Source organism: Diplotaxodon limnothrissa, linkage group LG12 (genome assembly GCF_057381915.1).
Source record: "Diplotaxodon limnothrissa isolate DT_005_m linkage group LG12, D_limnothrissa_male_GT1.1, whole genome shotgun sequence".
In the NCBI taxonomy this organism is placed as follows: Eukaryota; Metazoa; Chordata; class Actinopteri; order Cichliformes; family Cichlidae; genus Diplotaxodon; species Diplotaxodon limnothrissa.
The window spans coordinates 13,888,902-13,958,784 of NC_140607.1; the positions used below are offsets into that span (position 1 = coordinate 13,888,902).

At 40.8% G+C, this 69,883-nt stretch overlaps 2 protein-coding genes across 4 annotated transcripts; both read right to left on the reverse strand.

The window, feature by feature from the left end:
• Positions 1–26,143: 26,143 nt before the first annotated feature.
• gapvd1 (GTPase activating protein and VPS9 domains 1) lies at positions 26,144–58,268 on the reverse strand. 3 transcript variants are annotated; one of them, XM_085367151.1, is made up of 28 exons: positions 58,132–58,268; positions 48,001–48,219; positions 47,393–47,660; positions 46,710–47,282; positions 46,534–46,617; positions 46,289–46,423; positions 44,919–45,111; positions 44,291–44,371; positions 41,323–41,480; positions 40,921–41,047; positions 40,512–40,637; positions 40,223–40,396; positions 37,657–37,794; positions 36,303–36,437; positions 35,557–35,676; positions 34,857–34,934; positions 33,747–34,093; positions 33,563–33,650; positions 32,074–32,142; positions 31,844–31,972; positions 31,613–31,739; positions 31,390–31,502; positions 30,612–30,771; positions 30,282–30,469; positions 29,824–30,037; positions 29,201–29,273; positions 28,891–29,088; positions 26,144–28,583 (listed from the first exon to the last, which is right to left on the reverse strand). In XM_085367151.1, exons 2-28 carry the CDS (start codon positions 48,183–48,185, stop codon positions 28,443–28,445), a joined length of 4,422 nt encoding a protein of 1,473 aa, XP_085223277.1. In that variant the 5' UTR covers positions 48,186–48,219; positions 58,132–58,268; the 3' UTR covers positions 26,144–28,442. The 3 variants fall into 3 exon arrangements, with proteins under 3 accessions (XP_085223277.1, XP_085223278.1, XP_085223279.1); XM_085367152.1 differs by lacking the exon at positions 58,132–58,268 and adding an exon at positions 55,748–55,912; XM_085367153.1 differs by lacking the exon at positions 44,291–44,371.
• Positions 58,269–62,769: 4,501 nt separating this feature from the next.
• On the reverse strand, positions 62,770–65,979 carry unm_hu7912 (un-named hu7912). The gene has a single exon (XM_085368004.1). It carries the CDS (start codon positions 65,977–65,979, stop codon positions 62,770–62,772), a length of 3,210 nt encoding a protein of 1,069 aa, XP_085224130.1.
• Positions 65,980–69,883: the final 3,904 nt, after the last annotated feature.

The window sequence follows — 69,883 nt, forward strand, 5'->3', positions numbered from 1 at the left end:
CACCTTTTTGCCGTTTTAATCATTAATGAAAAGTATGACACATAAGGGCACCCAATCATATGGTACACATTGCTTCATCCTTTTAACAAATATGTTTCATAGCCCTATTAAAAGGGGTCTTCATCTGTCCTGTCAAAAGGCAGCCTAGCAGGGTTTTTTAGTTTAATTACACTATCCAATTAAAAAAAAAACTCAACCGCATTCTGATCCGCCTCTCCTTGGGTTTGAGTGGATATGACATTTACAAGGCTCGCCTTTCAAGCAGACAATGGCGTGATTGATGAGGTGCAGACGCTATGAAGGAGGCGATTGCCATGTGGAAGCAGTGCTTAGTGCACTTTGATTTATTTATCATCTGTTTCTAAAGCAAGGCTGGTTGCTCCAGGTTCGAGCACTGCTAGGTGAGGCTGTAGGTGAACTGCAGCCTTGATGCTGTGCGCGCCGGGTGCGACAGGACACTTTAACATGAGCACTACCCCTGGAGGAGTCTGCGTGGCAATGCCTTAAGGGGTATCAGAACAGAATTATTGTCCTCATTGTGTGGTGGTGTTGAGTCCACTAAATATTGCTGTTATTGACACTGACATGCTGTGGTCAACCAGCAGGGGCCTCTTGTTAGCTGACTCTTGCTGTTTTGTGTGTTTATGGAATGATTAATTCATTCAGTAGGGGAATAGCTGGATTCAGTCCACACACAGATGCTGACAAGTAAAAAGGAAACGCTCTCAGCACAAGTATATACATAGCCTTTATATCAGAAGTCTTAGATGCAGTATTTAAAATGAGACTTTTTTTCTGCCTGATTTTGAAATGCTGTTAATTGCAATTGATTGGATTTTCAAAGTCATGCCCCAGAGGACAGAAAAAAAAATCAGCAAACATCTTGGTAGAGTCAGCTTTGTAGGACTTTTGCATCACATTTGAATAGTATGAAATCCTTTGTCCTGAATGCCACTATGAAGACTTTTTAGCACAAATTCAGGGTTTTGTATCCTGTTATAAACCTCACTTCTCTAAAGGAGAAGGTAACGTCTTGATTGGAACATCTTGAAAAGCGCAGCTGCATTGAAACCCAGTGAGGCGTGCTCACTCGCTGCCGCAGCAGCAGCAACCTCATCAGAATCCACTGATGAACTTCTGACATCTCTCTTGTCTTCACTTGTACAGTGATGGAGTCGGAATAATTTAAGAGGAGACACCACAGATGAATACGGTAAAATAATTTAACTAATAATAGCTCCCTGACATTTCGCCACATGATTATTTAAATAAGGTTATTTCTACTACAAGTTTTCTTATATATTATGTTTAATTACTAAAGCCATTATCTATCTGTGCCCATTTGTGTATTTTTTTCACAACAGAAATCTGAATATTGGATAAATAAAAGATCAAAGTTCTTGCCATGTTTTTGAAATACAATGTTTCGTGGTTTTTAATAAAAATATTCAGAATATAAATGAGAACAAAAATTGTGGCTGTAAGATTTCACCTCATTTTTTTTTAGCATTTTACTTTTTTTTAAGTTGCTGTTACTTTGAGAAGTTACTAAAGCCCAGCCATTAAATTGTCTGATTCAGTGATAGGTAAGCATTTTGGATCAATATTAGCTATTTGCTAATATTGGCTATTATCTATAAGTATTGGCAATGGCAATTTCATTTATCTAGCACATTTCAATATATGTGAACTCAGTGTGATTATCTCAGATGATAAAAATAATATAATAATGACCAGTAAAGTCATATTTAAAAAGTAACGAAGAGAGGAGAAACACCCTTCAAACAACTTGAGTCTTGATTTTCCATAGTTTGTCCAGCAGAGGGCACTCTGCAACTTCAGAATATTGGATTTTTAAACAATCAAGTATCTGTCTCAACAATCTTACAAATCCTTTCTTCAGCAGTAGAAACATATTATATGAAACTTTTTTGAGGGACACAAAAAGTAAAGCTGTGAGTGAACAAAATTAACAAGAACCTTTAAGCACTGGGGAGAAATATGTAAGACAAAACTTCTGAAACCTCAACATGATCGCCGTCATCTCAGTCAGACTCAGCAGTGATGGGTGGTGCTGTTAACTCAGCATGATGACGGTCAGCCCTTGAAGAGGGAGCAAGGGTGAGCCACCTTTGTTGTTTATGTGCTGCCTCCCTGGCAGCCTCCTCCATACACAGACTGAAGGGGGGAGTCAGGAGACAGATGCTTAACGACTCCCTCAAGGCCACGGCTCCGGCCCTTATCTCATCCCCCAGTTTGTGCAGGTTGCCATAGTAACTGACCTGAACACTTGCAGGGATGAGTAACACTACAGTGTATATTGGCCCACAAGCAAACAGAAGAATTTATTGAACACGTGTCCCCAAAAAAGCGTAAAGTGATGTTGGCTAATGCAGTTTTTTAATGTTCACTATTTAAAATTATTGTTTGAACAAGTATAAATGCATAGTATTTTTTTCTCGGCTGAAACATAAATACAGCACGGGCATAAATGTGGAATTAAATTTATGTTATATGTTTTTAGGTGTATCAGTCAAAACAGTGTAATCTCAGTGAATATGAGCATGCTGTCTATTCTCATAATAACTGAACAATTGAATAATTTAACAGTTTGTTTCCTTTTGTTTCCGGGCTTTCTTTATACTTTCTTCTAATTTTACTTTAGGTCCTTCATTTCATCCATCCACGCCTCTACAAACCCAAATTGTTTTCACAGTTACACGTCAGTGCAATGTTAAAGCTGGGATGGATTACATTTCAGAAGTATGTAATCCATTCAAGGTACGTTTTCATTTCATGAAGTTAATACTTTTTTGATGAAAAAAGACATTGTCAGCAAAAAAGCATGGTTTAGTCTTGCAAGCTATATTTTAATTTGCTCATTATATTTACTTTTTAAATGTCATCTGGTTGCCGTTACATTTCCTGACAAGTGTATTTGTTTTTGCTGTTTAGTTTTCCAAAAGCACAGTTAACTTTGTGTCACGAGACCTATAAATGTAATGTGACATGAAAATAAACCTTTTGCGGCACATTTGTGAACGTCTTTGTTAGTTATGTACAACTTCATGTTCAATAAGATTAGAACAATATAGCTTGAAGCCTTGTCAGCTTGTGTCTTTCACTCAGTCCGAATGTACAGTATATGCATCATTCCTAATGTGTATGTATCAAAAAATTTGAAATCTACTCATAACCACTGCAGGTAAAATATGGTTAGCTGTTAAATATCAACGAATCATTTTAATTCTAAGCAAAAACCAAGCCTGTTCTTACTTAGGCTATTATTATTTAGCATGCTAAAGTTAGCTTAATTCACATCTTGTACGTAAATAAACTAAGACAAGAGATTTGTGCATATATGCTTTATGTATTCACAGGGCTGTTTATATAAGAATAGCAGTGTCTTTGTCAGCAGAGGTGCTCATGTGTAGTCACAGACTTGTGCTAAAAGAGCAAACTGTACTAACAAGGACTGCTTGCACTGTTGCTGGTTGCACCAGCATGTGCACCATGGTGATCAGACAGGTGTTTTGACATCTCCCTCTCTCCTCTCAGAGAAACATCTGGCACTGCTGCCAGGCCTAATTGTAACAGTATTTTGCAGGCTGTCAGTAACCTGGACACTAACAACCAAAACAAAATTATAATAATGATGCAAGTAAAGCCTTTTTCTCTAGGCCTATACTGAATATTTCTGGAAGTAGTAAAATGTATTTCCCTTGTCATTATCTATTTCTTGTATGGCTTCCCATAACCACCTTGAATTATCTGTGTAATATCTGCTTATTGCCGGTATAACTGAACACCATGTAACTGGATGTTTTTCACACAATGCTTTTTCAACCCACATTTCCCTAACACTTAGCATAACAGCAGCCTGACTCACTGCAGCGAATGAATGCTATTCACCACTTTTTGTAATCTCTCACATACAATCCCACTTTTGCAAGTCTACCTACTCATTTTACGGTTCTGCTGCTATAGCGTCAAAGGATAAATATCTGAGCCTTTCATAAATGATGCAGTAAATCATTTGAAATTCCAATTGTAATTTTATTGCAATCCTAAAATGCCATTGCATCTATTTTTCATTCATTTTCTTAATCGGTAACCAGCCAATCCCAGCTGTCATACTGCAAAATGTGGGCTATACCCTGCACAGGTCACCAGTTTATAATAAATAGTTAACTTAACATGCATTTTGGGGGGTCTGTCGGAGGAAGCCTGAGTACCTGCCATTAGTTCTTTTGTGTATTTTGGGGTCACTCATGACTAGACAAAGCTGTAAGTAGGACAACAGCATCAGTTGTTTTAGGATGTGCCCCAAAACAGCACGTTTACATTCAAACAACAGACCATCAGGGGTATATAGTAAATATGACAAGACAAAAGAAAATGAAGTTAGTCAATTTCAGTATACAGTTAAGGTATGTGCAGCAAGCACAATTGGGGTGGATGGTCAGGAAAGGATGAAACTTTTTTCTTGTTGTTCTTGTTTATTATTAGAATGATTTCTCAAACCAAATATTTAACTTAGATATTACGGAAAAGTACATGAACTCAAACTATGATCTTTCCCTGAACCTACTGAGCCTCAACAACGTCATAAAGATGCTCCATTCATTTTGTTTTGACACCAGAGGCCCTTTTTTATGCAATCCTGACCGTGGCATCAAACCTGTAGAGGTTTTACTCATTATACGAGGATGTAAACCACTACAAAATTGCAAGCAGTGTTGATCGAGTTACTTGCAAATAGTAATTAGTTACTAATTACTGAATACTTCTACAAGAAAGCAATCCCATTACTCTACTGATTACCTTTTTTCAAAGGTAATTAGTTACCTTATTATTTAGTTTTAAAAACATGATACACGACCTGAATACACACTAAAGCAGTAGACCTTTCAGCCTAATTCTATTTTTTCCGCATAATCCATCATATAAAATTGGATCAAATGAAAAAGTCTCTGTTTAAAAATTGTTTTATTAGTTTTAATCTTTTAACTTTATACACATTGCATCGTTGAGCTACACTCATCTGTTGCTGCCAAGGACGTTGCACGCTCGTACGTCATTGTCATGAGACACTCAGAAACAAAATCACAGTTTAGTAACGCAGCATGCTTATGGGTAGGTAGCAGTAATCTAATTACTTTTTTTGCAATAGTAATCTCTTACTTTACTCGTTAGTTGAAAAAGTAATCGGATTACATCACGAAAACCAGAAAATGCACTGAGAAAATTCAATTCTGTCCATTTATTGTTATGAGTTTTGCGAAATCATAATATTAAAAAGGGTTAGAAGACTTTTTAAATGCTTTTTTTAAAATAATGATCATTAAATGGTTTCAGCTATGTTTTGCATCATTACGAAGGCTGAGTGAACGTCGGCCCAGATACAGTAAATCAAACATTGTCAGTTTATCGATATGATATCATGCTGTATAGCTATTACCATATACTGCAGAAATAGCATGTCAGTCAACAGGTATTTATAGCAGACTGTAAACAAAGCTCCACTTTTGATTGACACTGCACTCTGTATGACTTTCGATTATGTCGTAATATTACCAACGATGTGTGCGTGCGTGTGGGTTTCTGTTCGGTGACAAATAGAGGATGAACAGTTTTATAAATGTAGACAAAGGGTGTTAAGTAGAACCGTGGCAAAGAAATTAAATGAGTACAATAAAAATGGTATGAGCCATTTTACGAGTGACAAAAGATGCTTACTTTTACAGCGTCCAGAGGACAAATTCCTGTGGCAGTTGTAAGGAACAATTACTTAAATAATTGGGCTTTCAAAGAAAAGATTGATTGTCTAAAAGCTGTTTTCTGTGGAGAATCCATTAGGGGAAACCATTTTTTCTGGCTCCTTGACATAGTGTTTTTATTAATTTCTACCCGCAAAGATGCATGATTCTTTGGTTTTTTGCTGCTCTGTCACTGGTCTCTATGATGAACTATGCAGCGTGGGGAAAAGTCATCAGATGAACAATTTAGATTCAGCCTCTGATTTACGGAGGCTATGTACATATACGTATATTTCTCCGGCATATTTTTCCTTTCAGTTTACAGATACGCTGTTATAAGTGAGCTGTGATGTCTTGACGTAAGAAAAAGTTCTGTACATTAAGTCTGTGTGTTTGTGTGTGTGTGTTTTTCCTTTTCATGGCTGCAACAGTATGGTATCTTCTTTATATTCACAAAGCTTAATTAGCACCTATTCACTACATGCTCTTCACACTGCAAGAAAAGGCGAGGGCTGGGAGGCTGCCTGAAGGTTATCTCACCGACAAGCTGCTCAGAGACGCCGCAGTCTCATTCATAGTCGACCGAGAGCCACGTCAGGCAGGTCGTGCCCTGTCAGCTTAAACCTGATTTTATTCTGCCTCATTTTTAGGGGTATATTGTAGCATCCAGATCCCATTTTTAGGGTAGATGTGATAGGCCGTAACCTTTACTGTAATGTTATACTCTTAAGTACCCAGATGATTGATTCAGCATCTCCAGTAGTGTTATGATGAGAGGTTGGGGGTTGGGAAAACAGGGGGGGCGTTGTTAAAAACGTATCACGCTGGCGGGATGATAAGGCGTCTCCCTGAATGCTGTTAATGCGAGGGGGGCCTGTGGCCATCTTGAGTCCCCCTTCTGTTGTGCTGATGGGACAGAGCCACTGCCATCTGCTTCCCATCCTCCCTGTACCCCCACCCATGGACGCGGCCGCTCTGCGATGCCCTTTCATCCTGCACGCTTGCATTGTCTTCCATCTCTCCTTGGAGGTCACGCTGTGTGCAAGTACAATAGCCCATGTGCAGGCGTTCATCCTCAGAATATGATGAGGGCCAGCAAAAGTAATCGGAAACGTAGAAAGAGAGGGTGAAATATCTAGAAAACAATATCTTCACCTGAAGTAAGCATGATGTTTGGATTTGTGCTGCTTATATTTTATGCTGATGTATATTAGTGGCATACCTTGGCACTGCATGCATCATCACATGACTCCATAAACCTCAGGGCTTATAGAAGTGATGGTGGTGCATGGTAGAGTATTATGTAAATGCAAGGAGAGGGAAGTGTATTCTAGGAAAAAAAAAAATCACTTTATTTATGTGTCCTACATCTCAACTTCTATTTCAATCACCCTCGCCGTCACCCCCACCCCACCCCAGCCCTCTCCCTCTGAGAAGGGACCGGCAGCTTCGCTCCAGGGCAGTCTGGTCTTCCTGTGACTGACACCCTCCACTGCCGCCCCCCCACCAGGATGCTTCACACACAACCTGGGGGGCCCGTGTAGAATTAGCTTTAAAAGTAGGGCACGGAAATTGTCTGGACAAGAAAGTGTATCAGTGCTCTGTTGTGTTCAAGTTCCTGCCACTCAGCCCTCATAAGGCTAATCCTGAGGAACTACCTCACGCTGTAGGGGCAGAGTTGCTCTGCTTTTTGACTTATTTCCCTGCACTGGTACATACATGTTAATGCACTCCTCAGCCCAAGGCAGCTGAATATAATTAATATGTATGAAAGGTGAAAAAGGAAAGAAAAGAGGTGTTTTTGATTAATTGTTCCTCTGTGTAGGCTTTACCGTATTAATAACCAAGAGGATTAAGAAGGTCAGGACTGACCTGGTAAACATTAAAATTTCATGGAAGTACTACACAAAGCTGACAGTAAAAAGACAGTAAGCGTACACACACAGGCTCTCACGCTGGCATGAATATAAATTACTCACATGGCGTAACACCAACCAAATCTGAAAAGTGTGCTGGGATGTCATTAATAATAAACAGGCAGGCTCCCATTTATTAGAATAGTGAAAAGTCATGTTTTCTCCAATGTGGCCTATTTTAAAGGTGCATCTGTGGGAATAGAGGAAGTGCTCTGTGCTAGCATCTGAGCAGGCTTTCCGTGTTCCCGTTGGGAGGAGGTACGCCTCGCGAGCAGCTGAACACGCTCCTCATTCTGGTGGGACAGCGTTGGGACAAATAGCAGAGGGAATATCTTGCAGAAGCTTTGCTTAAGCTAGATTTCTTTTACCTTGTGTCTCCGTTCTTCTTATCATGTAAAGATCTGGGATTTTATTATCCATGAAAACGTTCCGTATATTTTTATGCCTTAAGCTATAAAATGTAATGGAAAGGGAACACCCCACAGTGCATAAAAACTGCTCCGGTTTTAGCACAGAGCTGTAGGATGCAGCTGATACAAGCCCAACGGGTCCATTTTTACCTTTTGATTCTTGCATTTAACCTTCCATTAAAAATTATCTGTGTTATCATCCTCTTAGATTTAGCCTAATAAATCCCAGTTTTATGAGCCATCTTGAAGGAAAATTATCATGATGTTATCCTTTAAGTAACATATGTTCCAATTTACTGACATCTACTGGATTTGATGTGGCATCAGCCATCCATTCACATCATCATCATTGTCATCATCTTTTCATGGCATGAAATTCCCTACAATAAGTCGCCCTTGGATTTTGGATTTTGGTGATCAAGCAGCACATGAAGCCAGAAATGAGCAGGCTGCTGCAGAATAGGGGCTTGTGCAGAAATGAATGGGCTTTTATGCTTATTATAACCATGCAACATAATGTACCCGAGTCTGTTTAAATAAGAAAAGAGACAACCACTTCGCTGAATAATGTGCCCAATTTCCTTTGTGAGAATCCAATTTATCTGCTATGCCCAATCCCTATATTTAAACATTTTATTGAGTAGAGCCCAGTTAGCAAAAATCACAATGAATTTGAAGTGATTAATGCTGGAAAATTGCTAAGAAATTCTACTCTTTTCCACCATATCATTGTACTTTATTTCCTCTGCTGATGTACTGGACAGCATGCAGCAAAGAACTATGCCATGATTCATTTTGCATGAGTGGTAATTGATGGCTGATATATAACTAGACCCAAATATTTTTTTTTTTTGAGGGCATGGGAGATGTTTGGAGTCTCTGAGGTGTTTATTGCCAGATTTACCCGGTGGAGGTTGACAAATGCAGATGTAAATCTAATTTTTAAAGGTTAATGGTTTAGAGAATTCCAAGTCATAAAGAAGGAGTTGTAGTCATACGTTTTTCTTTTCTCCTTCTGGGAAGCTGATAAGGTTTTCCTCCATGTTGACTTGATTCTTACTTTTGTGACAACAAAAAGATTGTTTTCTAGAGTAAACTGGTGAAGAAAAGGCTACATCAAGTGAAAATAATTGTGAATGTGTGCTGTTTTGATTGCTTTGAGCTTGGCTAAAACGCAGTGTGGCCAAGTCTTTTTTTTTTTTTTTTTTTTTTACATCACTAAAAGATGAGTCATACAAGTACAAATGTCAGAAAATAAAACTGGAGTGATATCATTAACTGCCTGACACCTCTGCAGAGTCCAAGCAGTAGCCCTGCAGGAGGTCACAGGAAGTCACATGTTGGGGGGGAGACTCTGGGGCAAAAAATTAAGCTTTTCTGGACAGCTGCTGCAATAACGTGAATAGATGTCTTCCCCTTTGCAATTAAACCCTCCCTGATTACGTCTCTCTGGCTATCGATTGGAAACTTTCACTTAATAACCACTAACATGGTCTCTTATCTTAACCCCAAGGTCTAGCCGTCAAGGACTGACTCTGCAGAGATTTATGCCCCCTTCCTTAGTGACTCCTCTGGGACATTGTGTCATTTCTGTATTCCAAAGTCTGGAAAAGTGCACCGATTTCTTCTTAAACATGTGCTTTCTAAGTTTGTGAGTCAAAATTTTTTTTGTCGAGGTGCAGTCAGAGAGAACCAGGGTGGGAAATTGCTGAATGTACGGCAGCTCTAATTCTCTTTGATTGCCACTGATTATAAGTCTGGTAGAAAAAAAGCAGCAAAAATGACTATTACTGCTAAAAGTATAATTCTGGTTATGGAGCCCCAGTTCACTGCTTAGAAAATCAATCCTGCAGCGCTAATGGCAACCTAAAGAGTCCAAATGTACCCAAAAAGCTCTCCATTTTAATACAGTGACACTCACAGTTTAATGGCTCAATACATGAAACCTACATTTGTGTATTTTATGTGTTATTTGAAAGCGTAACACATTTTCAGGTAAGTTACCTTAATTGTAGTTAATGTAATACATTTGACATTTATTTTGGTCAAAACATGGTTTAGCTACAGTACCGATATATTAGTCAATAAATTAAAATTTAAAAAGTAAAAATGAGTAAAAGAAGAGTAATTCTTGACTTTTTAAACATATTTTTACATTTCACTGTCATATTATCTTAGTAGGGACTAGACAAAGCAAAAGTTACAGAAATGTGTTTATGTCTTGTGTGACTGAACGAGAAAAAAAATATATTGGCTAATGTATTGGATTTTTAATCACCAAATATCGGTATCAGTATCTGTGTTAAAAATCCATACATCAGTTTACGTTGAGTTCCCACTCACAGTTTTAGTGTGCAGTGAGGGATTAAATGGTTCTTTTCTTTGGGTTTCACCTACAAAGAAACTAGATGTCGCCAAATTCATGGCTTGTAAACTGTGTGTAAGAATCTTTATGTTCTTTCCCAAATAATTGCTGTAATTATGTTTACAGTTATCAGCAAGCACTGAGTTATCACAGTCAGTATAACCAACTGCAAAAAGTCCAAAACTAGTCTAAAACTAGCGATGTGGAATGGTGTCATTGTCCTTACCTGGGAGTAACCATCACAAGTTTTGTTTTCCAACCTATTTTACAAATCAAAAATCAGCTAGCAAAATTGGTAGATAATAAGTTCTATTATCTATTCATATTAAATGTAAAATCAATTGTTTGATTGTTAGGTTTTTTTGTTTATTTGATTTAAAAAAAAGAATATTGAATCCTTTAAAATATACACTGATTAGTGTGTAATTCCATCATCTAACCAACTGTTGGGTTTGCAAGAGAAGAAATCAATTAACAATACATACATGATGTCTTACATGGACATCACCATTTCTAGTACTGTGGAACCCCGACTTACAAAATGAATTCGTTTCCGAGGGTCTTTCGTAAGTCGAAAATTTTCTTAAGTCGAAGTACCCATCGCGCCTTTTGAGTGAACGATAGGCTATAAGTTGATTGCTAACTGCAACAACAATACGGGCAGAAATATTGCTGTTAAGTGCCTTCGTAACTTGAATTTTTCGTTAAATGGGTTATTCGTAAGTCGGGGTTCCACTGTATATCAAAGAAACTAAAATGTCATCTTCTTCCTCCTCGCCTCAAACCTCATTTCCTAAACTGAAGTCAGGGCTCTAACACACATAAACATGCATATTTATTACCAATATTGTTACAATTACTTAATGTCAGCAGACAGCTGACAGCAACTGGTTATAAACTAAATTAAAGCTAACATCATGCTAGCTAAGGTTAGGCTTGAGTGTCCAAAAAAACACATGCTGAAAAAAAATGATTGGTTTATTTACTTAGTATCTGAGTCCCACAATGTTAGATCCACTTCAGCTAAAGTTCCGCTGACACAGGTTAACAGCAGCTAACAGAAGCAAAAACACAGACTTACCAAGAGAAAAGCTCAGCTGATCCTCACCTCTGTATCGCTGTCACTCAGCAGATATGAGCACCACTGATTCATTTGACTCCTTTCACAAAGCTTTACAGTCTCCCCCAGAGTAAATACACATGGATACATATTGACAGCTGAGGTAAACAGTGGATTGACAGCCTACAGTCACTCGAATGAACGGTGGCAAGAGCTGTTTGTCCTACAGGGGCCACCGCAGTAAGGATATTGCACTTGAATTGGGAGGTGTAAGAAAACAGAACTTGGCTCAATGCAATTTGCAATCTACTGACATACAGTGGTGATATTTCACCCACTGCAACTCGTCAAAGTCGTCAACTTGAAATCTTTAACGTCTTACATTGATGTCTTTAAAGAACAGAAACTATGGCAGAGTGTGCGTGTTACATTGTTTCCATATTGTTCTAAATCCAATTAATTTAACAGGGCTCTTTGAAAATTATTGTTGCGTTCTCTTGTGCTGCAGGAAGAATACAGATCACAGTTGTTTGGCACCATTTGACAAAATGGCAAAATCACAGAAAATAATAATTATAAAAATGATGGGATTTATTTGTGGAAGCAATAATCTGTGACATTTTGAAATTAAAAAAAAGAAAAAACTATGGTGTTCTTTATTACCACTGATTATGACACAATATTCATTTAGCATTGTTCCAGTTCATGAAAATGTTTTAACTTGCTCTGTAATTATCCTTTAGTTGTCCACATCTTTTCAAAGGATTCCGCTCACACAAAAATGTGATGATATTCTTTTCCAGCTGGTGAAACAGGGATTTATTTGAAATAAATAAACAGACTGCGAGCAAAAACAGCAGTTTTCTGTGTCTAAACAAAGAACCTTCAGCACATTTAGCTTGGCTGACATTCACATCAACTGAATATCATTTTCTTGCTCATATTTTACTGTCATAATAATTGATGTTACTCAAACCAGTACCTTCTAATAATAGTAAGAGCAAAAATGGTAATTTTCTCACAGACTTTGATAAGCTGGCCGTGAAACACGAAGAAGAAAAAAAGGCACAGTGTGTGTAAATGTTTTCTGGGACAGATCCAAGCCGCTGTTTGCGCCAAAAGCAACATTGACTTGTATAAAAAATTCACCCTTCACAGCTCACGCCTCTGAATCATACACCTGTTTGGTTTCAGCGTGCCAGTCTTCCTCACTCGCTCTCTGCTCAGCCATGTGAACACAGCGCAGGTTGTCCACAGTACTGCCCTCAGGCCCCGCAATGTGTTCATAGCCCGGCTGGCTGACTGGCTGGATGGGTAGGTGTATGGAGGGGAAGAGAGAAGAATGCAAGGAGGGGGAATTAAATAAATAATGGCATGGCCTTTCTTCGGGTGAGTAAGCAAAGAGGGGAGCAGAGTTTTCAAGTGGCAGACACAATGCCCTTTTATTTTGAGGAGCTTAGAGCCCATGCTCTTCATTGTAAACACAAAGCTTAAGATAATCTTGTATGTTTGCTGAGTGCAGAAAAAGCTAAAACATCCACTTGAGCTGTGCACTGCATAGCTGCACACGGCTGCGCGTCAAAAATTTTTAATCAGCAATGGTCATTTGAACATGTTGAACACAGCAGGGTGTTATCTTTTGAGCCATATGTATAGATGGTTGGGTTTCTGTTTTCTTTGTCTGGTGTCTGATCTTCGGCTAACTGCTGCATTCATCAAAGGCCCAGTCAGACACACAGAGACAATAGCTAATGAGTAGGAGCTCCCAGTTGGGCTGATCGGAGCTTTGGTGCTTCAGACAATGCAACAACATCTGTGCTGCTGAGGGCTGCTGTGTGCTGACAGAAACATCCCCAGAGAGGGAGGGAGAGGGGGCGTAGGTGGTGGGGTAGTGTCTTCACACGTCCTGGACATACAACCCTCTCTCCTACATCCAAACCCTCTCATCACCCATCTGTGCCAGGTCTTGACACATGGAGGGGATGGGTGCAGCGAAACAGTGATCTATTTCTCATCCAGGTACAGCCACTTGCACCAAACCAAAAAAGCCCGACTAAAATAAGGATTTGAAACGTCAAGAGTTTTGAGTTACCACTGGAAGAGGGAGAGAGATGATTTTTCCAGCGTGGAGAGGGAGGGGTGAAAGAAACAGGTGTGGACCTCCCTGTGGATAGAACTCCTCAAGGGGAGGGTTAGCAATGACTGGGGCTGGATGGATGCCTCCCCACAGGGAGAGAGGTGCACATAATTCAGGCAAGATGCCGGCCCTTTCCCATGTACGGAATTAGTTATGCTGAGTGGTGACAGGCCGGGCATGAACAATAAAATTCCTATTCAGTCTACAACATTTAGGGGAGTATCTTATTGTAAACATGCAGGTAGAGATAAAGAAGGTCTGAAAACAGGCATGTCTGCACGCTCACTCCCTCCAAGGCGGTGACCCATCAGGAGGACAAGGTGTGCCTGGTAATTAAAATGCAATCTCTGCTGCTGTGCCCCCTGGAGTGGCAGCAGCGGCGGACTCACCCAGGAGCCTGGGGGTGAGAGGTGCCACCTGCACTGCCACACCACCTGCGCCACCACTGCCTCCCTTCATTAAGCCTGGTATTTATACTAGCGTCTGCCCCCTCCAACAGCCCTGGTCTTCATGGGCCCTGGTAAGGCAGTGCTTTATTAGAATTAATGTGGCACTTCAGAGGAGAGTGTCAGTGTGGCGAGTACCGGGGTGCCAGGAGAAAGAGTCCCCAGCTCTCCTCTGTCACATTGAATAAAAGCACCACAGCCAGCCTGGAGCTGAGATGAGCGTGGACAGCACATGACAGAACTGTTTTCCAGGGCCAAGGGAAAGTAAAGTATTCTTTATTCAATCTGTTCCCATGTTTACAGGATGAGCTATTATATTGTACATGCAGAAGATCAAAGCCTTGAAGAGAGCATAACCGTACGAGACAGAGCAGTGTGCCAAACAAAAACCGGACATCCGATGAAGCTCGCCAGACGCCATGTGACGGGTAAAGAAAATTAATATCAAAGAGTCTCTGCTGTCTAAAGACTTAGCTGAGCATCCCGCTTCCTGTGTTTTGGATTAAGTAATTGTCAGCTTGATCGGGTCAGGATTTAGATGTCACATCATAAATAAGCAGTTATTAGAAAGCAAAAAGAAATTATCCGAAACAAGCAGGCGTCCTTGAGGGTCACATCTTTGGCAGCATTGTCACAACGCTCCTGCTCTTCCACACGTGCCGGTAGAACGAAACAAAACTGTGGCATTTAGACACATTTAGCTCATAATATCTGCATGTTGCGCCACATTTGCAGGGGAGTTTGCGACACTGTGTTGTAACCGTTGTTAACGGTGCGTTTGGTCATTTCTGCAAGGATAAATGGGGGAAAAAGGAGTGGTGGCAACACTGATGCTACTTGTAGTCAGGCAGCAGGGGAGGGCATTAAAACCTAGTTTGCATCACTTCATCTGTCTTCAGGTGTGTTTTATGAGCTCCCGTGCAGCAGGGGAATTCTCCAGAATATACTGTACATCTCCCTGCAGTTTGGCTATCTCTACTGCACGCCTCAGTTCATTAGTGTTAAAAATGGTAAGCATTTTACAGCCAGATGTACTTTTTAAGTCTTATTAGCTTCAGATGATGTTGTTTAAGGGTCATATGAGGCTTCCAATTAAAGCTGTAGGAAACTAAAACAGAAGTTTCTGCAATATATTTTTTCTCCTAGAGTTAGATGCAACTTTTCCTACGCCACGGGCCTCAGCACCCTCCTTATCAAAGGCAGACATCAAAGTGCTCTTGCAGCCTATGCACGCATGGCTATATTAATCCTTGAGACAACATCTTGCAAGCTCGACTTGAAAAGAGAAATGAAGGGTTCAGTCATGATTTGTAGATGCAGTCCATACTATACTCAAAGTAGTAAACAAATCTTGATAACAGCCATGTGCTGTGGTCACTGAGGCATCAGAAATGTTTTCCGAATCAAATATTTAAAAACAAAATACTACTAGATGTCTTAAAATCCCCCGGTTGTTTCTGCTGGCTTAAAGCCACATGACTAATTTTGTTAACCAGCTTTTTAGTAAAAGAATCCAAGAATTTCCTCTCAGTCTACTCGTGACAGGAAACGCAGCACTCTCTCATTCCAATTTCGCATTTCTGTTTCATCCTGAGCCGAGGCAGAGGCAAGAAAACACTTTAGCATCTCCGTGCACAGGGAGGTGCACCGAGGCCAGGCCGCTGCTGCACTCGCAGTCCCCTTACAGTGCTGTCACTATTCATTCATAGCCTGCCCTTCCTCCTCGCGCCACAACCTCAACAGGGGCATCGCTCATGATAGAAAACAATGAGCATGATTTGTGAACCCTCACCGTCTTTGTAATTTCATCAGTGTAATGGGATTATATTTCAAATCACCACTCCTTTGTTCATTACACATTTAAACTCCTCTGACAGACAAAAACTTAAATAAAATGTGCATGTCAACCCTGGTTGACTTTTCCTGCTCCCGCAACTGATTAGACAAACAGTGCACCGGGCCGGTGGAACGGGCGGGAAATAATGTGCTCATTTATTCATTTTTCAGACAAGTCACAATAGATTTTTAACGACCAGCGTCTGACCTCCCTTAGGTACTTCTTGCTTAGGGGGTTAATAAAGCCTAACGCTGAGGCGCTCGAGCACCGAGAACGAGGGCTGTGCTGAGAAGATGCCTGTGATGAAATAAAGACAGGGGCCAAATCAAGAGTCTCCGAGGGCCCCGCTCCAACTCTGGAGAGAGGAAGAGAAAGAGGGTGTGGGGGTGGTGGTGGGGTGAGGCTTGGAGAAAGAGACTGGTATTCCACTTAGATTCCAATTCCTCAGGTCTCTGAGGGACAATTAAACCAAGTGAGGAAGAAGTGCTCTCTTTTCTCAATGCACTGGGGCGTGCATATTAGACGCCGCAACCATGGTGATACACACACACACACACACACAGAAGGGTCTGCCAAGATTTAAACCGGAATGCTTGCAAAAAGTTGCTCGGAAAACTTCCCGTTGACAATTTAGAACACAGCTCTCCAAACAGTCCTGAACGCCGGTGTCAAGTTGGCGTGCAGTTAAAGGATCTTTCCCGAGCCATGGCGAAGTTGGAAGAAATGTGTTCGCAAATTGAGAAAATGACAAATTTCTTAGTTTTAAATTGCATGTACGCGAGCCCGTTAAGTGCTCATCCACGCCGCCTCAGACGTGGCGAAAATGTCAAAAGTTTGGGCTCAGCAACGCGGCGAGAGGGAGAGAGGGAGCCCGTGCAGATGTGCTGCCACTAGACATCCATCTTGTTTCCGCGCGTAGCTCAGTGCTCTATTTGTCTGAATCTATGTCATTTTAGCTCACTCAGGTCAACGGCAATTCAACCTCCTCTTTCGTCTGAGGCACTTCAGAATCATAATGTGATGCATGTGGGATAGGAACCTGCTAAACACAGTCCCTGTCAGTGCTCCGACATTGCTGGATATAAATGATATACGCCACGCGCTCGCTTCGCTCCCCCCCACATTCTGAGCCACACTACATCCTGTTTCCACCTGTCCGTGATCACTATTCTGTGCAAACGTTTTCTCCCACACCCTCTCAGGTAAGTGTCCGCGATGTGTCACCGCATCAGGCTATAATCACACGTCCAGAAGTGGCAGGGGAAGAAGTTAAGAAAAAAAAATCCTGGTGAACTGGAAAAAGAAATAGAAACAAAAGGATTAGTTGAGAACAGTCAATATTTCATACTTTTCCCAGGTTTAGCCTTGTTTCTCTCCATTTTAGTTGGCGCAGCTCTCTGCTGGGCGCCTCTTGGGAATGGAGAAAATTACATCCTACCTGATAATTAGCAAAGTTCAGAGCAAACTAAAAAATCTGCCCCACTCTCTTAGCTCCCCACCACTGGCAGCTTTCTCTTAGCAACTAATTAAGTCCGCCTCTGAGGTTTTCAGACAGCAATGGTGTGCTGGATGCTGCAACAGCAGAATTAAAAACAAAAGGAAGAAGGATGGAAATGAAGAGCGAGCGTTCATTTTTTATTATGTTTTTCTGCTCCGTCTTTTTTTCTTCTTCTTTTTCTTTTTTTTTTATATTGACGAATAAAATATGACAAAAGTATTCCTGGAGGGAGTATTATTATTTCACACATGGATGCACTCTTCAAATAGAAATAACAGCCTTGGCCGCCATTACGCATGGTAGCAAATAGCGAAGCGCCCTCTGTCCATAATGTTCTTTAATTATTATAATGTCATCATCCATATCCGGCAATGTTGCACAGAAAAGGAACAGCAGAGCGCACCGGGTATTAAATGCAAATCATTAATGGGCCCCACAGTTGAATGAAATCACACTACACAGACAGCATTATTAGTGATGTTATCATCACTGATGTAAATCATATTTGGGACTTTTCATAAGAGACACATATGGTCATAGAATGGGTTGTGCTTTTTTTTCGTATTATTAGCCTCATATTAGATTATTTTTCCTCCCCCGGCCACTTCGAGTGGTAAGAGAAGTTTCAGTGAAGCCAGCACAGAAAACAAATAAGAAACGAGAAATCCTGTGATTTGAGTCTAGAAGCTAATTGTAGACTGTCATAAACCTTCAGTTAAACACAGTACAAGTTGCTCATTAGAGACGCTCGAGACGCTGGGCCGCTGATGACTAGCAGTGTAAATGGAGTCGGCTTTTAAAAGGCAACCCAACGGTCTCCTTGATAAGGTTCTTGGTAGCACTCAGGATTTTTTTGTGATGTGCAATCCATGAGAGACAGAGGAAGCAGGCAGGCAGGCAGTCATTATTTTCTCCACAATTACCTGAAGTCCTTGATAACAAGCAAAAAAAAAAAAAATGCCATATAATTAGAAAAACACCAGCAACACCATTATTGTCAGGAGAGCACAGCAGTATAATGAAGCAATTATAAATGAGCAGCTTTGTGCTTGTCATTAATTTCTGCTTTTAAGGATGTGGAGATGAAGCACAGCTGAACGTCAGAGGAGGAACGAGCGGACAGGATGTTTAGGTGGGTTATGCTACGTGGGAAACACTCCGGGGGGTGTTGCCTGTGTGCGTAAAGGGGCGCAGGCCCAGAGAACTGCTGCTGATGAGTCCTCCAAGTCTCTGCATGGATAAAATGTCCACTGGGGGACACTTTAAGCACGTTATAATAACCTTCTATCATGCAAGCATGCAACTAAAGCTTACAGTGTGAAATGCGGGCTTGCAAATATGCACAGACGAGGACACGCGGGTTCCATAGCGGCTGCAGAAAACTAACAGCAGACTCTGTTAGAGTTTTTTATTTAGCATCAAGATGCTCTCTTGCTAAATGAAAGGTAATGAGGAAAAGTACATGCTGGGCGAAGAGCTTGCCCTTTTCACACATCATCACAAAGATTGATCTCTCCTTCCCCTTCTCTCAATCATATCCAGTCTCAGTCGAGAGATTCTACTTTTGAAATTTGTGCATATTTTTTCCCCTTTGAAATGTATACTGTGCACATGGTTCAGCCGTGCAATTAGGTAACATGTTGCATTTCATTAAAAGAAATTTCCTTCCAACCACCGAGTGGATTAGAGATGTGTCTTTTTATTAATGAGGCTTTTCCCCGCTTTGATTTCTGCACATATAGAGATGAGCGGAGACAGGCCAAAATCCCCACTTTCATCCTGACAAGTCAGGACGGGCTCAGCCGTTTGCCTCCTTTGACTCATCAGAAAGTCAAAAGGCAAAACAAACGCGAAGGTGAGTGAGCGAGCGAAGTCGTTCCACTCAATACGCGGCGAGTCAACTGCAAAAGTATTGTCCTGCTCAGTTTAGAAATGCCATCTTATTAACACATCCCACAGCACACTTCATCATATTGTCTTGAAGAGGCAACTGTATGGAAGGGGGCAATTAGGACAGAGAAGCTGTGAGGTTGCCATTATTTTAGAATTTAATGACCACGCAATACGGAGCTAGATGTAGAAATAAGGGCTACAATACCACAATTATGCATAATCTAGCAGATCTTAGCGCACCCCCCACACTCCTCTTCCTTGCGCCTTGAATAAATTTACATGGAAATGCAACACTGCCTAATTTATTCGGAAAAATTAGAATATACATTACAAATATTTCCATAGACGACATCAGCAACATGCAGTTAGGAATTTAATGACTTATTTCTTTGTATTCACGCTCATGGATTAGGTCAGGAGGAGGGAGGCGGTGCATCTCCCCGGGCTTGGTTGTTGAGGAAACAGATAAATAATTTAACACAGACATATACATTGATATTTAAATTCACCTTTCTTTTTTTTCCCTACTGCTGTGCCATTCATTAAGGAAAAGAAAGCTTTCCGGTCACAGACGCCGAGGCCACGTGTGCTTTGTATGTGTCTGTGTGTGTCAGTATGTGTGTTTATATGCCTTAAAAACTAACCGCGCGTGCCACTTGTAGTGGCAAGATGCATGACTCTGGACACAACCCAAAAGCAGGGATTATTGACATGGATGCTCCACCATTAATAAGCCGCTGTATCCTTTGTGTTCGGGGTCGCCATTGCTGCAGTTAACTATAACTTGTCAAGGCTGCTCCAGCCGCACAATGCGTACCTCATGCATCTCCTGTCAGCAGGCATAATTCCTGGATGCTGGCACGCCGCTGATTTCTGCATAAGTGATGCGAGCCTTCTAGTAGAGTTAGGAGCACGAGTCTTTTGCCATTGAGAGATGTTCATCATTCTTGATCTAGCTCTGTCAAGACCTGGTGTTTTAGTGCCTCTCACGATTAGGCAGAATTGACAGGCCAAGAAGGCAGTGAATAGCAAAAATGTGAGGAACTAAGGGGGTGTGGTGCAGGCTGCAGGGTGAAGTGGAGTGTGGCCGCCATTTAATCTGCAATTTATCAGTTTAGGCTGCACCATGTAACATCGGGGAGATTACATTCCGGAGAGAAGGGGGCTCTATCGCGCCATCCCCTCCTCCTCCCCTAGCTCCTCTCACATGCCTCCTAATGTCGTCTGACGGCAGAATACGGAGGACAAAGAGGGAGGACTGTCTTTATTGTCACCATTATTGTTTCTGAAATCCTTAATTAATATATAGCATTGTGGACTCCTCTGCGAGTAAGCAATGAAGTGCCGGTGACAGAGAGACGGCACGTAAGCGCTTTGCTGCAGTGAGACAGGCTGCATCCTTTATGGAGGCTGTTTGTCATGGGGGGAAAAGTTGGGCATTATTTAACGCGCGCCAGCACACAAACTTGTGCGTCCACACACACACACAGTGCCAGCGATGGCTGCACATGACCTCTGACAACACCGATCACGTTGGGCCAATAAAGGCTTAATTGCCATTTTTCCATTGGACTGCTTTATTGATGTCATTTCAAAAGTGATTAATATGAACTGTTAACTAGCTATTGCATTAAGCCCTAAACAAAACTGAACCGGCATTCTGAGTTATATTGATCTCTTTGATTTTTGCCAACACTGTACTTTAAAAAAATATATGTTTTATTATTTATTTATTTATTTATTTGGCAGTTTGCAAAAAAAAAAAACATCTTTATCCTAAGACCTCACATGTGCAGAGGTGTTGCTTGATATTTACACAAATATCGTAGTCAACATTTGTGCTCCTCCTGCGCACTCTCATCCCTGTTTTTTAAAAGGGCCGTTAACAGGGTCACTGCCGCTTTTAATACACACTAGGAGAGTATACCAGCGAGGTTTTTATCTCTCAGTCTGGTAGGGCTGAAACAGAAATATGAAGACACTGGCTTACAGGAAGGAAACCCATGGCAGCCTGATATTAAAATGGTTCAGGAGTCAAGTAGAACAAGTCAAGCAGCTTGAGGGCAAACAAAAGAGATAGAAGGAGAAGGGAATGAACAGGTTGTTCTCAACAGCTAATGGACTGTCAGTGGTCATTGTAATATATTGAATGCAGTGAAACATGTTTGCTTCACGTGAGGGGTGTGCTATTACTATGTCACCCTTCATTATTCAAATAATACCACTGGGCCAAATTATTCTTTGTTGTTGTTGTTGTTTGTTAAAGTGTTCTTTCCAAAATATGGTTTTATAATGCTGATTCATCTTTACGTGTTCCTTTTTTTTTTTTCTTCCTACATCATATTAAGCTTTGCACAATCTGAGCTGGAGTCTCTCCACCAGCTGCTGATATCAGAGCTGAGCACTGCTACAACTTACAGTGATATCTACCAGATGGACTTTAGCCTGAATATCAAGTCATGCGGGGCTCATATAACATGCATTTTTTCTGTCGATATTCGTAAATGATAAAAAAATGTGTTTTTTTAATTTTTTGTTTCTAGTGTCGCCCCCTAGGACACAAGCAAGTTGGGGAAATGTATTGCTTCGTGATCACCAATAAAGCAGCCTTTATTAAGCATGCCTGTACCCCACAGGTTATTTGCTAGACATTCCCGGGAGGAAGTATGACTACACTTATCTGCACAGCCCTCTCTCCAGCGACAGAGAGCTTGATCCATCCTGAAAGGGGGATTGAACTCTCACAAGATGAAGACATGACATCTTCGGCTTACTTGATGTCAGTGATAGGACAGCTCACTTGTAGATCGGGCATGTTGCCAGCCAGCTCTCCCTGGGTCCTGAATGCTGTCTCTGAACAGAGGCCAACGACACAGATGACATCCGGGGAAGCCCATCACCTGTTGCTTAAGGACAGAATAATCAAAGTAGGTCATGCCGGGACGCTGGCCTCACAGTGTGTGTAGAGCTCATGCATGTGTGTGTGTGCATGTGTCTTCCGAGGCTTGTCAGGGCAGCAGCCATAGCTGAGCCCTGAAATCCACCCCAATGACAGAGATGATCAGCATCAGCAGCAGATCTTCAGCCGAGATCATGTTCAGTTTGAGGGCCATGCCAGGCAGTGACACCACTGCACTGTCCAGTTGTACAAATGCTGCCTGCCAACACATTTCTGAGCACTGATTCAGAAAGTGTTCAAATCAGCAGGAGCAGCCTAACCCTCCCTCAAAGCAACAAGGACACTTTTAATACAAACAAATACCAGCTTTATGGATTTACATGCATCCAGATCTAATGCACGGTAGGCTATTATTGCCCTTGAGGTATTTTTTTCCTCATGATCCACACTTGACACTTCCCTAACAATGTCGCTTAATTGCAACCTCAGTGAAACATGCGAGCTCAATCAGAGAGGGAGTTTACTGTCGATTTTATGGAAATGCGCGAAAGAGACCTGTGTTAGTTGTAGGGTACACCTGCACTTGTCAACGTACTCAAGTACGCTGGGTAATTGGCTGTTGATTGCTGCCATTAACATGTGATGGCTAAGTGCATCTAATTCCTGTTCCATTTCCACGGTTCAGTTTGATGTCAACGCCCACTCTTTCTCTCAGAGGTGATTAGCCCAGCCTGTGAAAATTGTTCTTTTTTTTTTTTGTTCCAATCATATAAGGAAAATATAAGGAAGTCTAAGAGGTGCTGTTGTAAACTGACACTTTAGCTAATTTGATTGCCTTTATGGTGAGTAGAAAAAGAAAACATGGAGAATGTAAGTTATCCCTGTTATAAGACAGATTGGGAAAACAATGGTACAATAAGTGCAAAATACAACAGCCCACAAATCTCTTGAAATGATGCTAAATCTAACATTATTGCCGGTCTTTGCATTTTGGTGTATACGCACAGTTTAATACTGACTACAGCAACCTCATAATGGACCAGAGCTATTAGACACAAATCTCCTTTTCAGCGCCTTTGTCTTTGTAGTTGAGGCTGAAATTATTAAAGAGAATGGTGTTCACTTTTGCTATTTGTATCTCCTTCAGTTTCACCACCTCAGGGCGCTGGAGACTTGGTATCCCTTTGAGTTTTAATCTTCTCTTCTGCCCGCATCCTTGCGGCTATTTCATTTAAGTTTTGATATGTGTATTTGACATTTTGTTCATTTAGGCACCCCCCCACACACACAAGCGTAATTTAATTGACGTGTTTCTGCCTTGTTCTGTTTGTTTAGTCATTAGCGAAGATTTCCCGCCACTACCAGCAGGTAAGCTCAAGCAGATATGTATGTACGCGCTTGTATGCACGTGAGGGGTGAAAAGAGGGCGCGCGTGTCTTTAAAGGTACTTTCCAAATCTGGATAATGCCACGAGGAATCACGCGTAACCTTTTCCGTGAGCTAAGTAATGAAGAAAATTGGCTTTTTTTGTTTTGTTTTTTTCTTTTTTGCGTTATATTTAGTGTGTACCTTGTAATTCGACAACAGCAACAGTAGTATTTATAAAAGGAATACTACTATCACTACTACTAATATTAATAATATATGTTGAGCCATCCGTCAATTATTAGAAAATAATAATAATTTTAAATATGGAAAGGATACATAATAAACAAAACAGATCCAGTTCCAGACAGCAGTTCCCACTGGTTTTAAATGTCAGGCCGTCGTGCCCCGTGGTGTTCTTTGTCTGAGCCGCTCTCAGATCAGATCTGCAGACCGTCGTCGTGAATGGTGCGCCTGCCATCTGCAGGACACTTTGGGTAAAACGTGGATTTGCACTGTCAGTATCATGTAACCAGCCAGGATAACAGTGCTGCTGTTTACTGGTCCTCGTGCACTTTGATGCCAACGGTCTCGGGAGTTGCTGTAAATAAACACAGCCTGGATCCGTGCTTTAAGCAATGCTTTACTGGAATAAAAGTCAAATCAGCAAAGTTCCAGGTACTGTGTTTTTGTAAAGGTACAGCTTCATTCTTCTTGTTGTATATTTTATTGTCACCACCCCCTTTAGGCATCTGTAAGTTGCAAATTGAGCAGCTGATTTCGCTCTTCAGCCAACACTGTGCTGTTCCCTGTAAAACCCACATTTGTGTTTAGACCTTATGTTCTCACGCTTTTCATCAACATCTTTTATCATGCTTCATCTTGGTTTTCAACTTTTCACACACATGTGCATGTTTAACCTGCACTGGAATTTGTGCGATTTCCTGAGACCACTGTTTGATGGTGGAAGGCCCTTCATCACTGTCCCCCTACATCAGGGAAGTATCAGTGAGTGAAAGCATCCCCCCCATCCTCCTGCATGGAATTTCAACCCAATCTATGCCTTCAAGAAACAAAATGATATGTCTAAACGTAAAAAATAAAGAAAACCCTCTTGTTCAACATATATCTGCAATCACCTGTAGAAATGATCACCACTGAGCTGATACTGTGCTTAAACTGGAAGGGATATCACACCTCATGTTTGTTGGACCTGCATATCTTGGTGTCGTTAACCCCCAGAAGCATGAGCCAATAAAAACACAGAATTTTAATACAAAACAAAGCCTCCTTGTATCTCAAATCAGCCAAGTGCCACATAGTCGTAAGATCCCATCGCTAAATCTGGCCTATCTAGCCACTGGCTTATGCAACTAATTAACTTCACACACTAAAATTTGAATTTAAATTAACATTTGCAAGATATCATCAGGGGACACAAAGCACCTCACGAAGAAGTTTATGATGGGAAAGAGGGAGAAAAAAAAAAGTGTACTAGAGGAGGCAATCGGTGAAGTAAGGAGGGCTTTTAGATGAGGGGATATCTCCAATTACAATCCACCGAAACACTTGTCAGCAGTAATGAAATGTTTGCTGAGAGGTTGCTATTTGTGGCTGTTAGATTGGATGATGCTGCTCCACTGCCCCCACTAACAATTATATTCCATGCATAAATTTACTTACCTTCATTTCTATTGTGTGAACCGTCAGCCAGATATACCTACAACTGTCCAAGGAACCAGAGAATAACGATACACTATTGTGCATGTACAGCGTGTGTGTGAGACACTCCCGTTCTCATGGAGCCAGAGAAGAACAGGGAAGCACAAAATTTTAAATTTTAAAATGTTAAAAACAAGGGGGGAGGGGGAAGAAAGAAAACTTCCGCTTCTTTTATTGGTTTTAAAGAATTACATAATGCATTAATCACAGTAAAGACAAACCGGCTTTCTCCGCATGTCATAATTGTGCAAGCTTACAATAAAATTTAAAATTAGATGCAAGATGTAAAACCTTTCTTATTTTTTCTCTCCTCTGCTCAGCCTTTCAGCTCAATCGTACAGGGAACAGAACAGTAAAGCTTTGAAGAATGGATGAACTCCTTTAGCCTTCTCACTTCACACCACTGCCCAGAGTGGCTTGCATACAATCAAGGCTAAAATTACAAATTTGTCCAACACAATCATACGCGTTTTTTGTGTTTAGATCAGCACTTCAGTTGGGAGTGAGTGGTGGGGGAATTCGTAGCTGCTACGATTGGCTATCTGAAACATTAGCCAGGTCCAAATAATTTCATCAGCTGTGTGCAGTATGTATTTCCAATTACAGTGACATCACATAAACCTCATTAGTATAGATGCAACCTGCAACTTGATTTTCCAGTGCATGGTTTTCTCATCAAATTGATTATACAGACTCTGCAAGGAAGTGTAGATACACATACAAATCCTTTGCATATGCTACTGTAGACGAATATATATATACACACACACACACACACACACACAGGATATATGTATATATACATATGTTTTTTTTAAGCATTTGTGATGTTACCCATAAACTGTTAACCAGTTTGAAAGTAACAGCATGGTGCTCATCTTTGCTACTCATTTTTTAAAATCTAAATATGGTTACTTTAGATGACTACAAGCCCCCTCCCCCCCAAAAAAAATGCACCGTTCCCTCTCAAATTTTCCAGGAAAATACATCCGTTTTGTGCAAAATAAACCACTGAGTTCAGATATGCAAGTATCACGGGCACAGAAACTTTGCATCCTCTTGCAGGTTCAATTACTGGCCTGTGGCAAATACTGATCCTATTCTAACAGTTTACAATGATTGACAGTGTACAGACCATTCAATGACTTCATGCAAGAGGAGGCAGAGGGTCAACCAATCGCACAGGCGTCTCACACGCTCACTAGACAAATAAAGAAAAGAGAGGAAAAGAAAAGGAAACACTCACGTACTACACCAACCACTTCAGTATAAACTGCAAGTCAGTAACAATAGTGTTGATTATTTACTCTTCTATACTACTGTGTATTGTGCTGTCAGGTCATTTCCCGTGAAAACTAACAGGTTATTTAAAACTATAATACATGTAGCACGCCTGTATACAAAAATGAAGCAGAGGATTTCAAGAGAAAAGGAGTTTTAGTCATTTCTTGAGAATTAAAGACATGCTTGTTCTATAATTGGAAAGATACAATGACACTGGGATATCACAGCACACCAAATTGGGAAAAGAAAAAGAAAAAGAGGGGGGGATAAGTGCACATAAACAGGAGTCCCTTTGTTGAACTAATGAGGAGGTAGAGAGCCAATATCCAATTGTTCACTAGTCTGCCCATGTGGACACATGTGGCATCTCAGGTATAAGATTAGAAACTAAAATGTCTTTGTTCACTAACAAAGGCTTGTCTTAATTAAGGGTGACGCGACCACAACAAGCATCACAGCAGGTCAATATCCAACTTTTCCTTCATTCCTTTCCCTGTTTGCAACCATTTCCAACTACTGCACACACACAAAAAAAAAAAAAAAAAAAAGATCCAGTACTCTGGTGTCAACCAATGCAGGACAGTTACTGTGTACAGACAGATATCAGGCTCATTGGTTTCAACTTTGAGGTAGGATCTAGAATTCCGAAATGGGGATATCGTTAAAGGGACCGAGACGCAACAGTCGGTAATGTTATGATGCCAGCAGTGAGGGCTGGACAAAAATGTCTCAATGAGACATGGTTGGCCCGTTGGAGTAGTGTGTGTGTGTCTTGGTTTTTGTGTGCACGTATGCACTTAAGGGTGGGGATTGTTCTTATGTTGGGTTATATATTAGAGAAAAAAAAAAGTAACTACCTGTACAGCGTGCCCCACATCAAAGGCACTATTTTCCTTTTTTTTTTTTTTTAAAAAAAAATGCCACCAAAGCTCTGTGCATGAGCTCACCCTGTCTTTGTTAATCACCCAGCATCCTCACCTAAGGGCTACTCACTGCTAAGGTGCCTTTCCGAACTCAAGCATTATTTTTTAGCAAGTCTACAGTAACATCGCTTGCCTCTGACATCTTGAATTGGCATGATATGCATTTTCATTGTTAAAAACTAGATTAACAAAGCATTAAACAGAATGACAGAAATAAATACATTTTATCTCATATAAATATGTGGGCCCTTACGTCCAAATCGATGCACATTGGGGTAAACAGTTCATGATATAAGCTGCCCTATTAGTTTTTTTGATACTGTAACCTTGGGAGTAGTACGGTTAATTGTGAACTGATCTCAGTGTTTATGAGTCACTAAATCCCACCGGTAACTATCATTCACTGTAAATTCCTGTGTCACAATGGGTTTAGTGAACATTATACTGTAATTTAATTGGAAGCCTTTCCCTTTCACCCCGGGGAGGGGAAAAAAAAAAATTGATCACATCAAGGAAGTCTGGTCCCTTTATACAGGATAATGTTGATTTAATGTCATATTGTAATTATGTATATATAAAATGCCTAATACAGACCCCAAAAGGAAACCTGACTGAAAAGACAAGAAGATAAAAGGAAAAATTCAAATCAGGTTCAAAGTTAATATGTTACCAATTTTTCCCATAGGCCTTTTTTTTGTTTGTTTGTTTTTTTCCCCACTACGGCTCAAACCCTGGATTTGTTCACATACGTACAGTAATATATATTTTGTAATCTCTCAACGTCTCTGGCTATGTACAAGCTATACAAATACAGAGCAGGCTGAGGGCCAGGTTTTATAAGCTGTGCAGAGGGAGCAGTTGGTTGGGAAGTCTCCCAGTCTCCCGGCTCCTTCCCCCGCAGTCTGCCCATACAGGTGGCTGTTCTGCTTCACTTGCGATCGTCGATGGTCTTAATGAATTCCACCGCCGCGGTGAACTGCATCCACCAATAGCACTCCTCCCCACTCAGCCGGCTGGCGTAGAAATTATTGATGTACTGAACGGTGGACAGCAGGCAGGGCGGGTTTGCCTGGAGGGGAGGAGACGTGGGGATGGGCTCGCATTAGCCACTCAACGAAGCTCATGCAGCATCATATTTATTTATTTATTTTTATATATATATATATATATTTTTTTTTTTACATATTTACATATAAAAATATACACAGCTTAGCAGCGGCGTTATGGTGTTTTGCCACAGCATTCATTTTTATGAGAAGTTTTTATGATGGTGATTTTTTAATTTTAAAAGTCAACAAGTCATCTAAATTCTTACAATTAAAGTTGAAGAAATTACATTGTGGTAATAAAAAGGGAAGAATAAAGAACAGACTCACCCTAATAAGGACAAAGACGAGCACGGGAACAAAGTCGTCTGCTCCAGGGACAGAATCCTCGTTGGCCAGACTGAGGAGATTCATGATGGTGGAACACATCCGCAGTATACACTGGACTTTATCTCGTGGCGTCTTGTATGCATTGATGCTCTTAATCTCGGACTGTGCAGAAGGCCAGGGAGCTTCCTTCAGGTAAACCTACAACCAGGAAGTTTTTCAAAATCATCAGCTTTTAAAGTACCAGTACCTCTAAAGTATCTCCCTTCTTTGGTAACTGAGAATATGTTAAAAAATAGATATATACTTATACCTCTGGGATCTGAAGAGCTTTATGATTTGCTGTCACAACTTTTGAGAGTCGCTGGATATGTTCATGGAAAAGCCTGTGTGTGTGTGGAGGGGGGGGGGGGGGGGGGGGGGGGGGGGAGAGAGAAAGACACCTGGGTTTAAGACAACAGTGAGAGAACGCAATCTGTCCAACAATAACACACATCAACTTACTTTCACAGCAACAACTGTTTACAAAGTGCTTTGACAGATGAGCAAAAGCAGGATACTAATAAGGTAAATCGAAACAGAAAGCCAGACTTGAATTAAATGTAGTCACGTAATACAACGGAGTTGACCTACAAAACTTGCTTTCATGGATTCCACCAACATATATGAATGCAATCTGTTTATACATGCAATGTTCATACAAGTAAATGGGGGATATTTACTTAAATTTTGAAATTAGTCACAGGATCCTTACAGGGCATTTTTACACCGAGCCAAAAGCCCTTTAGTGAACTTGTATAAAGGCCAAGATATAAAAGTTCTGCTATCTCTAGAGTTTCAGTTTTAAATCCTCCTAACAGTTAAAAAAAAAAAAGAAAAAGAAAAGAAATCCAATACTGCCTAGTGAAGCACTTTGCTTGGCAGTGTGCTACTCACTGGTCTCTGAGAATATCTCCATCCTGATTGGGGTAGAAGGCCAGTTTAAAGATGCGGTTCATAACACTGCGTTCGATAGCCATCTGGGCATCCTGCAGCTGGTCCTCGCTTGCATACTGCCAAATGGCATCACGGGCCATGGCGCCGTACAAGTAGCGCAGAAAATCCTCCACTGCTGCTGTCTTGTCGTCGGCTGCTGTGCACCCCTGGAACGCTGGAGAGAGAAAGTGATTTAAGCCTCGCATCTTCAATAAATGACATTAGTATCTGTAACCGTCGTGCTGCGCTCGAGTTTGTGGACAGACTGCAGGCACTTCAAATACTTGGAAAAAAATTAAAATATTCTACTAACAACAATGGTAAAGTATTTAGTAATGTCACACTAGCAGGAATCTCTAATGTGGAGGACTAAGCAAAGAAAGAATTCAGTTCAACTAAATGTGAAAACATTGAAATACCTTTAATGAAATCGAGCATCTTAGACTCCATATGCTCGAGGAGAAGTCGAACACAGACTGTGGTGAAGTAGCGGTTTGCCACCTCCTTGTCTCTTAGCACCCTCTGGAGGAGCCTCTCCAAATGGGCCTGAGAGGTCTGCAGGCCCTGACGACACCTGGTTAGATAGGCTATGTACGGTGCCCGCTTTCTATAGGAAACAAAGAGAAACACAGGCATTTTATCATTTTCACTGTAGCTCTGCGTTTCATTACATTTAAAAAAAAAAAAAAAAAAAAAAAACTAATTAAAACACACAAATAAGGGTGACTTTCCAAACCCTCCAGATTTACCTGTAATCTTCTGCAATGGCAGCGAGCAGCTTCCTGCAGGTGCGCGCGTCAAAGCGGCTGACGCACCGAGTGGTCTCCTGGATCTGGGCCATCAGGTTCTTATCCTGAAGGTTGATGGCTTCTGCTAACTGGATCTTCAAGAAGCAGACAATCTCGTTTTCTGAAAACAAGAGACAGCAGTGTGCATTGGACAACAGTGAGATATAATGTCAATGAAAGCCCCAAAGAACGAGTAACATTAAAGTTTATAAATGTATTAAACATTTGATATCAGGTTTTGGTAGAACATCCTTTCCTTGCATTTACTTAGTGACGTGTTAGAACACTTGCCTATTTTCGATTAAACTGAGATTATTTTATATGGCCACACGCGTATGACCATATTTCACTGAACTTTTCAACATCCCCCATATTTCAACCTTGCCCCAAACCTTCAGAAGGTGAAGTTGGCACAGATTTGGTGTCTTGCTTAAGGACAATCTGAGCAGGATGGATGGTTGCCAACATTAAGGGCATGTGCCTCGCTCCCAATGGAAGTGTGTGACAAAGATACCTACACTGTAGAAACTTTTGGTGCTGCTCTAAATTAGTACACTCTAATTTCTTGTTAAACAAGTTTTAAATGAATTCCACCTCATAATCCGTTTGTTTGTTTTTTTAAGTACTCAGTAGAAATATTCATACAAATCCAGCATGGCAGCATGTTCAGTTTAGTAAAATAAAAATCAAATGAAATGAAACCAGATAGATTAACTATTGGGTGTTCAAGCACCTTTACCTTCAGGATCCATGTGATCAGGCAGCCCATTTCGAGTAGTTGCAGGAGCCATGATAGGCAGAGCCACTGAGTCTGCAGAACACAAAGCCAACCTCAACTTCTTCTTTGCATCACTGTGGGGGGGAAAAAAAAAATATCAATTGAGCCCTATCTATGAATCATCTGCATCAAGAAAATTTAAGTGTCAGTGTAAAAAGAGCTTGGCTATGTGCTGGATTATGACCTGAAAGAGAACTTTGTTTCGTGCTGTTGTGCCGTCTGGCTGGCTGAGTCTGGGAGATCATCTGCAGAAATGTTCTGCAAAGTGTCTTCTCTCTGAGCGTCATGCACATTGTCCTCAACACAAAGATCTGTTAAAGTAAAGAAAGCATAAATATATATTAATGTATTATGTCTCCTGCAGGTCTACCTCTCGTGCATGCATGGTGTTTTGATTTTTTTTCTCTGCTCTGACCTCCTGCACCATCATAGGAGGCTCCGGCTGTGGCTCCATCACTCGGGCTGGTCCTTTTAATGTTCCTGTATTTGTCCAGGATGTCCTCAGCTGCCTGGGCTTGAGTGCTCGATCTGAGCAACGGGTCATCTGTGAGGGTGAAAGAGGAAAAAAGAAGCTTGAATTCAAATTAAACTCACAGTGGTGGATCTCTGCTTAGCAATCAAGACTGAAAACAAACCATGACTGACCTTGCGGGATATTGTGGACAACTTCATCTTTCTCTTGTTTGTCCCTTTTCCTAAATGCTGCAATTGGAGCTGTGGGGCAGAAACGTGTGATTAACTAAAACAGAGTGGCAATCCATTCACCTGGTCACAAATCGCCTGTTGACAGCCACTTTTGTTAAGTCTTTGGTGTTTTTGTATGGGAGATGAAAAATCTTAGTGTGTAATGCATGGCATCTACAAAGTATTAGACCAGTGAATGCTTTTAAAAAGAAAAAGCAAACATTTTGATGGTAATTCGACCTTTGGCTTAAAGCAGAATATCCCAAAGACATACTGTAACTAATTATAAAAGAGGTAGTGTATATGGATGTGCATAACCCTACTGACGCTTATTCTATTGACATAAAGGCACCAACACAGCAGAGTTACAGATGCTAAAATTTGATGACACACACACAGGAGAACTTGGGTGAAATATCTACATTCATATTCTGTTTTCGCCAGGGAGTAAAAAATGAGTGAATGAATGAATAAAAAAAAAAACATAGCGAAACACAGAAAATCGGGTGTCGATGAGAAACGCGACTGTGGGAACTCAGGCTACACCGTGTCACATCACAGCTCTACAGTTCTAAGGCAGCACAAAGCAGCAAGGCACGCAGCCGCTGGCTCCAGCAGTAAAGCTAGCTCGATGATGACAGCATGGAAGCGTTACCTGGGACTTCACTCTCAGCCGTCCAATACAGCACTGTGAGGAACACAACAGACAGGGTTGGCCTTTCAAGCACAGGCTGCTGCTCTGCGGGACGACTGAATCACCATGCAGAGCAGCAGGACAAACACAATGGCGTTTACAGAGGTGGCGGTTTAGACGTCAAAGCCCTTGACTTTTTCCAGTCCTGCATTTTATGAATATCAATCCAATGTTTACTTTAGAAGTACCATTATCTTAAAGAGTAATAAGCACTAATTCTGTGAAGGCACAGCTCATTATTTCCCAGACAGATGTATGAGAGATGGTTGTTGAGTAGAACTCCAACAAGAGATGTGTCATCTATCAGCGCTGATGACAGAGAGGTCTATCTAATGACCATTAGCCGCTGGCTGACAGCACTGCTGGGAGGGCTACAGCCATACAATCTACACAGCTAAAGCTCCTCTGATGACTGATTAGCTTTGAAAAGTCTATATAAATCTGCAGCTAGTGAGACCTGAGAGAAAAAGGACTGGACACGTCTCTAGAGCAACTTCAAACAACAAGAAACATCATTTTCCAACTGGAACATCAGCAATGGAGTGGACAACATGGATCATCAGTCTCTTTCTCACTTTATAAATTGCTTTTTGCTCTGCTCTTTAAAGTGTGATATTTCCTGTCCGTTGTGATTAAGAGAATGTTTTCTTCCCCCCCCCCCAACCACAAAACATATAAAAGGCACACTGCAATCACACTGATCACAAGTTCATTTCTCGGCACAGGGAAAGACTTGCAAGTAACCCGTTTCCTTACCTTTGGGAATGGCTGGCACAAAACGTTTCTTCCACCACGGCCTGTTGCGATCAGATTTCTCATCGTCGCTGTCTTTTCTGTCCTCAACCTTTAAATGTAAATTAGCACATTATAATCAAACATTAGCAGGTGGTTTATTGAAAGCCGACTATGAAAGCAGCCCAACTACACAACAGCTCGTTACCTCTCCTTTCAGGGAGTCCTTGCTGGGGGATGAGGATGGACCCAAGGCGAAAGCCCCGGCAGGGTCGCGCTCTTCGACTGCTACCCGCCGGTTAAGGCCGGGGTCACTCGTGGGCCGGCGACCTGGGCACACGATGTCAGAGCTGCGGCTGCGGACCAGCCTGTCAGGGAACGAGTGGCGCTGCTTGGTGTGTTCCAGCTCGGACTGGGCCAAGCAGTGGGGTGTGAAAAGAGAGTGGCGAGTCTCCTGCCCCAGGGCACTGGCTTCAGGGATGGGAGGATCGGGAGGGGGGTGAGGGGGCCTGGCATAGTGCACTTTTGGCCTCACTATTGTTCCCGTGGAGGAGCCTGAGGTAATAAGGCAAGGGAGAAAAAAAAAAAAGCACTGAGAAAATATTCAAGAAGCCCTAGTTTTGATTATATTTTCTTTGAGCTTTAAGTTACCCACTTAACAGCTTACTGCACTCTTTTCTTTCCCTCCAAGTGCATTTGTGGATCTTTATTTATAGCCCTAAATATACTAATAAAACTCAAATCAATTTATGAGGGCAAAAATTGCTGCTCTGTACCATAAAAGCTCACCTGCTTCTAAAGAGCAGTCCCTAAACATAACATTCACGAGAAACAAAAATGTGGGGGGACTGCTAAAGAGAGATGTAGGTGGGAGATGAGCCCTAGGTGTAGGCCACCTGTTCCAAGGGTAGACGCTCTCCTGAAAAGCTTCCAATGGCAGCCTCGTGCCATGAGCACAGTGGGACAAGGGGACAGTGCCAAAGAGCCTGGGGTGAGGTCTCTCAACCTGTCATCCCTTCACCTTGCCCCACAGACACACACACGCACACACACACTTCTCTCAAACATTTCCACCTGCACTACAAACAAAATGCACAGAAGCCAGAACAAAGACTGCTGAGAATAATTTGAGATTCTAAATGATGCCAATGAAGAGATATTTCACTTGCACTTACAGTAATATGTCCAGTAATTGGGGGTTGGAGTAAATTTTGCACAGCTCAAGCTGTTCTGCGATTCCATGACATTATGGCAGGGATTTAATGATACTCATTTTTAGCTCTCATTGGCTGTAGAGCATTCTGGGAGTGCAAATTACCTTCGGCGGTGGAAAGGGGATCAAACATGGCCAGCAAGGAATCAACCTGTGATGGTGGAGATGTCAGATGGTGTGCTCCTGAAAAGAAAAAAAACAACAAAGATATAGAAGACTATTCATTACAGAGCCGCTGAAATTACAATGCACACCAATATTCATTTTTTAAATAGGCCAATTTAATCTCAAGTGGGCCAGCCCAGTACGTCCAATGCCTCCATATTTCAAAAAAGTAAGTGAAATTGGAGCAATATGTCAGCAGTCTACTGCCATCTTACTTCAGTGTGGTATGGCAGGCTACAGGCCGTGACCCAGCCTCTGGCTCGGATGGAATTGTTAGTTTTATCTCCACTCAACATATCCTAAATGACCTGCAACAAAATGTTCCTGATGTGATAAGGTGAAAATATTAGGGCGCTCCTCTCTGCACTTTCACATGTTGCAAAGCTACAGAGCGGGTTGTATTGGTTGGGCCAGTATATTATGAAGTGCTGGTTTATTCTGTACCGTGGTCTCCAAAGTCGGCCCCCCAGCAAAGAGCATGCAACCCTTCGATATAACCTCAAGTCATATTTATGGTTTTAGGGAGCAAAACTGTGATTTACTTTGGTGACAGCTGTAAAAGTGACAGGGATAGATGGTGACCAGACAGACTCTAGACTGATGGTTTGGCCATCCTAGTGGGGATGTGACACACTCCTACCGTGGCCTGACTCCTCCCCATCTGGACTGGTCACAGAGTCCTTCCCTCCAAAGTCCGAGCTGCACTCTGACCTCAGATCCTCAATCTTGTTGGGGATATCTTCTGACGTCGCACTGATACCTGTGGCACCCCCCACACAAAACAGGTGTTTTGACATTCAGGACAAAAACAACTCAATATCACCTATGAAACAAGGTTTTGGGCAAAACTGCAAGTGCAATGGTTCTAAAACAAAAGAGGATATTTTTCTCTTTAGACTATGCTGTATGGTCTCTCTCAGCCGGGAACCCACTGGGACCTCTAAATTGGTAGCGTAAGCTCCCCGTGGGTTATGGGAAAGACACAGATAAGAGTGATCATCAGACGCATACTATCCATCGGCTGGATCCCGTGGGACGTTTTCCTGTGAGCTGAACCAGGAACGTCACCGCTGGCTTCTTAATCTAGGATACTACTTCATGCACGTCAACATAACACGTGCACCTGAGCCCATGGACAAGGCAATGAACATTAACCTCTGCGTCATACAGAAAAATTCACTTGGACCCCACTATGCTGGTAAGGACCCTCCTAACAACATGACCACTCTTTCCACACCAGCAAGGAGAGTGTGAATGGTTTTATCTAACCTGAATTTAGCAACGACATTCCAGTAGAGAAACATAACAAAATGAGGCAAAAACAGAATGAGATCTTTCATAGTAAACAGAAGCCAATAAAGTAGATTTAAGACAAGGTGTTTATACCTGAGACGACACTGAGGCCCGGTGTGCTGGGTCTCGAGCTGACTTCTCTGACCTCTGTGTCATCTGAGGTGCTGCCGACCCCAGAGCAGCTCTCCAGCTCCTGCAGACGCTCCTCCTGCTTCAGGTCTGCGGCTTCTGCACATGAAAAAACAGGGAAAAAAATCTCTCTTATGAAAATGGCCACAAGAATCTGAACTTACTCAAGGAAGATTGCTGTGATGATAGTATTTTGCACTACCTTCTTTTGTACACATGGAAAAAGAAAACAACAAAAAAAACAAACAAATAAAGCATACATGATCATGTCTTATAACTGCCAATCCAAACAATAAAGCTAGTATAGCCAATTCTGTGGCTACCCAACGGAGCAGTTGGGTCGAACCCTGAGGCTCCACACTACTAGCGGTACTCATTTGCATGCTCGTTAGTAATAATGTGTTGTTGAAGTGCTCTTCGGAGTGTAGTTTTCTGCTGCCTAGCCATGAAACAAGCGCTCTACTTGAAGCACGCCTCCGATCACGCCATTACAGAGAACAACAGGGGCGGCAAACGTAACCAAAAGAAAAAAAAAAAAAAAAAAAGCAATCAAGGCACTCATGCATGTCATTTCTGCACAGCACATATTGAAATGGTGTACTACTTCAATTAACATAAGGCCCAAGCTTTTTGAAGAAACACTGTTAATAAAGCTCTCGACTGATTTTCACAAAACGCTGGTTTTCAATAGAGGGACTCAAGCACGTAATCTCCCATTAACAAAAGGTTTGGTCTAAATGTTCAATTTGCAAGAACGGACTAAATATAATCTGCAACTCGTAATAATGCATTTGCCTTGCAAAGACACTGTAACAATGTTAATGATGCTTTGACTGATTAGTGACACACAAACACACAACAAAAATGCACAAACCAGTTTCAGAGCAGTATCGTGCAAGTCGGAGCCAGATAAAGAACTGACACCATGTAAGCTGACTGAGGACAGCTGCTGTCCTTGCGCTTCCCTCCCCACTGCTCAACCACAGGTGCAAACACACCTGGTGGTCCCTCTAAGGAAACCCTAAGCTGCCTTTTACTGGCACTGGCAGATCTGCCCTGAAAGACAAGCAAGTGCATACAAATATGATGACAGATGCACGTGCACATTTTTTGGTATGAATGCAGTGCAACCACACCTGGTGTCCCTTCCCCCCACCCTTCCTTACTATATGGAAGAAACATAAATATACTGCATGCATAAATAAGCACACATGTGAATGCAAACGCACACCTGAGACCTATAAGACAATACCCAATGAGGATGAGTGTGAAAACAAAAGGACACTGGAACAGCAGAATAAACCCTGGCTTCCCCCACCTGAGTCACTAGGCAGGACCTCTACACTCCAGGCCTCGCTTGTGGTCTCTGAGATGGTGGAACCATAGGGGTCCAGCAGAACTGAACCCGTGCCAGGAAGACACAGCAAGCTGCCGAGCATATTTTCCGCAGCTGCCCCTGAGAACAGAGAAAGAGAAAAAGACAAAGAGTTAACCCCTTCGGGAGTGGGAAAGTGTATTTGGCATGATGAATGACTTACTTGTCAGTGCTATTAAGTCGACGAGTTCATGAAATAATTGTATCTATATTCACTCCATGACAGTTCGTTATGGAGAGAAATTTGCCTCAAAAGGGTTGCAGAGGATATGATCGATATGATACAATATGATCCACAAGCATATACTGAGATTTGCAAATGTGTGCAGTGATTTGTGTGTAACTTAAAGCCCAGATGTCCCAGTTTTACACTGGAACTGAACGCAGCTTACATTTGTGGAATTGTGCGAAAATGGTCGCGTTAAATTTGTCTCAAAACCCCATGTCGGCATGCGATGTGACGTGATCTGTGCGTACGAGGCAATTCGTCCACATGTATTAAAGGTTATGTGAGCGAGCGAGAGAGAAGTTGTGTGTAGTTTTAGACATGTGTACGCACAAAAATGCTTATAAAGGTAAAATTATCAGATTCGTGAACGGAACTTAATAAATTGTGTGGAAATGATCAGTATGTATTCAGATCGCTTTATCCTTGTGGATCATATCGTATGCATCTGCAGCGCTTTTGAGGCAAATTTCTCTCCGTCGTTAATGTACTGATTTGATGTGTAAACATTCAATAAAAATAAATAAACAAATCTTCAGGTCTGACTTTCAAACAACAGCAAAAAGGCCAGAGATAAGCAAAAATACTAGATAAACCACTCACTCGCAGAAGGGGGTTCAGAAGCAGTGAGCTTTGCACACAGAGAGGTCACATGCATTCCATGCTGGGACCCACAGGCACCTGCACCACTCTGCCAAAGGTCAGGGGTTAATAGTAATATCTCACCCAGCCCTGGCCTCTGGGGCCATGACTTTGAGCAGTTGATTAAGCCTAGCATTATTCACAACCAAATTACTGCTTTGTCTACACTCCTGCAAACTCCTCAGCACAGCTTCCCCCTCCATCTCCGCTTGAGAAGCCGTGGCTTAACAAGGCGGAAGAATGCAGAGGCGAGGGAAAAGAGCTAGCAGGTGTGAGTGGGAGTGGGCGTCCAAGGCTCATGACCAGAAAGTCAACCTGTGGTAGCTGTGCCCCTGGTACGAAATGCTTCCACTTCGTGGCACACGCGTGGCATGAGCTTACATGCGTGCCAGCACCCAGGCAACAGTGTGTGCTGCTGTTGGCGGGGGCAGGGCTCTCATTGGCAGTGGGAGAGCTCTACCCCGCTGTCCGTGTTTACAGTCTTCAAGGTAGGGGCGCAGAGTACTTGTCTTTCAGGTGGATGATTAAATGAGTGGCACAACAAGAAGTGAAACAATTAGAATTTCTGCCTCATTATCATGGTAATCTTATCAGTGGGATAATGAGGTATTAATGGATATTTAATGTGCATCTCATAACCCAATCCCTTGGAGAAAACACATAAGGAAATCGCTGTAAATTCACTTAATGATGGAAAAGTCCCCCAACGCCATATTCCGAAGAATGAAAAATGGTGGATGCAAATGAGAAGGAACCAAGGTCAATAAGACTGCAGGGACTGAGTGAATGTCAGAGACAGAGAGAAAGAGAGCGAGAGAAATGGGCAGGGGAAGGATGTGAACAGAAAAGACCGAGAGAAAGAAGACAGGAAGATGAGGGGCTGAATAGGAAGAAGACTCAAATATTATCTCCACAGCTGGTTTAAAATTACATTAACCTGATTTTTTTTTCCCAACCCATCTTTCTCTGTCACACTTTTGGCTCAACAAAGTGCAGAAACTGAATCATCCTACGTATTAGCATACTATAATAACACATGTACTTATCAACCACTGTTTTTGTATTAACTTCATCTTCATTTATTTTTTACTTCCTTCTCCCTGCCAGGCAAAGAATTAAAGGATAACAGCACAATCAATAAAATCCATGAGTTGGTTGCAGTACAGTGAAAGAATATCATGCTCTATATCAATATCCTATATTTTAATATAGATTCAGGATAAAGGATTATCAACACCAACTATTATTTAGCCGTTTCCATAAATCTGTAAATCTGAAACACAAAAAGATCAAATTCCTTTCCTTTAGTTTAAAAACAGTTCTCACTGGGGACCTATATTTCCACCCTTCAGTATATTTGACTAACAAAATAATTATTTATGGCTCTTACAGACTAAAATGAGCAATATCTTTGCAGAAACTGAACTGACTAAAAGATTTTTTCTATTTGATGCTATTTCACCCAAACCCACAAAGTAATGACATGTCCCTGAATCAACTTCGTAAACAAAGTCCCTGTGGTAAGCAATTCATGACTGGTTCTGATAAAATATTCAGTGATCGCATGGGATCTGTACGCCCGTTCATTTGCCTACTGATCAATGAATGTCTACAAATACGCGACCCAAATCGTCGACCCACCTGCTATTTCTTGTAGCCGATCTTCGTCCATATTGGGGTCAAAGTCACTGCCGAGCACGTCGGTGCTCCAGGTTTCGCTGACCGTCTCGGAGATGTCCCGGTCATCTGTCAGACCCATCATGTCTCTGATTTCAAATTTGCGTAGTTTGTCATCGAGGTTGTCCTGTGTCGTGGCTGAAATAAAGATAAGGTGCTGTCAGACGCTTTGTCTGTTTATAGAGGACTGCTGTATCTAAAATCCTCTAAACCTCTACAACTAAACTATACATTCAGAAACACACATGCATACCCTGTTCATGCTCCAAAAGCTGCAGGGCCTCTACCCCGTTGCTCCCTGACGGGCCAGCTCCCAGCTCAGAAACAGACTCTCCCTCCAGGTCCAGAGATGACACAGAATTAGAACGATTTGAAGGGCCTAAAGTTAAGAATAAATACATACATTTTAGAAAGTGAAGACATGCAAGGTCAACAGGTCACTCAGTCAGCAGTTCAGTAAACTAAAGTACAGCATATTTTAGCCCAGACCACTTATGTTGTTTTGCTACAGTATACATTTTTTTAACCTGGGGAAAAGTGCTTTTCTCCAAATCTAAACATGAAACTCTCATGAAAATCTCTTTCAGAAATCCTTCATATTTTAAAATTTAGAAGGAAAACATAGCTACAACATATGTCACGTCATGGCATTCCAGACTGACCCTCTGAGATTCCTTCCAAGTTGTCACTGCACAGAGAGAAGCGCAATGTTTTGTCTGGTTTTCCATGCAGCTTAGTGTCATCAGCATGGCCATCCACCTGGGCCCCATCAGCCATCTGATTCAAAACCTAGAGGGTAGCATATGCAACAATATTACTTAAGATCAGCTGTAAACTTGGGCTAATACTGCTCTTTTTTCCTAGAGGTATTCTGAGTAAAAGCAGAAGGTCATATTTAGATAAGGGAGTTTGTTTTCTGTGAGATCTGTGGTATCTTGCGTAACACTGCAAGAACACAAAAGTAACAGGAAACTGGAAGAAACATTCTCTAGGTAACCATACTTCCCTTTACTGACAGGAAAAAAAATATATTCAACTGAATTTATTGCATCAAGTCACATTACCTCATTCTCTGACATCATCCCAGGGACAGTCTGAGGACCAGTTCCCAATGAAATTACCAGCACCTCCTCTGGTACCAGCTCCTGTAGGGACTCTTGGGAGCTGGCCTCTGCCTCCCCCTCCTGGGCTATGTTGGAACGGCTCCGGCTTCGAGCAGATGCTGGTTGGTGGGTTGAAGGAAACAGGAAAGGGAACTGTGTTATTTTTACCTTTTTTTCCCCTTTTATAGTCACAAATAAGGAATCTGTTTTTAAACAAAAACAACATCAACCAAAGAGCATGTGTGAAAATGAACAGCAGCAGGCAGGAGCTGGAAAGCAGACTCAGAGTTCTATGTAAGCTGAGCTCAGCGTTATAGTCATCTGCAGGTAGCTACACACCCATGTGACATATAAGATTAGTTTATCTCACGTGTGACAGTAATTTGCTACAAAAAACAAGGTTAGTGCTGATTATGTATGAAGTTATCCTTTACAAATCAGAAATATTACTTTAATATATTCAGCAGTTTACTGATTAAGATGTTAAGATACGGACAGATGTGAGTTTTATATGAAGGCTTAGCTCATCATGCCACTCCAAAAAATAAAAATAAAAAATACTGTGGTACTGTTTAATTATGTCGACAGCTCTACTGCTAAGAGAGTGTGGCACAAACTTGTTACACAACAATCTTATTCAGACATGTCGAAGAAAAACATTTCAAGAACTTCCTGAGAGTGTATCTTTTGCTGATGGCTCACATGTTAATAAATGGTGTGTCCGATTATGTGCAAGGGTGTAAATAAATTAAGGAGGTCGTATCTGCCGATAGTGCAAGTTAAAGAATTGCACCATTGAGCCCATAATTTGCTGTTTCACATTACTTTAGAGTTGAAAGCTATTTTATATTTGTACCATTTCTCATTCTGCCACAGGTTCATAACAGAGTGGCGGCAGTATTTTGTAATTAATGTGGCATCGTTCACGTCCCGTTGTTGATCCATGACTTTAGTTCATAGACTCTGTGGCTATTTTTATGTCTTACTATAGTTCAAAATTTTGGTAAGAAGGATGAAGAAAGCCATGCTTTGTGATGTGGCTAACTTGAAACTGGCATGTCGAGATCACATAAGCATGCAGTGTTTCTCGGTGTTATCGTTCATCGTTCTTAAAAGCTTCAGCCTCCAAGACAGGTCTTTGCAAACTGATGGTTGAAGTCATGATGGTTATGTAAATCTTTTATATGCAGATACCGACATTCATTCTCATCAGCATGACTTTGAGAGTCATGAAGATCTGGTTTTTATGGTCTCTACAAGTACAGCAGAGTCTACAACCTGCCCCAAAGGCCACGTTTCACAAGCTGGTATAATAGGTTCGCCGCCGCCTTTTTGTTTATTCAATTAGAGCTACTCTGCTCACACACATCCACCCAAGTTGTTAGACTCATATTGTCCAGTTGGAAAAAAATCGTCCAACTTATTAACATGCAACAATCTCCAAAACTAACAAACTCACTGTTTTAATTTAAAATTACCAACACTGAAACACAGTGCACTATGTATATTCAAATACCAAATTACCTGCTTTTCACGGTTTAAAAATAGCAGGCCGAATGCACTGTAGCACAGAGTAGCACTTGATATACATACGTAAAAAGAAAACGAAGGGTCTAACATATTTTACCTGCTTTTTAGTTTTTAGTAACTATAACGTCATGCATATATTCTTTAGTTCATGCACTGGAAACGAGCACAGGCCTTAAAATAGATTTAAGATTCTACAGTAACTATTGACACCTGATATTCCATCTCAATGGAATTTTCCAAACAACATTACACACAAATGAAAGATATTAGGCCATATGGCATTCACCCTGGATTGCATTTGTCTTTGCAAAACAAGTGTTTTTATCAATAATTCTCCCATAAAAGCAAAATCAAATTGAAACAGGAGAAACAAATGCTGGCAAAAGTTTCAAGGAGCCAATATAATCAAGCTAAGCCCGAATTAATACAATTAATTTCACCTGTGTGAGAAACCAACTATGGCATCAAAGTATGAGATTATAAGAAGACATTGTAATTAAGGGTGTGCGTGACTAGATAGCTAATCATTACTATTATCATGAGTCAGTACCAGACATACTAGTCGTTTAATTGTTAACAGTTCAACTGATGCTCAATACATTGTGGCCTAAATGTTATGCAGCCATCTTCCACCAGGGGGAGCTGCAATCCTGACATCGTCATAGAGGTTCTCACCACCCGGATAAGAGGAAGAAAATAAATAGATGATTTATTCTTGGTATTTTAGATTTTAACCTTTTTTCAGATGGTTGTCACAAATTATAGAATAATGCATGATAATACGTGATGTGAGGTACCACACTTGAGTCATTGTTGAAGAATGTGATTAAACTCAAATGTCTTTCTTAGACACTTTTTGGCACTGTCCATTAAACGGTCTTCAAATTTAACTTGATATCTGAGTGTTTCTAAGTTATACTGGTTGGTTAGCCTAATTTTATTTGTTATTTAGCCGACTATGAAATTCGTCACCATGACCATCCTTAACTGTAATAGTTTCTTCTTTAGCTTAGTCCAGCTGAGGTATAAACCAGAAGGGAAAAAGGTGAAAGATAGATTTTCCCCACTCTACCTGGTAATGAATAGCCATATTCCGCTGATTAAGGAAGCAAAGAAACAGGGGGGGAAGAAAACAAAAATAAAAAATGTATAAAACAAAATGAGTGGAATAACATCTTAGCTCTAATAATCAGCCAAAGCACTGTGAAGGGCAAAGCAGGCATGTTGAGAGCACAACGACAACAGCAGTGCTAGGTAACAAGTTGTGCGGCAGCGTGGTTTCTGTGCAGCTTGGAGCGTGAACCAACGTCTTATGAGTGTCATCTAACATAAAGCTGAGAGAAGCCACAGATATGAGGGTTAGGTTCTCGTCCACTAACACGACTGACAGGCTACCCACCAAAAGGGGTTACTAATGGAATGTGTGCAGACAGGGTGGTGGTTGTGGGGTCCCAGGATGTTATAGCAGCTAAGTGTTGTCCTGGTCATTCATTGGCAGCACAGGAGGAAAGGAAAAGGACAAGGTAGGGAGTTGGAGACAGAATACAAAGTATCTGAGAATTCAAAGTAGTCCAAGTAGTCAAGATTGAGTAAATAAATGCACAAGTGATTCATTTCTAATTAAGGCGAGTTGCTACAGAATCATTTGTCTTGAAAATGGTAATGAAGGTAATCTATGCATCTTTTCCATCCATTCCAATTAAAATTAGTTCATTTATATTTGGTAATTTAATTGGTTGTCATTTCTCTAATAGAGCCTCAATCCAGGCCATACTAATTATCTTTATAACAAGCTAAGAAGTAGCTCATTAGCTTCTCATAAAATACAGGCTTTCACTAGCTATCACCGTTCAACTCTAATTGTTTACTTTGCCCCTCATTAGACAAACTCTAGACTTATATCTTCTAGTCCTTGTATCAAATTGTGATGTTTTATCAAGCCAAAAGTTTTTTAAGATCATGTACACCAGTGCATACAGTCTTAATAACCAGAGTCACAGAAGGACAGGTGCTGTGGAGAAAGCTACCTATAGGAAGTCTGTTCTTCTTGTTGGCAGGAGTAGTAGCTGGAGAGAGCTGAGGGGTGTTGGATGGAGTGAGCTCCAGGCTGTTGCTCTTAACAGTCCGAGACTGAGGCACATTGGCCAGCAGGGTCTCCAATGCCATGTGCTCCTCCTCTCTAAGGTGGTCCCCTGCCATCAAGCCTCGAACAAACTCCACCTAGAGTTGCAAGGAAAACAGTCTCGAGTTACCAGGACTTCTTTATAGGTAATATGTAAGACATGGTTTGATCCTTAGCCACAATTACAGGCCATGGAAAAGGACTACACCGTTTTCATGTGTTCGTGGAACGTACTGAGTAATAACTGGAAGTGCAGACTGGAATACGTTACTTAAATTCTGCACTAATGACTTCTTCAGAAGCTACTTTGAGCCAGCTGTCCCAATTAAACAGACAAAATTAGAAGTGCAGAGAGGTGCCCCTCAGTATATATTTAAGTACAGGCATATAAAATCTGATTTTGGACTAAGAATGCACTTCTCCAGATAAGGTTTTTCATAAGACATTCAAGGAAGCAATGATGCACAAAGTTGGAAAAGCCCACAAAAGCATGTTAAGAGCTTCATTAACTCACAGAAAGACAAATTATCTAATAAACAGAGAAACTTAAAAACTGGCACTAAGCTTCTTGATACCACTAAAGCTTGATTTAGATTTCTGCAGGGAAATTTACTTTAGAATTTAAAAGTTACTAATATAAGCTACTCCGTTTCCAGCTTTGAGTAATTGCTCAGCTTTGCTCAAAGAACCAATGTTTGTGTATGAATAGTTTAGACAGATTGTATTTATTTATAAGCCTCCGATCAAGATCAGAGCACATTATATCTATCAAAAATGAAGTCCTCACAGTCCTTAGAACCTGAAGTGTAAGCAGGAAGTAGAATGTAGCATTTTCCAAGATCATCCGATTGATCTTAAAGGCGAATTTGGATTTGTCAAAGTTCTTTGGAAACCTAAACTGGTTCCCAGTGTGGAGTTACACACGGCTTCAGTTCATCTACAAAGTTATTTTTGCAGTGATTGGAGTAAATGACCGCACCTAGCTTTCATACTAAAAGGAATTTGATCTGTTTTATGATCTTGAATAAAAATCCATGTATTAATGCATATCCCATCAAGTCAGACAGAGCTATATGTAGGATACTTAGAACAATTTCTCTAATACATTAATTAGAGCCATCTCATCCTGCTATTGGCTTTCAAGTACCTTCGAGTGGCTCAATAGAGTAGCTAAATTTTCGAAATTTGATAACATACCAACGATTAACCTGCAAGTACTTTGTTTTTGTCAAAACACATAACAGGGACATATACTGTAACTGTAAAACAGCCTACCAGAGAAAGCAGCTGATTATGAGTAACATAGACTGCAGTCCTACTGAGGCCTTCTAGAAGATTCATTGAGGACATGGGTGGGGTTTCAACTGCTCTTCCGCCAATCACCACATCCAGAAAAGCAGCAACACAACTCTGCCAAACAGAGACCCAGAAAACACATCTTAGTACATAAGGCCCCTCATTTTTTAACCCCAAAAACCCAAACAAAAAACACATTACTCTGTTTACAGAAACAGACCTACCTTATCAAACTTGGACAAACTGCTTTTCCGCCTTGGGTCTGCATCATCGTCGGCCATTGCCAACTGCTGCAAAAGTTGCCCCACCTGTATGGCAAAACAAAAACATTGTAAACCCATCCACAACAGAATGGCCGTGTATATGACATTACAAAGAGAAAACGTGCTGCGCCACTTGCCTGCATTAAATTGAAGCGAGCCACTTCATTGATCGGTGCGTCTGAGATAATGCCATACTGCTCTGGGTTAACTATAGCTGGACAAATGAAGCAGGTCAGCAGCAGATCTGTACACATGGTGCGCACCTCTCCCACCTCAAGACGCTCTACGCATGACAAAGTCTTGTACATCTGGGACACGATCCAGCGCAGGCTGTGAGGAAAGCAGTAGGTGTTCTGCTTCAAGTAACCGATAAACTTGTTGACCAGAGCGACCAGCTTGGCTTCGTTCGCTTCGACAGCTGCCTGCACCCTCTGCTTGTAGCCCTCAGAGCCTTTCTCTCCGTAGCGCTCTTGCTGGGCCGGAGTGAGGCGCTCCGTCACTTTGGCTGGGTCGGTTTCCAGGTGGTCCTCATCTTCAACCAGAAGCTGCATAATAGGTTCGTGTAGGGTGGCAGTGAGGAAGAGCTTGGCGGAATAAAGGCCCTCGGAGAAGAGCTTGAACAGTATGCTGAAGGCACAGGTTCCCCGTCGGAGTAAACGACGAGGGTTGTCACTCTCCTTCAGCTCAAACTCTATCAAGTACCGCAACACCTGGTAGTTGGAAAGAAAGATGGATGAACCAGATGAAAACCTCTTATCTCACTGAAAACCTATGAAACTGTTACTAATGTGTAACAGCAGAAGCAGGTGGGATCACTGACCTGTAGTAAGTAGCTCTCATCCTCCTGCATGATACAGTTGCCATAAAGTGAGGTGAAGACTGTATATATGGCACCTTGAGTGTGCTCCTGGATCAGCCTCTCTCCTGCCACCAAGCAGGACGCAACCAGCCGGGGATTATCCCTCAACCTGGCCAAGAACTCTCCATAGATTGTTTCATGAAAGCCCAGAGTCTTGTAGCCATCAATAAACTGTGTATCTTCCAACATTTTGGCATGTTGGCAGCATTCAGCCGGAGAGGCCTCAGCACTGTGGAACAGAGTTGTGTCATTACCACATTTTATAGAATTCCTTCCACCAACAGCAGTTTTAATCTTTCCATTTTTTCCTCCCTAAAAAGACCAAACTCAACTAAAAGTTTAGAATTGCACTAAAATGTTTGCATCTAGCTCCGTTTTACTTACCAATCTGGCTAAAATGTCTTTCTGCAAACCAAGTCAAATCTTGGAAATGCCCAACTTTCCTTAACTCTCCCCCAAATAAATTGTAATTTTTACATTGCTCTCTGCGTATAGGTTAAAAATACAAAATATTCGGGACTTTTCTCTTATTCGCCAACAATACAGTGAATCGTGACAGTAGATCTAACCTAGTGAGAATGAGACGATCGAGGTTGATGCGCTGCTGCTTTGCGATCCATGCAGCGCGGTACAGCCTCTCAGCTGTCTTCAGCACATCACTGTTGAGCCTCTGGATCAGCTGCTTCTCTGACGCCACATACAGCCGCTCCTGCTTCAGGTGGTGGGCCAGAGTGTGGATATCTGGCTTCACCATCTTCAACGGCTCACTCAGGCAGAGAGGCAAATGACTGGAGCATGAAAGAGACAAGATCCAATGGAAACAACGTAAATCGGTATAGTATGTAGAACTAAAACTAAATAGACATTTTTAAAAAAAAAAAAAAAACTTTTATCAACCGTGACATCAACAAGAGAAAGGTTTCTATCAGGGGAACTGCACCGATTTCACACACAGAAGTTTCTGATATTTCAGTCACAGTTGTGTCACAAGGGCACATTGGTAGGAGGAAGTGAGAACTCACCAGGCAGGGACAATAAAATGATGCTATTGGTTTTATTAAATACTGTTTGCCACACATGTTACATTTTATTCAGTTTCCTGTAAGTCTCAACTTTGTGAAAGTGAAGGATTAAATTCCTGGAAAAACTATAAAGTGCTGAAACTGAAAGGATTTACCTTTTCCTTTTTTTTAATGTTTGTTTTGTTTTTTTAAACAAACAAAATGGAGAAACTGTCTTTTAGTCACTTTTTGGGCAGTTATTGTAACGTTCTACCACAGGCAACCGTGCTGTTGAAGGGTCAAGTATATGTATGAAATGAAGTATATGTAGAGAGTAGTATTCTAATGGTTTGCAATTGTTCTATAGCAGATCATTTTCTCTCTAAAGAATTGGCTTAATATGGGGTATGATCAAAAAGTTCTGGGAATCGGCCCCCGAAAAGAAGAAAAACAACACTTTAAATTTGGCTGCCCTCCACTTTAGGATCCTCTTCTTGTATTGAGTATTGAGGTCCAAATTTCAATCCTCCTTGGCGGCCGCTTATCGGGGCCTGGAGCCTGGGGCTCGCTCGGGCCCCTTCGGGGGTGGGGTGCCCCCGGCCTCTCGGCCTGGGGCTCGGTCACTCAGGCACAGCTGGCTGCCGGCGGAGCTCATGGGCGCGTCACTGCAACTCCCCCTGGCTTCTGCTCCGCGGCTGCTGAGTGAACCCTCATCTGGGACTCTCCTCAGCTCTTACTGGAACAGTGGCGCGGCTGCCCCTCTGTTGGTCTTCCATGGTCTCTTGTGTTCTGGGGGCCTCTGGATGTCTGGAGTTTTGATCTCCTCCATACCTGCTTCACACCCTGGAGGACGGGGCTGTGGCCCCCCCACACTCCCTAGCAGATCGTTACATGGAGAAACCTTTGGAATACAAGCGCGCTGATCCACACAGGTATGCACACGGGTGTTCACTGCTCGTAGACCCAAATTACACCTTTCTTGGCTGCTACTTCGAAGCACATCTGTCCTGCGTGCTGCACAACAACATTGAATATTTAGTATTTACTGCTGTTTACACTTAGCTAGATTAATGCGATGGTGTTGTGTTTAGTATGTTGCTTTGTTTTTTTTTTTGTCTTTTTTTGCTTGTTTTCTATTCTTCTCTCAACAGGTGATCCAGGAGATTTTTTTTTCTCCCCCCCTTTCTCACTGTCCCTCTCCCCTTCTGTTTTTCCTTTCCTTCCTCTTTCTTTCTCCCTTTCCTATCCCTCACTCATGTCTGTCCCGTCTGTAACATCTGAAAATAAAATATAATAAATAATAAAAACAAAGATCGACCAAATGGACCAATACGGCAATGCCACGATGATCCATTTGGCAAAGTAAATCCATTGGGTATCCTTGTTGGTCTTCAGACAACAATTCTGATGGCTAAAGAATCAAATGGGACAGGCGGGAAAAAAAAAAAAAAAAAAAAAAAAAAGAGTATTGAGGTCCAAATTTCAATGCACGGTGTGCCAGTACACAATGGCTATGACCAGAGACCCAGTTCACAACACCAGTGATGAACCTCCACTCAAATTTGGGTTATTTTGAAATAAGTTTATGTTTGACCTCTGTGTGTTTTCAGATCCTTGGTTAAATAATTGCAGAGTACACAGTACAGGTAGCCCTAACAGAACTTTCAACAGTCCTAAAAGTGGTCCAAAGATGCACAAGGGGTTGACCTTGAAGGAGAAAATTTTAACTCTGTTTCTTTTTTCCCCTCATGGGCAGATTCCCAGAAAATTAAGATCACACCACATACTACATTGTTCATGATGGTTACATCATACAAGGAAAATGATCATTTGCATTCAGTGTGTTTTGCAGACTGGCCCAGTGACAACTGCAAAAGCAGGCTTTGTCACAAGCTCTGGGACGCGCTACAGAGCAGAAAATGCAAATCATTCTTCCTTTGCCACTCATACACAGCCAAAACACATAATCCAAGCAGAATGCGTGAAATTTGAATGATTTCTTCCTTAATTCTATCCACAAAAGCCTCTTTGTGTGTGGTTGCAAACATTTAAAAAAACGATTAAAATAAGGAGTTTAGGCACTGGGAGGAGAAGAAGAATAAGACTAATGGAGAAAACTGCCTTAAAAGCAGGAACGACTGCAGGGCAGCGTCACTGCTCGGAAGATAACAGACAACTACAACATTAGAGCTGATACACCAAGCAAATCAAATTGGTTATGCAGACATAATGATTGGCTTTACATTGAATTCCCATGGCAAAGAACAAACAGCGATTCTTTTACTTCACTATTCATCATTTTTATGTTTACATTTTTCATTAAAAGCAGCATTATAACATTATGTGACTATATATAGTCAAATGGTAAAAATGGCTGATCAGAAACACCAAAGAAATGAATAAAGTAGTGGTGTCAGCGTCGTTAAAATGACGTTAACGTCATAACCGCATTAACGCGGCAAATCTCCGTTAGCGCGTTAACGTAGATCGCCCCGTGCGTGGGGCTGCACGGCAATAACGCATTAACGAGCTACCCGCTCTAATGCATTAACAAGCTACCCGCGCTAACGTGCAGCCCCACGCACAGGGCGATCCACGTTAACTCGCTAACGGAGATTTGCTGCGTTAATGCGGTTATGACGTCATTTTAATGAGATTAACACTGACAGCACTAGAATAAAGACATTTATTATTATTATTCTTTGCAAGCAACATATTTTGTGTATAAGTAGTAGTAATCAATTGTAAGCTCTATTATTATAACTGCTTGATGAACACTTATTTACAGACATGCATGCCATTAGATTCCAGTCACCCCAGCGCGTCACTGTACTAAAAATTGTTTAGCATAATGTAGTTACAAACAATATACATGTAACGTAGACATAATGTCAACAACGCGTGTCTGCATAACCTAGATGTGATGTTGTTGTTCGTTTTGAAACCAGCTTTACACATCTAAAAAAATAAAATAAAATAAATTCCCCACTCGCCCTGCAGGCGATCTCTATCCCTTCAAGCTCGGGCCCTCTAACAGATGCCTAGGACTGTGCTCTTTGGACAGAGATCTCAGATGTTGTTCCAGGGATGACACTCCCCCAGTGTGGAGGTCACTGCCCTGAGTGCTCCAATTACCATAGCGACTACTGTTGCCTTCCCCCTCCACAGCTTCCCAAGCTCTTCTCTCAGCCCTTGGTACTTCTCCAGCTTCTCGTGTTCCTTCCTCCTGATGTCGCCATCACTCGGTATAGATACATCTGTCACTAGGGGTGTTTTCCTCTGTTTGTCCACCACTCCTATGTCTTGTTAGTTAGCCATCACCAGTTTGTCTGTATATAAAAGTCCTACAGGATCTTAGCTTGGCAATTCCTGAGGAGTCAGCTGAATGTGAAGAACAAGATCTGGGCAATCAACATGCCTGTGATCAGATACCCCACTGTGATGATAAGCTGGCCAAAGGAGGAGATAGAAGCTACTAGGGGTGGGCGGTATAAACGGTATACGGTAGAAACGATATAAATTTGGCCAACGGTAGAGATTTTGACTATACCGCTCTACCGCGATAGAGCATGTTGATGGTGTCATCAAGCTGCACCTGTTTTGGTCGAAAGCATTACAGCGGCTGCAAACAACATCATCTGCAAATTATGCCGGGCGACAGTAATAGCAAAGAGACGAAGCACTTTTGGAATATGGGGAAAACCAAAAACTGCGTTTCCTCCACTTCCGTACCATTGATTCATTAATGCTGAATTCTCTCGCAGCTGCTCTATTCCCATGTTGTTGCAGTATATTAATGACCAACCTCGTATTGTGGATGGATTATCTCAGTTGTTCTCCTGACTGAAGTTTGGTCCCTTTATAGCATCCTGCCATGCAATTGCATTTGTCCCTAACCACCAGAAACCTTCACGTTAACTTTTATCGAGTGGAAAAAAGTTAGCGTTCATCCTTCAGCTTCACTGTGCTAATGTTATGCTAACGTAACTGTTTTGCTAGCGATCACGTAGGACATCATTATATACCAGCTAGCCCAACTTCAGTAACCCTACAAAAGTCACTGCTGTTTAGTTTTCTGTCTTCATTTATGTTGGAAGTGATAGCAGAGCTGTACGTTTTAATTTTTGATATAGCAAGTCAAAACATTAAGTGGAAACTAGCGAGCTAACTTCCTGCTAACTTCTAACTCCGTTGAATTTAATAAATTCTGTTTTCATGGATGCCTGGATGTTAAACTTAATTTTTACACCTGGTAGAGCAGCAACGCTCATCATTTTATTAAAGATGAAAGAATTTAGACAGCTTTTAACTCTCAGTGATGCCACATAGGGCTGTGCGATTTGACCAAAATCTCATTTCCCGAAAAAAGAATTCTATCGTCCTGATAGCGATATAAATCACAAAAATGTAACAAGTTCTGTAAATTCTGTGAATCTCGGGCAGCTCGACTTGCATGAAGTGTTTCCAGCTGCGCGTCATGTAGCTGGAGTCGAGTGTTTTAACCGATGCATGAAACGATACATTTTTAGACATAAGTTGTAACAGCCTCAGTTTTCTTTATGAGTATTTATTACACAGGGTGCTGCGGGGAAAAGCCTGTTCTAACGTTTGAGTCTAAGGTCTATTTTTTAGCACCTGGCGGCTCTTTTTTACTTCTCATCCATAAATAATCTGCTCTTTCACGTGATTCAGTTTATTTTGAAAAGTCTCAACAGGATCTTGAGCTTTATTGTGAAAGGTTTATGTGGAACATAAACAAGCGGACACGCGATGGTGTTACCATCGTTGTTGCTAACCATAACGCATAAAAACAGGCGCTTGTCCGTCCGTAGTGTGGTTATATTAAATATAAGAGAAATAGAGAACTTTAAGAAATTAATATAGCCACTACAGTGTCCATCAAAACGATGAAAAAAATATTGCCGTAAACAGTTTATTTTAAATGAAACGATAGACGTTTTTATATCGTCATCCGATATATATCGTTATATCGAATAGGGCTGGGCTATATCATACCGTTCACGGTAATACCGGTGTAATTTTGGGCAACAATAGGAAAATGAAATATCGCGATAGAATATGGGTAAAATGCGCATGCGCAGTGCCTTTGTTTACATACGCACATGGCGGCGACGCAGAATGAGAAGAGCGAAAGTGGATCGTTAAATGAAACGGATGAACCAGAATTGGTTTGTAAAAATGCTGCAACTCCAGTGGTGTGGAACTGGTTTAGCTTTTGTCCGTCAGATATACAACAAAGCACTATTTTTGGTAGCGCATGCTAGCGGGCCGTCGTTATTATCGTGTTGTTTGGAAAATACGGCATACTTAAAATCAATCCTTTGATTTTTCTGAAAATCGACAGTGCCCCTTATAATCCCGTGTGCCTTTTGACCTCGAAACGATTTTATGTCGTACACGGCACTAAAAAAATCTGTCACATGTTTTAGTACGACTTTGCTAAGCTACGAAGCTGCACAGCTTGATGGATTGTCGGAGCATTACGGCTATCGTAGGCAGGCGCCACACGGAGTGATACGTACTGTGCTTCAACATAATATTACCATATTGTGTGTGTATAACCTCTTTTTAAGTTTTGTGGATATTATACATGGTTATGCTGAGGATATGTCGGCCAATTTCCACTGGAAATGCCTTTTGGTTAAATTGTCAGCAAGGAATTTGCACTATTACATTTTTATATAACTTTAATGTACATAAAAAACAGCTGCTTGTTTAAGTGAAAATACATTGATAGGGTTTTTTGCACTAATAAAGTTGTGGAGTTGTAAAGCATTTTGTCTAGTGTCAATTATATCGTCAGTTATATCGTTATCGCAAATTTTCAAATGTATATTGTGATAAATATTTTTGGTCATATCACCCTGCTCTAATATCGAACAGCCCTAATGCCACAGTGTTCGTTTGACTTTGGGACCTGAAGAAGACGGAGTTTTGGACCCAGATTACTTCGCAAGCAGCCGTAATGTTCCGGCAATCCATCAAGCGGTGCGCCTTCATAGCTTACCAAAGTCGTACTAAAACATTTTTTGACAGATTTCTGCGTGCCGTGTATCACATAAAATCGGTTTCAGGTCAGTAAGCACAACCAGAATTCATACATAAGGCACACTGTTGATTTTTGAGAAAAATTAAAGGATTTTAAGTGTGCCTTATAGTGTGTAAAATACGTTATACAGAAGAAAAGAATATATCGCGATATATATCGTTACCACACATGCTTCTAATTATACCGTGATATGGATATAGGCCATATCGCCCAGCCCTTGAAGCTACTGACATCAACACAAGCTCCTTACAATGCATGGAGGGTTTCACCCCAAGTCTGCCAGCCTGAGTCTGCACATTAAGCAGGAAGAAGAAGACCAAGGAGTAGTCACTGTCAGTACCAATCTCTACGTTCAATCATCTCTCTATTTTCTCTATTAATTAACAAATTGTGTTATTTATAAAATGTCAAATATTAATGATCAGTGTGAACTAAGGCTTCAGATGTTGTGCTTATCAACATAAAGGCTAAAAAAAACAACAACAACAGAAAAACCCACATCAGTCAGCCGTTAAGCTTTGGAAATGACCAAAATGATTAACCAATGATTAGTAAAAAAGGTGCCAATCATTTCCAAACTTTACCATAGTCCAGTGGTTACAGAAAGGCTTATCCATTTTGTGATGTTGAATTTTCCCGTTCCACTACTGATGATACTAATACATTGGAACAACAAATCCCTGGTTGGGTCTTTATTGTACTGTAAACTGCTCTAGATTTTGGACCTTTGTAAATTAACAGATCAGAATAATAAAGACAAAAAAGTCATTTTCTCTCAGTTCAAAAGTCATTTCAGATCTGAACGTAAGTCACTGACAGGTAATTCCCATATGGAAAAGATATATATAAATCTTATAAAGTTTTTATCTGTCTTGTATGAAACTTGTATGAAAAGCATACAAGAGGGAAAACACATATAAGATCCCTTGAAAAATTATATAATGAAACTTGTATGTTTTGTATACTTACTAAAAACATATATGATTTACTCATGAAAGTGGCCACTTTCATGAGTAAATCATATATGTTTTTATTATTTCTTTTCCATATGGGATTGGCTTACAAGCACACTTATGGCGCACTTCCACTGAGCCGCTCATCTTCTTGAATAAGCACATTCCTCACATATTTGGACAGAAGTGAAAAAGCAACTAGGCTTTTAAGTGTCTAGCAGAGAGGTTTACTGCCATTTGCCACAGCCTCATGTGCATGCGAGCGTCAATACAATCCACAGAGTAGAGCTACCTGGTGAGTCAGTCATGGAGAGCACAGAGGAACTCTAAAGCAGAAGAGAAACCAAACAACAGACACTGAGGGAAGGCTTAATCTTCAACTCTGTAAGCTGCATGTGAGAATAAAAGTCGTGGCAGGACAGCCACTGAAATCTGTTAACATGAGTCACGAGAGGACCGAGTGTTCACTCATAACATCTCTAAACGCCTTAATTTATTATCAATGCCAGGGCAAGTCTAGGGGAAAAAAAAACTTCTGATGGTGCTTATTAAATGAAGGAGGATAATGTGAGCAGAAGTTAAGTAGGTTGTGGTGAAGAAAATACTCAGAGGGGAAAATAGAAGACAGGGAGCAAAAAGCAAACCAAGGAGCTAACTGAAATGACTCATTAGCAAAACTCCATCTTGATAACAATAATAATACAATGCCACACCACAATACAATAAATAAATAAATCTCTCATTGTTCTTGCTTTTTTCTCCAGATTTATTTTTCTCATTCGGTTACACAGATATTATTGATAAATTATTGTCTTAAAAGGGGCTGTATCAAGACACCACCGTTAGCGTGGACAATGTTCTGGGACTTATTCTGCGCTTCCTACTTCTAGTAAATATCTCAGCATCGGAGTAAAGGTGTTTGGATCACAGCCCACTCCACCCACTACATGAGCGCACACACAAACCAACAGAACTGAGTGTTTTTTTTATTTATAGATTTAAAGGATTTCACTTTCCAAAAAAGGTATCTGCGGTCCCGAGCAAACATCCTCTTCACACTTCCCTTTCTCAGAATTTCTTACACTGCTCAGCAGGCAGATAGTGTACAGAAAATATGTGAGGCTTACGGGTGACCTTTCTCAGCATTTTTCCTGAACCTCAATCCTTTCTGAAGGAGTAAAAACTAACCGTTCGCTGCAGGTTTGGCCAATTTAACCAGCACACACTTTATTAATGCATCAGGACAAGAACTGATGAAACACGAAATGAAACGGAGCAAGAATAAAAGTAAACATCACCTGAGGGGTGGCTGCAGATCATTGTATTACAACAAATTTATAATAATAATAATGATTATTATCATTATTATTATTATTATTATTATTATTATCTGGATTAACTAACAATGACTCCCCACTGCTGCCTGCTTGCTTTACTATTGAGCATTTTGAGCAACAAATTTGAATGGACTGTAGCTGAGGTTTCAGACTGAAAAACTTGAACCTTGGTCAGGCACTTTGTAGTCACAAATACAGAGGAATAAAGTCCTGTTTGCTGAGCCTCAGTCAGATCTGAATCACATTCAATTTTTAGTAAAGACTTAAACTGAAAGTGACTACTGAGGCCATAAACAAAAAAGCATGACGTGATGAGCAATATGGGAGTTATGGGCTTAGATAACTAAGGACGTGGAAACTGTAGCTCTAGTTATTTTACAGGTGCTAAGACTTTACTGCACTGTACTGTACAACAAATACGTGTATGTTTGTGTTGTGATTTTTGTCATTAAGCTTAACCTTGGGGGGGGGGAAATTACAACTTTTTTTTAAAGACATAACACACGACAAGGAGCAACGTTTCACATTTTGCAATTGGCAACGAACAGGCTGAATTAAATTTGAGTTAACCGGCTTCATTTTTTGTAATCTACCAGTAATTACTATAATGATAACGGACAAAACCGAGCGATAATTACTTATTGCCAGAAACATGTACCGCTTATTTGAATAGTCGTGTTCAATGACAACATGCTTCTGATATCCTAAGGCCTAACAAGCCTTAACGTTACAAACATCATGTTTGTACCTATGTTTTTACGTTACTTTAGACACCGCACCCACTTTTCTCAGTGAGTGGGTGAAAGCATATCTAACACAAAATCTGAATAAAACATGTACATTTTCTAACTGCCGTGCATTTGTGTGTTTATAGTGTCCTTGATTTGATGCTGTTTCCACTCCTGAGATTTGGCCAAGCAGCCAGCAGATCGAGATGGGTAATGTTAATGCCCGTAAACGCCTGCTCCATTAACTTGTAGTAGATCACCACAAGACGACCCGGGAATCATATCAATTAAACCATATGACCGGTATTTGCCAGCTAAAAGCTATGAAGGAAAGTGGAACAAGGGGCACCCAGGTGTCACACTGCTTCCAGTAAAGACGAACTTGCGAATGCACTGATTTGTGGGACGCGGAAAGAAAGTAGCCCTGTGAACTGGCTAATTTTGTAGTAGCCTGCTAATGTTAACCAAGTTAAACTGGGCTAACGTTTGCGAGCAGGTCAAGCTAATGATGAGCTAGCCCGATAGCTACGTTAGCTTAGCTTTAGGCTGCAAGCTCCTGAGTGGACCAAATGTGAACAACAATACGCGTTACCATAAAATCAGTCACTTACCAAACGTAATTAGTCCGTACTAATTGTTCCCACCTCCTCTAAACACAGCTGATCATAAGATTTCTCGAGTCAGTCAAGTGTTTGTTGGCGGTTAGCGGTCTCACACTGCCTTCTTCATTAGCGAACGCTGCTGTCATTTGCTGTCATCACGAGGAGACCTGCGCAACGCGCATGCGCAAAAGGAAGCATTTGGGTCGTTAAAGGGACATTTCACGCTAAAATAGAAAACATGTTTAAACATCAGGTTTCCTGGAAATTAAGGAGGTTTAAACCTTCCTCTTGTGGTACCTTTCCGTTACTATCTCTTATGTTAACTGATCGGTTTTGACCCGTGTCCTAAATCAACCAAAGAATATCCTCAAAACAATGGTTTACCATGCAGTTTGATTGTTAGTTACCTTGTTAGGCTTCCTTATCCATGAAAAGACTGGTTTTAATATTTTTCTTGTAGCTCCCAGGCCCTTTCTTTTTACAGCATATCTCGTTTCCATTCTAAAAAATTTTTTAAAATAAAAGGGTGTTATGTTACCTTACTATCGTTGACAGGTAATGGAACACACACACACAAACACACACACACACACATATATATATATATATATATATATATATATATATATATATATATATATATATATATATATAAGTTTTAATATTATAAAAAAATATTATAATATTATAAGCGGTATCACAGGTCCTTCCTCACAGCAGCTGCGAGGTTGCAGTCCAGAAAACATATCGAGGACTTGATGTTTTCCTTGTTTTTTCTCAGGGATGCCACTCGCAGGTTTGCTTCTTTAAATCTTCCTGTCGTCTTCAATTCGATGCATAGCTGGTTTTTGCATCACATCCCATTATGTCGTATTTGCCTGAATTGCTGGGCATGTATTGCCAGAAGGAGCATTTCCCATGGAAAGGGGCAAAACATTCATACTGTTATGTCTGGGCCTGGGTTGAATTTCAGTGAAATGAGCCTCGCCCATCCAAGAGATATCACCACTTTTGGATTTGTTTGTTTCAGCAGGAGCAGCTTCAGCAACTGTGACCTCCTCACCAGATTCATCAGTTGTATCCGTGTCCTCTGGTTGATAATTATATCCTTCTTCTTCTCATAAAGAGCTTGGCTTATTGTAGAATTCTTTCTGCATGATGCAAACTTGAAGTCACCAAAATGAGTCGGTCTTACATGTAGATCTCAGTTTGGATGACCTTTTCAGTGAAGCAGTAAGAATAAAAGGGGTTGTTTATTTAGGGAAGGAGACAAAGCGTTAAAGAAAGTAGCTTCTAACTGAGTTAGTGAGCTCACAGTGTGTTTATGACTTTAGCTTTAGCACTACTGTTTTATAATGTTATATCATAACTGGGTCTAAACCAACCCCAACAATAAAAAAGTCATAATTTTCACCAGCGCATTTCATTATATAATTTAGTTTTATTGTTTTACTTTGTTTAAATAGAAATTCTGACAAAGTCAAAAAGCCTTGATACAATAAACAAATTTAAAAGGTACTTTTATGCATTTTATAACCTAAAAATGGGCTGGTCCTGACTATAACACAGGAGGATTTGTATTTAAATAGGCACACATTATATCCCAAATATTTATTTTTTATGCACATATTATGTGTCTCTTTATGGATAACCAAGTGACATTTAAATTGTTTATATATAGTTATATGGAAGCATGGTTATTATCATATTTACATAATATGTTCATCTCTGTAATAAGGTTTTTTTTATGCAGAATACGGAAAATACTTTGGATTAAATCTGTTCGGATCCTTTTTCAAATGTGTATTTAACACGCAACTGATGTTTTGCTTTATTTTATTTGTGAAAGCAAAACTTGATGTACCATTAACACTGCCGTAAAGCTGTGTATGGGACATGATATGAACACTAGAAAAATATGATGTTGTCATCTAATCAGAGCTGAAACATAGTCGTTTCTCCATAATTTCTCAAAACACAAGTTCATAGTTCTGAACGTGCATTTTCCAAAACAAGTTGTGAATCAAACAACTACAGGTAACCAAAAGCTACCCAAAGAGCTGTAACTCATATGTCACAGAGGCTATTTAAAATAGTAATGTTAAGGATTTATACCTCCAACTTAACTGGACATGTACCATCAGTTGTTCAGAACCTCGTGAAGTATGTTTTACTCCCCACAGCATCAGTACCATTGAATCCTAATATTTTTGTTTTTTTATACACACACCGAATGTCCTTTTATGAATGATGTATCAGTAGTGGTTTACTTGTTGCTGTTTTTTTATTATTATTTTATAATGCTAAGTCAGTGGAGCCTGCAGCTGAACTGTCAGTCCCTTCCCCAGTAGTGCTCCCCTGAATCTTCCCTCTCAAATCCATTATCTCCTAGTTTAACAGAACTTCAGGGCTGCTACCACAAGCGTTAGCATGAAATAAACTGAAATGCATTCAATTAATATGAGAGATCCCACCTGGAGGATGAACTCCTGATGTCTTGCTCTCTACCATCGACACTCCTTCACATTGCCATTTCCCCCAAGACCTGCAGATGTCACTGTCGAGATGTTTAGATCAGAATGTACACTTTCCCAAAAAATAAGTGAAATTTTATTTTAATAAAACAAAACAAAATCTCTGGGGAATGTTTCCAGCACCTCGTTCAGTCTATGCCATGACTTATTAAGGCAAAAGGGGGTACAACCTAGTAATTAATAGGTCACTATTGTACCTAATGATGTGAATGAATGTATCCATATAGAATTTTTACCCATACTTAAAGTTTATCTGGTTGACATGTGCATAACCATTGTAATTAATGATACCCGAGGCCTTTAAATGGTATTCAATTTCATACTTGCTCATATTCCATGTGTGAGCCACCACTGGACAAAAGAGTGATGAGTTTCCTACACTGCCTTTTGTACTGCATGTCATGTATGTGTATTAAGTATTAGTTTATCAGCACCAAAGCTGACTTAGATGTCACGTGACAAAGGTGAGAGCATCACCTTTTAAATTTAAAGTCATTTTATGAAAGTTTGACCTTACTTGACCTTGAAAGAGGTCAGAGGTCAAATGTGATATATTTTACTTTTTATAAGTTGCCAATACCAACTTTGTATTTCGACCAATACATGCATTGCTCCACAAGGTGGAGCTCTAATAATATAAAAAGGAGACAACATGACGAGAACTGTATTTATTTAATCTTGTGCCTTTATATAAAGTAGCCCATGAAGAAAAATTCAAAGCCATGAGGTCACTCATTTACTTCCATTTATTATAGATTCATATATATATTTATATATACGTGTGTTATAAACATCACAAAATAGAAACTTGAGGAAGGTCTTGCACAAAGATATAATCAAGTAAAAGGGCAACCTTAGATTAGTCAACAATGGCATTGGAAGCAGGCTTATCATCTGGGGTCAGTGCTGCAGCGCTGTTAGGAACATTCTTATCTCGTAATTTGTGTAAGTGCAAATAGTCTTTGCAGCTCTTGGCTCAAAGGAATTATTAAGTGTTTATAATAAAATAGGATTTTACAATATAGATGTTAAGGTTGCTCTTTTATTGCATATGATTTAATTAGGAACATACTGTGGTATTAGTTACAATAAGGTCTCAAGTTCATGATGTTCAAATGATCTAATATTCAATATATATACCTCTTACATTTCTATGCATCAAATGGTATCTTGTTAACATAATAAATTTAATCATAAGCAATATCAATATTAAAATACCTTAAATATAAATAACATGCTTTGAGCAAAAATAATTATTCATTTACACTGGTAGTTTAAACAACCTAATTCTACAGCTCTAAACCCTTTAGAAATAGCTAACCCTATACATTGCTTTGTGTCAAATGCATTTTTTTTGTTTTCGACTGAAGGCCACTTTCAAACAAAGCAATTTATACAAGAATGACATCAAGTCTTTTCACAAGATGAAATAAGTTCCAACTAAATCGTGAATGGAGTGGGAAAACAACCGGCGGTCTGATTGTACTCCTTTATCTATGAAACAATGACTAATATAATTTTTTTTTAAAAACCCACACATCTACAGCATATCAAGGAAATAATACTTAAATACTAATAAACAACAGTTGTAATCTTACAACCACTGTAACAAGATATAAATATATGATTTAGCATTTGTTGGAGAAATTAATAGTGGATGACTGTTACAATATGAAACCTGGCTTTGCACACTATTATGTGTAGGCAATGAAATGTGCACTTAATAAATACTGTGTGCTTCATAAATTGTCTGCAGAGACTGCACAATCATACATGTTCACATCTTAAACACCTGGATAACTGGAGAGCTTGCCTAGTCTACATGCAGGCTATTAACTGTTTAACTGTTCTGTGGGCAACGGGATCAAAACAAGCCAAAAACAACATGTCACAAGTGTGTGTGTTTATGCGTGTGAGTTTTGTGTATCTGTGGCAACAGACAGAAGTGAGAGATAGATAGATGATAGAGAGAGAGAGCGAGAGAGAGAGAGCGGCTGGTCACATACTGTATATACATCTATTTCCAAATCAATATTTAGTTTGCTAAATCACACAATTTATTTCCAGTATATACATTTAGCTGACATCATTATCGTTACTAATTAGTGCTATGCTATATGATATCATCCAAGAGATGGGGGGTGCCCACCCAGTCTAATGTTCTTGGCTCGGATGCTGCCATGATCATGCACATAAACTGTTTCCCTGTTCTCTTATCTATTGGGTATATAGTAGTAGGAGTAAACCTTTTGTTGCTTTCCACAAACTCACACAGCTGATTATAGATTTTGGGGTACTCATGGCGAAGGAAAACTCCTCTGGTCCTGAGCTCACGCTGGATATTGACAAAGCAGACCTCTCGAGCTTTTCTTCCCTCCTCCCCCTCCTTGTCAATGTCTGGTGTGCCCGGAGGGGGAGTGAGGATGAGCGTTTCCATTTCGCTATCCTTCTTGAGTACCTTTTTGTCAGGGCTTGAGGAGGCTAAGGACACCTTTGCATATTTTCGAACTGTTGGTGTTTGGACCCTTGGCGAAGGTCTGTTAGGCACTAGTTCACCAACAGCGATGGATACATTCAAAAGGAAACATTCATTGGGGTCATACTCATGACCTGCTTGCTGCAGTTCCTTGCAGTACTCTCCTAGGTTGTCCTTGAAGCCATCCAGCTCTCTGAGAGATAAGTATGTGGGAGACATGAGGAGGCTCTCAAGCCCAACTTGCAGGAAGTTGTCAGCTGTCTCTGGATTAGCAAAACCCAGAAAGAGGACGCCTCTGCCTCTGGAGAGATAGCCAGCTTTAGCAACTCGTGAGAAGGCTTTGTGGATCTCTGTATTCTCTCTGCAAAACTTAAGAGTGTGTCGACACACACTACTGACACGACCATACAGGCACGTCTCTTTGTGGATCTCCCAGTCGTCCCGGCGACAATTTCGTGAGCAGTAGAAGGTGTAGCAACTGTGACAAGACTTGAAATACAGGCAGGCGTTGAACATATTCTCAATCCGGCTGCATTTCTTATTAGCACACACCATAGTGTCATCTTCATCAGTGCTGTGGTCTGGAGAGCACTCTTCTGCACTTCTTTGTAAAGCATCACACCCACTATCGGGGTCTTTGATGGTGTCGGGGCTGGATTTGGAGGAGGGGAGCTGGGTGTTCAGACATCCTAAGTTCTCGTGCCCAGACAAACCCCTGTCTTTCTCATCATCTTCAGTGATTAGCTGTTTTAGCTGGTCTAAAAGGTCTTCACTGGACTTTCTGCTAGTTGGTGGTTTGTAGTCAACGACCAAATCAGCTAAGAGTTCATCCAGCTGCTCTAGGCTCTGCTGCAGGGAGAAGTTGTTATGTTTCCTATCTTTGGTAATGTCTGTTGCATTAGATGGCTGCTTCGGATGAGCTTCTCTGGGAGATGGTGTTTTTTCATCATCCAGTGTATCCCAGCTAACAGAGTGGACATCACGTCGCCGGCTGTTGCCTGCACATAGGTCATTGTCAGTTATGGTGATCTCTGGAGTTACAAACCAATGTCCACTCTTGCTATTCTTCCACGGATTGCTTGAACCCCTCTCTAGAGAGTTTTCAGACAGTGACAGGGCAGCGTAGCGTCTCGGTGAACTTGATAGGTTAAGAATGACAGGTTGAGATGTAACATCAGAGGATGTGCCGTTCCTTGCTTGGTAAAACAAATTTTCATAACTTCGTCCACGTGGCACTGACTGGTCTCTGTCATGACGTGGATAGAGAATATTGTCCCAAGACTTTGAATGGTTTTTGATTTCTGCTCCAAGGCGACTTGTCTCTGTACAGCTATTGGGAAACCACGGGGGTATGCTGGAGTCTTGTCTTACTCTTGGTGGCGTGTGCTGAGAGGACTGATTAGAGTAACCAGATATGCTTGAGCGATACCAGTCATCTGAAAAGGCCTGAGACATTCGAGGGCGTCGACGACCCTCTGTATGGTATGGCCTTGATGAAAAGTACTGCTCCATAGGAGAGCTAAATGGTTTGGAGTAAACAAACCTTGAGTTATTCATATGATACGGATTGAAGCGGTTGTCCTCACCATAGTAAGATCTAGACAGTGGAGTTTGAGAAAAGTATGAACTTGCCTCACTTGTGGAGTAAGGCCTGCCGTATACAGAATGTGCAGGCTCTCTAGGAAAGTTGTCTGCGTAATACGACCTGACAGGAAGGGTGTGAACCCATCGAGTCCTTGGATCGTACTGACTGGTCACTGTACTACCATGACTGGTTAGACTGGACCGATCATCCTGAAAGTAAGCTCTAGAGTAGGGATGCACTGGATAACGGACTGCATCCTCGGTATAGAAAAACTTGGTTGGTATGTTAGGATGTGAGTAAGCTCTTTGTTCTTGAGTCAGATATGGTGCTGTTGGTGATGGCATTCTGTGCATGTCTAGATGCTGGTAAGAGATAGGAGACATACTGGTAGTGTAATGGTACCCCTGTCTAAAATCTCCACTATAGCACTCACTTGGAGTAGGCGTTGGTGAGGAGACCATCTGTCGAGGCACATACAAACCTCTGCTGCTACTGGCCTGAGAGTATCTCTGCCAAAGGTGGTCAGGACGCACACTGGGAACCTGCCTTGATGTGTGCTGCAGTACAGCAGCATCTGGCTTGATGTCCACACGGCACCTAACATGAGGGGTTACAGCAGGTTTATCTGACTTGTCCTCCTCAAAACAGTCTGATACATAGAGGGGGGCATGAGGCTGCAGTTTGATAGGATGCACCTCATTCAAAAAAGGCCTGTTTGATGAGTAGGAATCTCGCACTGTTTCAGAAGTCCTCAAGGTATCTGATGCAGCCTGAGGTGCATCCCTCCCCTTCCTGGTCCCTGGGGGAGACACTGAAATGGGTACAGGAGTGAGAGTAGCCTTAATCCTGGGAGCACTTTTAGACCTGGATCTCTTTTTTGAATCTGACCACGTAAGATTGCTGGTTTTGTCTTGGGTGCTGTGCTGCTGAAACTGCCTGGTGTTAAACAGATCTGGAGATGAAAAGCGAAGATGTCCCGGTTGATCCAATCCATTCCACGCAAGATCTTTATTTAATGTCTGATGCTCGGGCCTTTTGTAAGGATACTCCATCGAGGAAGAGAGGGTCTGTGGGTCATCCAGTGACTCAATGAAGTCAAAACTACGGCAGTGTCTTTTGTTGATGATTTCTGATTTATCAATCATTTTCAAGTCACATTGCTGGTTGGAGTGTAGAGAAATGGAGGGGTCAGTGATGGGATTTAGATTTATGTCCTGATACAGAGTTGATGCCAGTATATCAGGGGGATGTGTCCGAGTCATCTTAAAGAAACTTCAATGATCTCCATTCAGTGTGATTCAAGATCAACACAGCCTGGGGAAAGAAAAGAGATGGAGCATAATCAGCGTTATTGTTTTCTCTGCCATAGGAAGGCTTACGCACCCATGTTGGCGGTTGCTGGTCTCAACCCATCCAAAAGTGTGCTTTGCCAAACCAATCAAAAGTTTATTATAAAAAGAAAAAACAAACTTTTTTAGCCAATGACAAAATACAACTGTTTCTAACTTCTGATTGGATGGACAGCCTACAGCCCACCTCAAAAGTTGCCCACTACCCGCTTCCTTTTCTCATCTGATCTCATATAATGGGAAATAAATGAAAATGTAAAAACTAAAGAAGAGATGTTGTGACTTTTAATATTGTATAATTTGCTTCCAAGAGGACACTCTGCAACTTACCTGATGGCAACATGTTTGGAACACCACAAAAACAACAATCAGCTGATCCAAGCAGAGTCGGGCAGAGTGTAAACAACTAATCCATGCCTTGCTGTGACATTAAAACGAGGTCATTTTTAAACTGCAATGTCATATTATCTTAGTAAGACCTTATAAATAACTACACATAAAAATGCTAGTGAAATCTGTTGATGTTTTGTGGGTCTGAAAGGACAAAAACATTTCCTTTCAGATTTTTAAATCCTCAAATATCAGAATTGGTCTTAAAAATCCCTCAGTCAGGCTCTATTTAGAAAAACAAAGGTTGACTTCGGTTAGCATTGCTGCTATACCAAATGTGCCGACAGTGTCAACGCCAAGAATGATGAGAATTTTTCTAAAGAGTGGTGAACAGACCACTCATGAATTGAGACTTTTTAAGTGTCTTCAACATATTACAGTACTGTTCTAGAAACAGTGTATAGTATATTGTATTGGTGCCACAAAGTTAGGAAGAATCAGTCCACAAAATCTGGATCCATTCTTCCAAACTTTGTCACAAGAGGAGATTATTTAGGTTATTTAATGCTTTAATTGTGGAGTTGTATTTTTTAAATTGTTATTATTTCTTTTATGGTGACATTAAAATGTTATGTACTCTACGTGTTTGACTAAAGAATGAGCCTATATGACTAAAAGTAAATAAAGGCTCCCACCTATGCAAAAATAATGAATAATCATAATTCTAGGGCATACCATCAAACTGCTAGCTTGATATAGTAGGTCTTCAACTAGCTGAGAAGTTGGGAAGTAATGCACTAGCTTCTAACAACGGAAAGTTTGTTTATTCTCAACTTGCACATTTTCACTCTCTTTCTGTGTAAACCATGTTGGAAAAGTAAAGGTCAACATGCTGAGCTTCAGGAGTGAGGAGCAACCCCATAGCTAACAGCAGTGTAGTTTACAAAGCTCTTATTTAATACTGTTAATGTAGTTATCAAATGCCAATATCTCACTGAGGGCTAATGAAGGTGAACTGCCTTACACTCCCACTTGTGGCCTACTGCACGTGATGCCTTCTTGCCCCACAGTGGCTCCACTTTACCATTAAAGGCTTGCAGCATGCTGCCTTCTGCTGCAGCTAATTAAGAAGGCAGTTTTGAGGGACAAGCCCTATTTTTTAAGACTGAACAAGTGTCTCTGAGAGCAGAATTATCCCTCAGAATATGCACTATGCAAATACATTTCACCAGTCCCAGGGGCAATATATAACAGAAGCAGAGCAGGCTCTGACCACCTGCAACAATGATATTGTTAGACTACGATCCAGCTTCCACATCCACTGATGACCACGGATAAATTTACTAAAATATAACCATCTATGTCGTTCCTCTTACACACTAAAGCATAGTCAATACAACAAACAGTTTAGAGAGCACTACAAAGATGTCACTTTTCTACCTACTCAGATCTGCCTCAGACTTTAATTTGCCTTCATCCCACTCATTTTGTTATTTCCAAAATAGACATTGCGCATTCTCACTTTCCCCTTGTTATCCTGCCCACTAACTGGAAATGGGCTGACCTTCCTAAAATTCTGCGTTACTCATATCAAGGGTAGATATGAACTCGTGACTCTTGATGTTAATAATGCTGCCAAAATTAGAACTGCTGAGGAGCATGAGTTCAGGGCAGATTTTACAGATGATGTGAGAAATGACACTGGGCACAGAATAAACCCAAGTACACCTCACAAAGGGTTTCAACTTATATATATATATTATATTATATATATGTTTATAATGCATATAGTTTGCTTTTCAAAACCTTGATTTATCCAAATATCACAGATCAATGTGAAAGATGAGATTATTCTTTTTTGTAATTTTAATTATACATATATATATATAAACTTCACAAACTCTGTAATCATAGTTTGGTTGTTGGCGATGCATATAAGAATTAACCCTTTAATAGTTACATTTCAGGTCTCTAATATTAGCTATATAAACCTTTACTTGGTGTAGTATTTTATATTTTATATAGAAATCTTGTTGTAACTTACAGATGTTATATCTTTTCTAAAAATGGAAAAGCCACAATTTCAACTTTGGTAATATTTTTCCATAAATGGAATTCTTTCATAAACTATTTCATCTTCTTTGATATCTTTCAGTTGCATCTTACTCAAATTCCTTCATGTTTATGAATGTAAAGAATCATTTTTTGAGTGAACCATAACCCCTAATCATCCTCCTCCCCATCACTATAAAAAGCCAAAATTCAGAATTGTTATTATTTGTCCCAACCTCATTGAGCTTGTATTTTTAGAAAAACGAGGAAAAAACATCAAGTTTATGAATAGTGCAATCAGCTGAATATCTCAAGTTTTAAATTAAAAAAAACTTCAGATACCGATGTGTAACTGTGGTAACTGCATATGTGTAGACGTTAGCTCTGAAGGCTTGGGAGTAGTGATGCTGAATGCCATAACATTTAAAATCTGCCAGTAGCTCCAATCTCGCCAAGAAAACGGCAAACTGGTCCAAGAAACAAAAAAAATCCAAATTGCTGTAAATATGTGAATTTCTGTCAGAGCCTGCAATCTCTGGGCCTCCATGAAATAATTAGGAATTAGTTCAGTTTAAAAACAGACCACTCAACTCAGTCAACGGTCCAGAGGAGAGGTTTACAAGTCACTTTTATATGTAAACTGATTTTTTACATGACTATACATTTAGAAGGGTAACCTAAGGAGCTTGGAAAGAAAGGTAACTGGACTCCTTTAAGTTTCTCGAAAACTTTTCACCTCTCATCCGAGAAGCTTATTCAGTTCTAAGACTAAATGGTGGAGAGTCCCGGGTATTTAAGCCCTCGTGGGAGTCGTGGCAGACAGCAACTGTCTGGCACATACAATCCAGTTTTGAGATCCCTTCCCGCCTTAACGCCCATTTGATCTTAGAACTGAAGAAGCTTCTTGGAGGAGAGGTGAAACATCTTTAAGAAACTTAAAGAAGTCCAGTCCAAGGTCCTTAGATCAGTGTTTCCCAACCTTTTGGAGCCACGGCACATTTTTCACATTAGAGAAATCACGCGGCACTACACCAAACAACAAGGTCACAAAAAGCAGATTGATCATTTTTCCCTGCGCACCAGGTATAGAGGAATTGGCTTGGTTTGTCCCCAGCACTACTCATGCTAGGGCTTTCATCTGGGTTGGAATTTTCTCCAGGACGCAGGTCAGATAGACTACTTTTTCTTTCCAAATATTTATCTATTAATATTACGCGCTGTGTCATCTCACAGCATGACTATTATTAGAGAGGGTAGTTGTACTGCCCTCTATTGGAAGAGAATGTAATTGTTCTGCACGTTACGCCGATCGCTTAGAGTACTAATCAGGTGGAACCAGGTAATGTTCCACCATCTTCCACCTAATCATTTCTCACGGCATACCTATGTGCCACAGCACAGTAGTTGGAAAACACTGCCTTAGATTACCATGACC

What these genes read in the sequence shown, in the direction of transcription:
- gapvd1 (XM_085367151.1), bottom strand. Translation starts at nt 48,185, where the DNA reads ATGGTGAAGCCAGATATCCACACTCTGGCCCACCACCTGAAGCAGGAG. An exon ending in CTCCTATGATGGTGCAGGAG is followed by an intron (nt 31,740 to 31,843) that starts GTCAGAGCAGAG and finishes TTACTTTAACAG; the next exon opens with ATCTTTGTGTTGAGGACAAT. An exon ending in AAGCTCTTCAGATCCCAGAG is followed by an intron (nt 29,089 to 29,200) that starts GTATAAGTATAT and finishes TCCTGGTTGTAG; the next exon opens with GTTTACCTGAAGGAAGCTCC.
- unm_hu7912 (XM_085368004.1), bottom strand. Translation starts at nt 65,979, where the DNA reads ATGACTCGGACACATCCCCCTGATATACTGGCATCAACTCTGTATCAG.